Source organism: Podarcis raffonei, chromosome 7 (genome assembly GCF_027172205.1).
Source record: "Podarcis raffonei isolate rPodRaf1 chromosome 7, rPodRaf1.pri, whole genome shotgun sequence".
Classification (NCBI taxonomy): domain Eukaryota; kingdom Metazoa; phylum Chordata; class Lepidosauria; order Squamata; family Lacertidae; genus Podarcis; species Podarcis raffonei.
The window spans coordinates 65,737,696-65,809,784 of record NC_070608.1 but is presented as its reverse complement, the minus strand read 5'-3'; the positions used below and the strand labels follow the sequence as shown (position 1 = coordinate 65,809,784).

At 44.5% G+C, this 72,089-nt stretch overlaps 1 protein-coding gene across 1 annotated transcript; it reads right to left on the bottom strand.

Annotated features, from left to right (window-relative positions):
- Window positions 1-26,941: 26,941 nt before the first annotated feature.
- DUSP22 (dual specificity phosphatase 22) lies at window positions 26,942-71,729 on the bottom strand. Its single transcript, XM_053397021.1, has 7 exons — window positions 71,313-71,729; window positions 64,173-64,206; window positions 56,529-56,611; window positions 46,844-46,893; window positions 38,794-38,868; window positions 37,497-37,668; window positions 26,942-28,558 (listed from the first exon to the last, which is right to left on the bottom strand). Exons 1-7 carry the CDS (start codon window positions 71,331-71,333, stop codon window positions 28,370-28,372), a joined length of 624 nt encoding a protein of 207 aa, XP_053252996.1. The 5' UTR covers window positions 71,334-71,729; the 3' UTR covers window positions 26,942-28,369.
- Between the last annotated feature and the right edge of the window lie 360 nt (window positions 71,730-72,089).

Sequence of the window (72,089 nt, the reverse complement as noted above, 5' to 3'; positions counted from 1 at the left end):
CTGGCAGGGAAGCTGTGCTACTGAGCAGGTGAGGAGGGATGGGCAAATCTGTCAATTTCAGTTTCTCTCATTTATCTAGTCTTAAGTTCAGTTCTTGACATTTACACATCAGCAGGCTCTTCTTATGTTTTTAAACCCTACCCCACCAATGCTGGGCAGACGAAAGAACTCTCCTAATTGATCTGAGCTGATAGGTAGCTTCAGGCACATATCTACACTACAAACCTTTTAGATACAGTGGTACCTCGGGTTACATACGCTTCAGGTTACAGACTCTGCTAACCCAGAAATAGCACCTTGGGTTAAGAACTTTGCTTCAGGATGAGAACAGAAATCACATGGCGGCAGCGGGAGGCCCCATTAGCTAAAGTGGTACCTCAGGTTAAGAACAGTTTCAGGTTAAGAACGGACCTCCGGAACGAATGAAGTACTTAACCCAAGGTACCACTGTACTAATTTAGATACTAATTTAGATACTAATTTATCCATCAAACTACCGGTAGTTTATCAGCCACAGCGTTGCCCAAAGAAGCTCGTGGTTTGGTGAAGGTGCAGAGAATGATTGGTTAGACAGCTTTCGCCTGCTTCTCAGATATGGAAGACCTGTAATCTTCCAGGTATTGCAGCCCTGCCCTTCCTAGAATTCAGTACTGGGAAGGCAGAATCATTGCTGAACTTTTTGGAGTTTGTGGTGAAAAACTCTCACTGATTTCATATGTGCCACTTTCAAGTCTCTCTCATTGCTATGCATGTGTGAAAGATGCAGAAGTGCAGCCTGAAGTGTTGTGGCCTCTTGGGTTCCCCCCATTGATAGATGGGCTGCCTGCATGGGTGTATGGGGAGGGGTAGTAAGGGAGGAGTAGTACCTCTGGCGGGGGACAGGTTGTGCTCCTTCTGGTGTAGTTTGTCTACCTTGAGATCCCAACCTGCACTGAGCTCTCACCTGTGGCTCCTAGAAGCTGTCAGCATGCGACAGCAGCCACATCCTGGGTAAGACTTTGACTCACCAGCTGAAGCAGGTGAGGGTAGTAGAAAAAAGTCACGGAACCCAGAAATTGCACAAACCAAATGAAATACTGTGAAAATCCCTGAAACAAGAAGTAATCGACTAGAAATGTTATCTTATGGAAATAAACTAAATAATAAAAATCAAAACGTTTAAGGAAAAAATTAGAAAAACCTAAAATTGAACAAAGCCTTAATGGGATGCCGGCTACAAACCTCGTTTCACTGAACTATTCAGTTTCCTCAGAAGGAAATAGAGAAATCATAAACCTTAAATGACCAAAATTCAAAAAAGGGGGTAAAACTCCCAAAAATTCTGAAGTATTATAATCCTAGCTCGACCTAGGTGAAGCAAAGTGCAGTAATAAAGGATTGAGGACTCAAAGGTACAGTTTCTGATTTCTCTATTTCCTTAAACTTTTTGATTTTTATTATTTAGTTTATTTCCATAAGAGAGCATTTCTAGTCGATTACTTCTCGTTTCAGGGATTTTCACGGTATTTCATTTGGTTTGAAGCAGGTGAGGGTAGTCAATGGGCCTCAAACCCTTGGTGAGTTAGGGACTTACTTCCTTTGCATGCAAAGACAGGCTCCAGAGGATTGAGGCAATGAGACCAATAGTGGATCCAACAGTCAATAAGGCAGTTTCTGCATGTGCTGTAGGGGAAAGGAGGGGCAGATGGGGCACAGTTTTAAGGTAGCACAACTGGTAGGAGGCTCCACAACAATGCTGTAGAACGCAGCACGGGAAGCAGGGGGGTTGGCAAATGTTAGAGTCGCAAGGGGCGCCACTGAAATTTGATTGCCCAAAGTCCACCGTTGGATGGAGCTCATCAACCTGGGAAGGTAGCCTATCTAGGAGAAGGAAGACTTTGATCCTAAACCTCTTCTGCCTTCCAGAACACCACTGGGAGGAGAAAAGGCTCAGGAGCAAACCCTACACAAATCTGGGGTGGAGTCCCTAAGAAGCTTTGACGGCGCCTTGTATGCTTCCTTCCAGCAACTCTTGCAGCCAAGCTGGTGCCAAATTGCTTTCCTTTTCTTTGGACAACATCAGCAGGCTGGGGGGCAGGATCATGTAGTTTGGGCAGCCTAGGACTTCCATACCAGGACTTCCATACCCACTGCCCAAGCTTGCACCCCGGAGTGGTCACTTCAGTGCTGCTAACACAGTGAAAACAACAGAGGAAGCAGCAGTTACGAGTTACCGGTCTTCAGCCACAGCAGGCACTGTGATTCTCCAGCAGTTTAGCTTCACCCCCAGAGGCACACTCCATTGTCTCTTGAGACAGATGGATGTCAACAACAACAAATATTTAGGCATGTAACGTGGGCATATCAGATGTGGCCTTTTATATCCAATCCATATTGTTTGTAGAGCTACAGATTTCCTCTTGCATGCTTTCTGTTGGGGGAAGGGGATACTTGTGGCCCTACAGATATTGCAGGACTCCAAACTTCCATCAGCCCCAGACCACATCAGTGAGACTGAGGGGGGCAGGGTCTTGCCATCTGGGCAGCCTAGGATCTCCAGACACACTGCCCAGGCTTACACCCCAGGGAGATAACTTTGGTGCTGCTAACACGATAGTTTGACTTCACTCCTGGAGGTGCACTCCATTGTCTCTCGAGACAGATAGATGGCAACACGCTGGGTTGTGGAAAGGAGGATTTAAAATTACATTTTAATCAACTTTTGCACAATTATCATGTTTTCAGTGTCAGTTGTGAATGGAGGCATTCTGTTTGCATCCATTCTGACTGCATCCTTTTAGTTCTTCATCTACCCCCATTCCCCACCCCCATAAGATTGTACACATTTTGGAACCTGCAAATACGCACATTTTAAACTCTCCTCCCTGTATCTCTGTGGCCCCGAGAACAGACATAGTGCAGCTGCTTACACAATTTGCTTTTCAAAATTTTCCACTCTCGTTTGTGTCCCTTGCTATTCCTGCACCACTCTCTGGCCTTTTCATTTCTTTCAAATGAACAGTATGTGCACCATTGCAGACACAGATAGTAATAAAGGAAACAAAAGATGGCGGTGAAATTGAGAATTTCCCCCAAGTTTGTCAGTTTCATCACTGACTAGAAAGGTATTGGTGAAAACTCCCAGTTTCACCAGGGGATGGGAACATGAATGAAATGTTGAGAAAATGAAAGACTGCACGTACTGTCAAGACATTCATCAACCACAACACGAGAGGACCGCAGTTGTATCGAGTAGTAAGTCAGTGCAGAGCAGGATCTGGGGCAGTTAAGCAAGAAGGTATCTTGTCGTGCATTAGCTGGAGAGAGTGTGTGAAAGCAAAATTTTGTGAATGGTGGTATTGTAACATAAAACAGAGGTGGGGAGAATCCCTGTGATCATAAATGACCTGAAAATGTTTGTGTGATTTCAACCTGGTGGTTCTTACTTCATTTAGATGTTTGTAATGTGAAGAGGTAGCCAATGATGGCTAGAATGCTTATTCACATTATAGATGCCTGGCCTTTTCCTTTCTGCAAACAATTTCTGCAAACAGAAATAACACAAGGAAAGTTCAACACCATGTGCCCATATCTGGTAGACCAGCTAACTTATCCTGATAGGGGCTGGACTACATTAAGGTTACCAGATTTTTTTCAATGAATCTGGGGACACTTTTTTTGGGGGGGGGGAATTTTTATTGATACAGCAAGAAAAAAGAAAAAAAAACCACAAATACCAAATTACATACAGGAATAACCATAGACACATAATTTTCTTAGCAAACAATAAAACATATATTGGTCTTAACACTAAAGACCCAACCTCCCGTCTATTCCATATTTCGATTTCATATTATTGCCAATACACACTTTTATCATAATTAAACTTTTTCTTAATATATCTAATTTCTTATATCTACCTTGCAACTATTACTGAAGTTCCTCGAATGCTGCAACAGAATTTAAACTACTATATTTATTTTTCAGATATTCTTTGAAAACCTCCCATTTTGAAACAAATTCCTGTTTTGATTTATTCTTTATTTTTTCTGATAGACCATCTAATTCAGCATATTCTGTTAGCTTTTGGATCCAGTCTTGTATAGAGGGGATTTCATTACTTTTCCATTTTGCCGCGATCAGAACTCTTGCTGCCGCTGTCGCATATAAAAAGATACCCTTCCTCTTTTGCGGAATATCCAAATCTGTTATTCCCAGGAGGTAGGCCTCTGGTTTTTTATTGAAAGAGATCTTTAGCATTTTTTGCAGTTCTGCATGGATACTCTGAATCTGGGGACACTTTTCAACTTCCTACTAAACAGATAGATTTTGTATGGGGACTGAATTGTAAATCTGGGGACTGTCCCCAGGAAATGGGGACATCTGGTAACCTTAGACTACATGGACTTTGGTCTGGTTCCAGCAAGTTATTTCTTATCAAAGAGCATGTATTAAGGGTTCCTTAATAGTTAGGTGATCTTGCAAATGCATTATTGCTTTGCGAATTTGTAAGACATTGGTTGGCTGTTGGCATCCGTCTCTCTTGATTTAGCAACACCCTGGGGCGCAAGCCTGGGCAGTGTGTATGGAGGTCTTGGGCTGCTGAAATGATGAGACACCCCTCTTGATCTCGCTGATGTGCTCCAAAGGAAAGGAAAGCAATATGTTTGGCACCAGTTTGGCTGCAGGATTTGCCAGCAGGAGATGTATAAGGTGCCATCAAACCATTTTAGGGACTCGGCTCCAGATATGTGTATGGTTTGAGCCTTCTCCCAAAGATGTCCAACAAGGCAGCAGACTTTGAGGATCAGAGTTTTCCTTCTCCTAGATGGACTGCCTTTCCACCTGCCCCTCACTTCCCTCCACAGCATACGTAGAAACTGCTGTCTTGACCGTTGGACCCACTATAGTGGTACCTCGGGTTAAGTACTTAATTCATTCTGGAGGTCCATTCTTAACCTGAAACTGTTCTTAACCTGAAGCACTACTTTAGCTAATGGGGCCTCCCGCTGCCGCCTCACCACAGCCGTACAATTTCTGTTCTCATCCTGAAGCAAAGTTCTTAACCTGAAGCACTATTTCTGGGTTAGTGGAGTCTGTAACCTGAAGCGTCTGTAACCTGAAGCGTCTGTAACCCGAGGTACCACTGTATTGGTCTTCTCCGCTCAAAGATTCAGTGTTTCTGTTGGTTTCAATGGGACCTTTTTAAGCAATGCAAATTGCAGCCCCTCTTCCTCAGAGTCAGGCCCACCTAGAGATGTAAATTTTCTGGATTTTTTATAAAGTCATTGGGGGGGGGGAGACACACACCTGAGTTTTATCCCAGGGAGGGGGAGGCATTGAGGGGGTACGGCAAATAGTTTTGCAAAAACGAAGAAGGAAGTGCAATATTTCTCTTTAGCTCTCTTTACATTTCAAAAGTCGCTTTGTTAATTTAGGAACATAAAATGCATTCTGTATAACTTGGTTTACTACGGAGTTGTCATGTTTGGTATGTTAAAATTACAGTTTGTTCAGATAATAATTACAAACAGGATTTCTTCTTCAAAGTTTTTGTTACACATGGAGCTGAAAGCTGCAGAACTGTTAGGAAACTAGCATCTCTTTGGTTTTGCCACTTTTGAGGAGCAGGCAAAAACAAAGAAAGCCGAAACCATCAACATTGTAGTAAAACATATTATTATTTATTCTGAAAATTATTATGACTCCTCCAGTCCTCCACAGCGTCGAGCAGAGATAAATACTCATTTCGATAGAAAGAGCTGAGAAAAAGAGGGGCAGAGGAAGAAAACACTATATGAAATGAAATCAACCTCTTTTTCTAAGGTATCACTATGTTTCTGTTTCTTCCTATTTGTAATCATATTTATCATGGACTTCTAAAAACCGAAGGCTTGCCCAGATTGAAACAAGCTTCTACACTTTCATATGTCAGTTTGTTTCTTGATTTGCTGTGAGTATTTCCAGACATGGACTAGTTTCTTTCACATGCTGCAGAAGATGGAGGAATTTGAAGTAAGTAAGAAGCAAGAGGTGTCTTTTTTTTCTTTTTCTTTTGGAGTTTTGCTCAAAAAAGCTAAACAATTTTGCCTCCCCCCCCCCAAAAAAAACTTTTCTCAGGATTTACACTTTTTGAAATATGGCAACCCTAGCTGTGCAAAAGCTTTGCCATCACATTGCAGGAGGGATATACAGTGGTACCTCGGGTTACAGATGCTTCAGGTTACATACGCTTCAGGTTACAGACTCCACTAACCCAGAAATCGTACCTTGGGTTAAGAACTTTGCTTCAGGATGAGAACAGAAATCGTGCTCTGGCGGCACGGCGGCAGCAGGAGGCCCCATTAGCTAAAGTGGTGCTTCCGGTTAAGAACAGTTTCAGGTTAAGAATGGACCTCCAGAACAAATTAAGTTCTTAACCAGAGGTACCACTGTACTTGGCAAAATCCCAGACCAAATTCCTTGGTCAAATACGCAAAGATGTTTTATACCATGGGCGTTGCAAAGGGGATGGGGTATCTGCCCCCCCCATCAAGTAAAACAATAGAAATACTTAAGTAACTGACCAATTACTTTGGTTCTGCCCCCCAAACAAAAGTCCTTTCCCCTCCCAACCAAGTCCTACCCCCTTCTAACAAAAATCTGGGCTATGCCCATGTTCTATACCCTGCAACATTTGAAAGTACCTTTCTAATAATAATAATAATAATAATAATATATTATTATTTATGCCCCACCCATCTGGTTCGGTTTTCCCAGCCACTCTGGGCGGCTCCCAACAGAATATTAAAAACATGATAAAACATCAAACGTTAAAACCTTCCCTAAACAGGGCTGCCTTCAGATGTCTTCTAAGTGTGCTGCTTGCTTTGTAATTTTGTCAAATGTAGATGCTGCGTTATCATCACTTATGCTTCTGCCTTTGAATCTTGGATTTGCAACACCATGAAGTGGCTGGCAACAGCAGCAGCAGCAGCAACAACAACAATAATGGAATAGGATGCACCTATTTTCATCGGAGAAATGTTGGAGAGTGTGAACTAAGCCAGCAAAAGGGAGGCCCCATGCAAATACGACAATTTCTTCCTTCTCTTCAGACCATGTCAGGGCTCTCCAAAAGGCAGAAATGCATCTTGCTCAGTGTACAACTCAGGGCTTGCTTGTAGTCAGTATACAGAAATTATAATGACCTGACTTAAATAAAAGTTTCAGAAATCATTTGGGGGGGCTAAATATAGGAACACCTTGTCTTAAGGGTTCTGATCATCTTTCTAAAATACTATTTCATAAGTCTTTCTTCTTCTTCAGGTTTTTTTTGGGGGGGAAGAAAGGCTTTGGGGCAAAATGGGGGAAGTCCCCCCACATCTGTCTTTTCCTGTTTGAGCCTTTACATCTTTAGGCCCACCCACACACAGGATCAAAGGGTTATAGTCCATAGTCCATCTGGCATCCCCCCAAATCTGGCCTCGAGGTCCCAACCTTGTTTTTCGTTTTTCTTTTTTTAAACCAAGCCAACAAAGCACAGACCTATGTGACTAACATCAGGTGTCATTTGCCTTTGGTTACAAGTTCATGGGACAGATTTGGGCTCCCATTAAAGGATATATATATATATATATATATATATATAGGGACATGGGTGGCACTGTGGGTTAAACCACAGAGCCTAGGACTTGCCGATCAGGTCAGCGGTTCGAATCCCCGCGACGGGGTGAGCTCCCATTGCTCAGTCCCTGCTCCTGCCAACCTAGCAGTTCGAAAGCATGTCAAAGTGCAAGTAGATAAATAGGTACCATTCCGGCGGGAAGGTAAACGGCGTTTCCGTGCGTTGCTCTGGTTTGCCAGAAGCGGCTTAGTCATGCTGGCCACATGACCCAGAAGCTCCACTTGGCCAATAAAGTGAGATGAGCGCCGCAACCCCAGAGTTGGCCACGACTGGACCTAATGGTCAGGGGTCCCTTTACCTTCATATATATATATATAGTATTGTGCATCTCTACTGTATGATTCTGAGGCATCAACTGTCACCATAAAGTCGTGGTATTACCACCTCTGTTATTGGTCTGAATTTCCCTCTGGTCTAAGCAGCTATTTCAGTATGAAGAGTTCCCAGAAGATGTCAAATTCACATAGAAAACAGAAATTAGCCCAGCACCGATTGGAGTGGGCGGTGTTACATTCATAAAGGATTACTGTAGAGCATAGCCCATGAAGAAGCCCATAGTCTAGGCAAGGCCTGATTAAGACCATAAGTACATAAAAGAGTTTGGTGCCCCCATATATATCTAATTTGAAATATAAACAATGATAAAATTTCATTTTTCGAAATGAAACAAAACCTACAGTGAGGTGGAAAACAATGTTTCTTTTTTATACTTCCACTTTATTGAAAAAAAATTCCTCTACTTTTTCCAATTGCAAAATCTTTTTCAGACCCTCAAAACGAATCTTATGTAACACATCTGCTTATACTTAGAAGAGATCAGGCATCCAGCCTGCCTTGTTGCATGGTTGTTCTGTTGGAATTTTTAAAAATATACTTCGGCTGAGAAAACGAACGCTCAGATGAGAAATTTGTGACCATTAATGTTAAAAATGTCTGTGGTGGCCCCCTTCTCTTGATGCCCCAAGCACGAGTTTATTTTGCTGAATGGTTAATCCAGCCCTGAGTCCAGATCTTCAAAGGACTACTGCATTTGACCCAACACTCTGCAGAAAATGATGAGTCACTGTTCTCGACAGCTCTTTGGGAAATAGCATGTTCACACGGAAGCTGCAAAACAAGAAGGGCCATATCAAATTTTGTGTCATAATGAATGTCAGGGAGCACAGAATCAGTTTGACACAAGTACGAATAGCAGTTAAAAACATTTTCAAAAGAAAACTGCAGATCTTAATAACCGACTTCATATTTCATAAATATTTTAATTGATTTTAATTGGAACACAGAGTACTAAAACACATTCCTTAAAAAAACCATCTAATTTTAATCTTTTAAAACTTCCTTAGCTCATATGCATTCCTTCATGGAGATCAAGCAGATGTACATTTTAGGGCTGTCATATTCTGAAGATCAGAAAAGAGGACAGATTTGCTGGCTTCTACTTTTAACTATGGATTGCTGTGACGACTCTCATTTTACACACCCACGAAAAAGAGGAGGTGTCCTGGAAAAAGAGGGCATATGGCAACCCTACATTTTATCCTCTTTCTCACCTTATAAAATAAGCTTGGGTTGACAAAGGTCCATATACTTAAAGCTATGGTTTTCCCAGTAGTGATGTATGGAAGTGAGAGCTGGACCATAAAGAAGGCTGATTGCTGAAGAATTGATGCTTTTGAATTATGGTGCTGGAGGAGACTCTTGAGAGTCCCATGGACTGCAAGAAGATCCAACCTCTCCATTCTTAAGGAAATCAGCTCTGAGTGCTCACTGGAAGGACAGATCCTGAAGCTGAGGCTCCAATACTTTGGCCACCTCATGAGAAGAGACGACTCCCTAGAAAAGAGCCTGGTGTTGGGAAAGATGGAGGACACAAGGAGAAGGGGACGACAGAGGACGAGATGGTGGGACAGTGTTCTTGAAGCTACCAGCATGAGTTTGACCAAACTGCAGGAGGCAGTGGAAGACAGGAGTGCCTGGCGTGCTCTGGTCCATGGGGTAACAAAGAGTCAGACACGACTAAACGACTAAACAACAAGTATTGTCCCACCACTGGTTTTTGAAGCTGCATATGCACAACTGTAAGCCACAACCCACACCTATCCTGTAGTTTCTTGAAATATACTGCATCTTGATGAATTTCCCTAAAACCAATTACAATCCGATTTGAAAATGGAAGCCATATGAAAACATCCACATCCTCTGTCCAGTGGTGTCAGAGCCAGCCCAAGACATTTTGGCACCTGAGGCAAACCACAAAATGGAGCCCCCCTTCCTGACAGCGAAGAAGGGATAAGGGAAGATTTAAATCAGGAACAAGGGGCTTATAAAGATCCACATCGAAAATTCTCCTCGTGTTTAGAATCTGCAAATTCATTGCTTTTTAGTTTTTATAGCTTTTGGTAGTTTATAGTGAATCTTCACTGTTTTATTTGTTTTGTTAGCAACTTACATTTTGGGCTGGCTGTATAAATTCAGTTAAGAGTAAATAAATATATCCTAGTATGACTGAGGGGTTTTTTGTTAAAACTTTTTTCTGTGACCTGTTTCCACATTAACACCCAACAGATTTTTGCAGATGTATCCTAGACAGCACTAGAGTTGCCAAGTGTTACTAGTCCTTCTTCTGTGTAGAAATTACTCAGGTGACACTTTTCTCACTTACTGCCAGGAAAAGCTTCGCCTGCTTCATGTTCCCATGTTTTGAAATGCATGGAATCAGGATCAATAACAACCAGTGTGTCTCATAACAAAAGGTGGCCGTAGAGTATTCTTGGTCTGAATACCACGTTCTATTCTCTCTCCCACAAATGCAACAATTATGATAAAAAAAAGTAATAATCAGTATTCTGTGGCCACTAAATATGCTCAGTCTTCATTGGACTATACTGGTGGGGGTCCCTGCTTTAGGGTTTCCCCCTCCTTTTTTTTTTAAAAAAAGAAGCACATTAGCAAACCCTGGGGTTTTCCTGAGTTTACAGACACCCTCCTCTTCTGCGTGGGCAGTGCTGTTTTGGTTACATAAGGACCAGTGCTAAGAAAATTAAGGGTTTTTTTTTTGTTAGTATACAATACTGTGGAATCCTAAACATTGTGACCATGTAATGAGAAAAGTTCTGTTCTTTTAAAATTAAATAACAAGGGAGGGAGTGCCATTAACAGATAATGAATGGAGTAAATTATAATCTTCATGGATATAGCTTGGGGGAAATTGAGCCTGGGGTTTTTCCAGCCAGCTTGGATAGCAATATGCAGCGTCCTTCTGGTTTTGTGACAAGTTCAACAAGTATTTTTAGATAATGAAAAGCCAACTTGTGACCCAGATAATATGAAGCCGTTGAGCTGGAGGTGTGAGGGGTGATTTCTGGACACGGTTGCGTCTCAGGGTAATACACAAGTCATAACAAGCTGTCACAGGATCATGACAATGGACTAGTTCATATATTACACATGCAGGTTTAACTTCAAATACATATGTGGCAGTCAGCTACAGCCAATCCCAGCTTTCTGATAACTGGGTGTCTATAATGCATATGTTTTTAAACATACATCACTCGGGGCAGGGGAGACATGCTCTTTTAAAAAACCATGGAGTTATATCTTTAAAAGTAACATTTAAAAAAAACCTACAAAGGGAACAATGTTGCAAAAGCAATCAGGACGCATCACTCAGATCAAACTGGATTTTAAAACATGTGCTTCCTTGGTTTACCTGAGATGTGGGTGGCACTGTGGGTTAAACCACAAAGCCTAGGCCTTGCCGATCAGAAGGTTGGCAGTTCGAATCCCCACAACGGGGTGAGCTCCTGTTGCTTGGTCCCTGCTCCTGCCAACCTAGCATTTCGAAAGCACATCAAAGTGCAAGTAGATAAATAGGTACCACTCCGGTGGGAAGGTAAATGGTGTTTCTGTGCACTGCTCTGGTTTCGCCAGAAGCGGCTTAGTCATGCTGGCCACATGACCCGGAAGCTGTCTGAGGACAAACGCTGGCTCCCTCAGCCAGTCAAGCGAGATGAGCACCGCAACCCCAGAGTCGTCCACGACTGGACCTAACAGTCAGGGGTCCCTTTTCCTTTACCTTTATCATTGGTTTACACTCCCTTGCCATTTTCTAAAGAACAGAAGTACCTCCCAGCAAACTCAGCGGAACATCTGAGTCAACATTTTGGGGGAGATAAGAAACCTTTGTCTTTGGTGTCTCCATGCAAAACTCTCCCATTTTTTCTTGGGGTGGGGGAACAACACAAGGGAATTATGTAGTTTAAAAGCTGCTGGTTTAAACACATGCAGGTGGTCCAGCAAAGACATTTCATTTGTTTCCACCTCTGTTAGGAACATAGGAAGCAGCCTTATATCAAGTCAGAGCAGCGGTTCATCTACTCAGTATTTTCACTGCTTGGTAGCAACTCTCTGTTTCAGATATTTTCTCAGGTGTGCCTGGAGATGACAGGGACAGAACTTCTTGCACGCAGAAGATGTGAGGAGTCCCAGGAAACTCCACAGAGTTGTTGCTATGCCACAGTCTCAAATTTCGGCAAAAGGACCTTTTAGCACATGGCATCTGATCCTATGCCTCCTTGCTCTGAATTCAGTGAAAGAAACATACATCAGGTTGCAGCCTTAAAGAGGAACACACAGAGCATCGAAAATCTGGCACCCCGTATCCCCCGTGAACAACATTTTGCTGTTTTAGAAAACAGTTGGAAGATCAGTAACTCTGCCTGCTCCACTCAACGATGAAATTATGAACAGGTTCTGAAGAGATTGCGAATTTTGTCTGACGGTTAATGGTGACCCACAATTTTCCCCCCTCCAACAAGCAGCTGCAACGGCTGTTGACAGCTGATGGAATCTCAACTGCATCTCGCTAAAGCCCAGAGAGAATCGCCTTCCTCTCTTCTTCATGAAAAAAAAGTGCCACTAAATGCCTGACTGCTCACCGTGAACAGGAAGGAGACTCGAAAGGTTGAGCTCCCAGCATGGCTGAGTGCTTTGCTTTTAATTGCTTTAAATGATATGCTTACAGGGTTTTTTTTAAAAAAAATGCAGAGAGTAACAACAAGTGGACTATGCACATATAGCCAAAGTAAAGTGAAAAAGGAGTCAAGAGAGGGGCATTGCATCTGAGTCACAAAAAGTGGGAGCTGTCAATCAATTGACTGAGAATTGAAATGGAGAGGAGACAATGTGCTTTTGCAACACTTTGGTAATGTTGTAGCAATGGCAATCTCCTGCTTGTTGTAGCAATGGTAATGTGCTAGATCAGGCATAGGCAAACTCGGCCCTCCAGCTGTTTTGGGACTACAACTCCCATCATCCCTAGCTAACAGGACCAGTGGTCAGGGATGATGGGAGTTGTAGTCACAAAACACCTGGAGGGCCGAGTTTGCCTATGCCTGGGTTAGATAGTACTCCAGCTAGATGATGGATTATTTTAATTGCATTTTTACAGGCATGCTATGGACTACCTGAATGAAGCTTGCTGACCACTGGTGATCCACAGGAGACATTTTGAGAACCCCTGCTCTACGTCATTTCCCCAAGTTTCCCTGAGCACTTGGGGATTCTATTAGCAATGCCGAAAAGGCTTTAAAAATGTGTATATTTTTTTAAAAAATATATGGGTAATTTTTTTATTCAATAAAAAGAAAATGCATAAGCTACTTTTTCCAAGGGGTTCACAGATAAAAGTATAGATAAAACATGGCTAAAATCCTCAAGCCAATTAAAAAAGTAAATATACCGAAAAGCAAATATACCAAAATAAACATTTTTAAAATGCTTGAGGGTAAGTTACTCAAGTTACTTGAGGATAAGTTACTCGAACCCTGAGGGGTTTTCTGCATACTTGATCAAGTCCCTGATAGTCGGTTAATGCCGACACCTCAAGCTGCTGTTAACGGCACAGCTACAGAAATAGGCTGAAAATTTGGCAATCTTGATTGACAGATGCCATTTACAACAGGGTTCCTGTACCATTGACAGCTGCGTCGAAGTGGGAATTTCCTCAGGTGCACCCCTGCATGACAGACTGCACCTGCCAGTTCTTTTTCTCCCCACTGCAGTGACTTGGCATGTGGTGGCTTTATGTTAAACTTTAATACCAAGGCTGTAACATTTTTCCTAACATTTTTACTGACCCTTGCCTTTAATAGCAGCACAGCACACAAACTTTTCAGGCAACACTCTCCATGGCAGGAAATGTTGTGTCTCATTCATTTTTGCCTGTGGGCACTCTCTCTTAGATGCAGAAGCAGGCTCAAGGTAGAAGGTGGCAGCTCTAACACTTCTCTGCAAAATACAGGTGAAACTCAAAAAATTAGAATATCGTGGAAAAGTTCATTTATTTCAGTAATTCAACTTAAAATGTGAAACTAATATATGAGATAGACTCATGACATGTAAAGCGAGATATGTCAAGCCTTTATTTGTTATAATTGTGATGATCATGGCGTACAGCTGATGAAAACCCAAATCAACAATCTCAGAAAATTAGTATATTAAATGAAATCAGCAAAACAAGGATTGCAAATAGAGCAATATTGGACCTCTGAGAAGTAGAAGCATATCTCGCTTTGCATGTCATGAGTCTATCTCATATATTAGTTTCATCTTTCAAGTTGAATTACTGAAATAAATGAACTTTTCCACGATATTCTAATTTTTTGAGTTTCAACTGTAGATATTCTGTCTTGCTTCCAAAATCATGGAAAGCTAAAAACAAAAAACAAAAAACACAGTGTTCCCATAACAAAAATGACAACTGATGCCTAGGGACAGCAGACGAAAAAGCTTTCAAAAAAATGGGGAATATTCAGGCCAAGGCCTTTTTTTAAAAAAAGCAGGGGTTTTGTTATTGTTTTATTGGCATCCTAAATCAAGGAAGAGACTGATTCTGGTGAAGCTCAGTCAGAGGAGCATTCCATAAGTAGCTCTCAGTGCAGAGAAATCTCTGTCCATGATAGCTGTCCATGAGGCAGACTTGAGGGACCCAGAGCCAAACTTCCCAGGTTGAACAACACATACAGGAAGGGAAAGAGGGGAAATGGTAGTCCTTAAAGTAAAGGTAAAGGTAAAGGTAAAGGACTCCTGGACGGTTAAGTCCAGTCAAATTCGACAATGGGGTGCGGTGCTCCTTTCCACTTCCAGGCCGAGGGAGCTGGCGTTTGTCCACAGACAGCTGTTCTGGGTCATGCGGCCAGCATGACTAAACTGCTTCTGGCATATGGGTCACTGTGATGAGTGCCAGAGTGCACAGAAACACTGTTTACCTTCCTGCCACAGCAGTACCTATTTATCTACTTGCACTGGTATGCTTTCAAATGGGTAGGTTGGCAAGAGCTGGGACAGAGCAACAGCAGCTCTGTCTGTCACGCGGATTCAAACTTCCGACCTTATGATCAGCAAGCCCAAGAGGCTTGGTGGTTTAGACCACAGCGCCACCCATGTCCCCAGTCCTTAAAGTACTGTAATAGTTGGGAGGCAAACACCATACTTGTTCATCATCATTATCATAAACTTTATTGCACTAGCCAAAGGCCTTGGCATCATTCACAAAGGAAAGGAAAAGAAAAACAACAATAACCATAAAAACATCAGGCACTGCAAATACAATAAACCACGGTCACGTCTCCTAGAAATTATTTATTGTGTACGATAGAATAGCAGGGGGTTCTCAGATAGAATGTTGTAGAGTTTTGTTTTTAATATTTTGTTGGGAGCCACCCAGAGTGGTTGGGGCAATGCAGTCAGGTGAGCAGCATATAAATAATAAAATATGAATCATCATCATCTGATGCAGCCCTGGATTTTCACGTGAGCAAAGTCCCACCCACTTCTTCCAATGCCTGATACAATACTGGATACCAAGGATTACCGGGCACTGAAGCAAGAGGGGTAAGTAACACTCCCATAGTATTTCCCTGGCATATTGGACCATTGCATGTGAAGCAGAGTTATTGGACTAGATCAGATGCAGCAATCCAAAAGACCACAACCACATGAAGCTCTTGCATTTGGTTTTGTCCTGCCTTAGGGTCCTGGGTATAACTGGAGACTCGGTGGCATTGGCTCCCAGATAGCATAAGACTTGAAAGGTGTTGTTGCTAGCTAGATCACCATCTAGGCCAGTGGCAGAGAACCAGGCATTCTGGGTAAATCACACCCACTTCCCCTGCACCTAAAATCATATATGATGTCCGCAGCAGCAAACGTCAAGTTGTGGCTAAAAATGAAGGAAGATCAGGAATGGACTCTCCTCAGTCTCCCTTTGAATCAAAAGTCAGCTCTTTCAAAATTCAGAGCCATGGGAACTCATAATCTGCCTGGAATCTACTCTCCCCTCTTATTTAAACCAAGGCTAGGCAGGCTATAGACATGTGAAATCTACTTGGTGTTGTGTGTTTTCTTCCCTAGAACCCCAGTTGCAAAAGACATACACCTATAATTAACAAAGAGGGTTAAGTACATTTTGCAGCTAGGAATTAGTTTTCAGTGCCACAGCTCACAGACCTTTCGCACAAAAGTCCACCGTGGGCTAGCTTTCTTCCATTCAGCAACCAAATTTAGGTAAACGGAAGTATTTTTGCTGCTGCTGTTGTTAAACGATTGGGCGGCAGAAAAACCTTGCCAATCCACTGCAAATCACAAGTGGATTCCAATCTACCTCCTGCCAACCTCTGATCTAAGAAATCACAGACAGCAGGTAGCTGAGATGTCCAAATCACACAAGGTATCTAGTCCCTTCTGTGCATCAACATTGACTTTTGGATTGGAGAGGAATCATGCCCCATGTACAACTGCCACTGGTGGGAGATTCGGGGCGCCTTTTGCCTTCCTCTGTAACACATAACTTGCCTGGCTGGCTTCCGTGTTTCTAAGCTGCTTTTGAAAGCTCCCTCCTGTAATCTTCCTACTCTGCTTATGGCACACTGCGGTGGGGAATGACACAGTGGGTGGCTGTTTAGAGGGTGGCTGATCCTGCCTTTGAACTAGGACTTTGGATAGCAATGTGATGATGCCAGTTTTCTATAATTATCTTATTGACTCCCAAATCAGATCAGCCTGATGTCCACCAAGTAGCTTTTGTAATACATGTTGGAAGTGGCTCCACAATGGATGCAGGGTAACTGCATTGTTGGATGATGGGGAATAGTTGTGCATTACAGTGGTACTTCGGGTTACAGACGCTTCAGGTTACAGACTCCGCTAACCCAGAAATAGTACCTCGGGTTAAGAACTTTGCTTCAGGATGAGAACAGAAATCGCACGGTGGCAGCAGCAGGAGGCCCCATTAGCTAAAGTGGTACCTCAGGTTAAGAATGGTTTCAGGTTAAGAACAGACCTCCAGAACGAATTAAGTTCTTAACCCGTGGTACCACTGTACAGAGTTGGAGAGGCAGCTAACCAAGTATTTATCCAAGTTGTTCCCTGGCTGAAGGCCTTTTTGATAGGGCGTCATTGCACACACACACATCTCAGCAAGCTTCATCTCCAGAACAGGAATTCATTTCCTTTTCCCAAGTCAGACTGTGGGTCTGTCCAGCTCAATGTTGTCCAGTGTTCTCCAGGGTTACAGATTGGGGTCTTTCCCAAACCTACCTGGAGACGCCAGGAGCTGTCCCTGGGACTTTCTGTGTGCAGAGTCTGTGTGGCACAGCAGTCAACCCCTACTGGAAACAATAACCTGTTGCTTAGATTATTGGCTGAAGGGATGAAAGAGATAAGGATATAGTGGTACCCCGGGTTACAGACGCTTCAGGTTACAGACTCCGCTAACCCAGAAATAGTACCTCAAGTTAAGAACTTTGCTTCAGGATGAGAACAGAAATCGCGTGGCGGCGGCAGCGTGAGGCCCCATTAGCTAAAGTGGTACCTCAGGTTAAGAACAGTTTCAGGTTAAGAACGGACCTCCAGAACGAATTAAGTTTTTAACCCGAGGTACCACTGTATTTCTTTTCTGCTTGTCCATGCCTGAGTTGGCCTCTGTACATCGAGGGAGACCAGATGCAAATGAGGACAAGACTCTTCTACCTATGCTAGGGGACGAAGGAGGGGAATTTCACAGCAGCTGCAGTTCCACCTGCTCACATGGTGAACTGCATTGACCTAATTTCCCTTTGCCGCACAACTATTAGCAAGCTGCAAGACAAGCCATGCCATCTTTTGCAGCTGGTTGTCTTAAGCTTTCCCACGGCCCATTTCCCCCTCATATGTAAAAGTCTCAAGGTGCCAACTTTTAATGGCTCCTGCTCCTCTTCCTAACAGCGGCATGATCTTTCCAGACATTAGGAGGTGATAATGCTAAATAAATTCAGTGCTGTGAAAAGCCCCCACTCTACCCATTTCTGCCAGGGACACTGATGTTAAAATCGGAAGACCATAGGTCATTTGGCAGCCCTAGTTAGGTCAGAATGAATGCCGAAAGACAGCTTGTCTCTGATCCTAAACAGATACCTGGAAATAAATCCTGATTTTGGTAGAATCCATGTAACATGTATTGAGGATTACTAATTTTTTAAAAAATTAACTTATTGATACTTATTCAAAGATATACAAAAATACACACCCATTACAAAGTATCTTTTTAATAATATACTGAGATAAAACAGCTACTTAGTCTAAAAGAGAACAAAGTCAGGAGGAAGAAAAGACAAGGAAAGTGTTACGAAAAAGGAGCAATGCAGAAGCAAGCACCAGGTGGCTGGAATGGTAAACAGGATGTGAATGTTATTGGATTGTCCCGTGGGAAACTGGGACTGTCTGTAAAGTGCTCTGAGAGCCGGATGTTACCTCAGAGCAGCACATGACCCTGTACTGGAAGTACATGGGTGGAGTTTATTCTCTCTCTGCAGCTGGGAATCAAAGTGTACAGACATGTTTCTCTGTACTGCTGAAAGACAGAAATAAAGACATGTAGATATATTTCTGTCTGTCTCTTTCCCCCCTCCCTGGGGGAGGAGTGGTGTGTTCTTTTCACGTTTGAAAAGGATCGCCGAAGAGACCTCCCTTGATCTTGCCGGGAGTCGCTGGCAGGGGAGGTCACAAGGATTCAAGCCGGGCACCTGGAGGGTGGCCAAATTCCTAAGAGCTGGAGGCTCTGCTCGCTTGAATCCCGACAACTGGTAGCAGATCGATGGTTATCTGATCTATGGGAATCTGCATGAGAGGTGAGAGGTCGATGAATCGTTGCCATCCTCTGCACCTAAGGAGATAAAGAAATGCGTCTGCCTGCAGCCAGAGGCTAAACAGAACAGACAGCTGGACACCGAGAGGAGTGTGTTTCAAGGCAACGGAGCCCCAAAAAGGTATGCTGCATTTTGGGGGAGAGAAAATGAACGCAGAAAGATTAATTTCTGGTTCACAAGAGCTGCGTTTGAAAAACAAGCTCTGAAGGCAAGCTTGCATACCAGGAATTCCTGTGGTGAGATAAGGAGTTCCGTCCTGAGCAGGTTGCTAGGCAACGTCTGCCAGTTACTAAATGGCCTGAAAAGAGCCTGGGAAATCGAAAGTGTATCTGCGCAGCTGTGCAAGGGTTTTGAAAAAAAACAGCCCAAAGGTTTGCCTGCCAGTGAAGCAGTAAAAAAAGACTTTTGGAGATTACTGGCCTGAAAGCGAAAGCTGGCTTGGGATTAAGTGTAAAGCTGACCCTTGGATTCAGCATGGATGCCAAGAAGGGGGGAGTGCCCCTGAATGCCGTGGTTCTAGATGAACACAGCCGGCATGCTGCACTGGAAGAAAAGGACAGGGGGAGGGAAGAACGGAGTTCTAATTCCCCCACCGATGAGGCTACTGGAAAGGATGCTGTAGCTTTGAATGTTGTCCAGTGTTACAATTGCGGACAGGCTGGGCATCTTCAGCGGAGCTGTAAGAAGCCACGTCAGCCAAAAGGAGCGAAGGGCCGCTCAGCAAAGCCTGAGGCGTCAGGCAAAGGTCGTACCAAGCCTATGGTGGAACCTGCAAAGGCTTTGATGGCGAAAGGAACCACGCCAGACGTTGGGAACGCGTTTATTATCGACACTGCAGCGACGGTTCATATGTCCCCACACAGAGAACTCTTTTCTACGTTTAAGAAGCAAAGCTTCACTGTGACACAGGCCAACGGTCAGGAGCTGGAAGCGGCCGGCGTGGGGACTGTCTATCTTAAGAGTCTGGACTTGACAATAAACAATGTTTACTTGGTTCCTGAATTGAAGTTCAATCTGCTGAGTGTTTCGCAGATTGCAAAGAGAGGACTGAAACTGTCCTACGATGCTGAGAGCTGCGAGATCTACAAAGATGGAGAGTTATATCTTTCTGCCAAACAGAAGGATGGACTTTATTTGTTGACTTTTGCACAAAGTGATTACATGGAATGTAATTCATCTGTGTCTAACCAAGTTTCTCTTGCAGGTGTGAGCAAGAAGAAGACCGGGGTCAACAGAGCATTTCAGCGGGTGTATGCTGATGTGATTGGTCCTCTAGAACCATCTAGAGGCAATGCAAGATTTTATCTTGTGTGTGTGGATCATTTCTCTAACTATGTCTGGGTTTATGTGTTGAGAAAGCCAAAGGAAGCCTTGGAGAGGTTTCAGGAGTTTTGTGACAAAGTTAAGAGTATGCATGATGCTAACATTGATTGTCTATTCACAGATGAGAAGCAGATTTTTCTTTTACAGGATTTCCAAAGGTTCCTGCAGAAGAAGGGAATAAGACACAAGGTTTCTGTTTCAGCGGAAGCATGGAACAGGGGTGTCTGTGTACGGGTGAACAGAGAATTGCAAAAGGGGATGGAAGCGCAATTGCTAAGTTCACATCTGCCACATGAGTACTGGGCCGAGTCTCTAATGTCGTACTGTTATACGAAAGTGAGAAAGGTTTCAAAAGAGTTGGGAAGTTCTCCTTTTGAGAAACTGTTCCACAGAAAACTTTCTGTTGCCCATTTCAAGGTTTTTGGGTCTCATGTGAGAACAGAAGCTCCAGGTGGAGTAAAGAATGCCAGAGGCATTTTTGTGGGGTATGAAAAGGGTCTCTACAGAGTAATTTTGTCTGAATCTGGTCAGGTGATTCTCACAAAATTTCTAGAGAGTGCTCCTGAACAGGAGAGAGTGATAGTACACACATTTCCCACTGAGGACGATTCAGATGATGATGATTTCACTGATTTCAGCTGTACAGAAAGTGATGACACTGATAGCTCGGAGAGCTCAGTTGTCACAGTCATTGAGAGGAAGTCTCACACAATGGATAGGCCTTCACAACTGAAGGATGAACCACTGTTTACCATTGGAACTAGTTCTCCAAAGAGTCCTGAGACTGGACCAGTGAGCAGAGAGGATCAGCACCTCGTACGTAGGTCTGAGAGAGTTACAAAGGGTCAACCACCCAAGAGGTACTCAAAAGAGTTTGCTAACTTAGCTGTTGCATGTGTTGCTGTTGTAAACAACCGAGGACAGGTTGGAGCTGTGTCTAAGTCAGAGACAAAGACACAACAGAGAGTTGCTAGCCAAGGTAATGCAGATGCACTCATTCCTTGGAAACCAGACAACCAGAGAGGTACACTGGGGAAACCAGTGGCGGGGAGTTCCAAGGGTGGAACTGAAACAACAGGGGAGTGTTATGTGTATAACAACTGTTTGTTTTCTTCTCTGGATCATGCTTTGCTTGCTGCAACACGCATTGATTCTTTTGGGGGAGGATGTTACGAAAAAGGAGCAATGCAGAAGCAAGCACCAGGTGGCTGGAATGGTAAACAGGATGTGAATGTTATTGGATTGTCCCGTGGGAAACTGGGACTGTCTGTAAAGTGCTCTGAGAGCCGGATGTTACCTCAGAGCAGCACATGACCCTGTACTGGAAGTACATGGGTGGAGTTTATTCTCTCTCTGCAGCTGGGAATCAAAGTGTACAGACATGTTTCTCTGTACTGCTGAAAGACAGAAATAAAGACATGTAGATATATTTCTGTCTGTCTCTTTCCCCCCTCCCTGGGGGAGGAGTGGTGTGTTCTTTTCACGTTTGAAAAGGATCGCCGAAGAGACCTCCCTTGATCTTGCCGGGAGTCGCTGGCAGGGGAGGTCACAAGGATTCAAGCCGGGCACCTGGAGGGTGGCCAAATTCCTAAGAGCTGGAGGCTCTGCTCGCTTGAATCCCGACAGAAAGGAGAAACCTGAAGAATGAGGAAGGAGAGAAAAGGGAAAGAAAGAAAAAACTAAAGAAGGATAAAGAACGTGTGTGTGTGTGTGTGTGTGTGTGTGTGTGTGTGTGTGTGTCTGTGTCTGTGTGTGTGTGTGTGTGTGTCTATTTACTACCTTAATTTCCCAACTCTAAACACAGAATGATTTAAACAACAACCATCACCCATCAATAACAACTCATGTGTACGAAGGATAATGATTTGGAAGGAAGACACCCCCCCAATAGCTCTCTACTAGAGATATTTATTAAAAATTCTAAACAGTCCTTCACCCAAAAGGAGTCCAAGTTGTTAAGAATAAGAATAAGAATAAGAATGTGCAATAAATGCAAAAGACCAAAACCAAAGAGCAGACCAAAATGCAAATGTATGCCCCTTTCCACCTGCCTGGGCAAACAAGACTTAACCTGGCAGCTCTTATTGTCCTTCAGTCTAGAGTCATCCACAAGAGGCTATTGAAAGCAACAGCCACTGGGGGGCCTTCATAAGCTTTCACAGGGAAAAAAAAGTGAAGCCAACTTTACAGTGCTACTTGCAAGGTTTAGGGAAGTTTTGCTGCTGTATACAGTAGCATCTTCAAAGCAGGTAGTGTTTTCCCTGAACTGCGACTGTGGTGCAAGGAGCAGACAGACAAATCTAGATTCCAGACAGATAAGGAGACTGAATGCACCTCCAGCCCTAACAGGTGGGAAAATCAAACAAAGCAATTAATACTGAAAGCAAATTGGAAGTGAAGGTGCAATCCCTCTTAAATTGAATACTTAAGGAGCAAGGGGAGGGGAAGGAATAAGAATGTGAAGATGAAGGAGAAGACCATTTAATATTAATTACACTTCTACCCTCCTGCCAACCTAGCAGTTCGAAAGCACACCAAAGTGCAAGTAGATAAATAGGTACTGCTCCGGCGGGAAGGTAAACGGCATTTCCGTGTGCTGCTCTGGCTCGCCAGAAGCAGCTTAGTCATGCTGGCCACATGACCCAGAAGCTGTACGCCGGCTCCCTCGGCCAATAAAGCGAGATGAACGCCGCAACCCCAGAGTCGGCCACGACTGGACCTAATGGTCAGGGGTCCCTTTACCTTACACTTCTACCCACATCTTCCTGAAAGGATTTCTTTCCCCTTCAATTTATCCTCACAACAACCCTGTAAGGTTGCTTAGGCGGAGAGATCGTGAGTGGCTCAAACTCACCCAGGGAGCTCCGTGGCTTAGCTGGGACTTGAACCTGGGTGTTCTTAGACCTGTCCTTCAGGCTAACACTACACTTGACTTTCCTGATGGGCACCTTCTTCCCTGCATAACCTGATCAAAATGCTATTCACTCCCTCTCATAATCAGTGGCAAAAATGCCCCAGGATACCAAAAAATGTTTGATAGATATATTTGTTTTCCCATCCCTAGCCCCACCTTTTGGTTCACAGTCCAGCCCCTCCAGGCTCCTCTAACATTCTAATATATAGCAGAAAAACAAGGGAAAACATCAAGATTCAATAAAACAACAACAGAGCCACACTGATAACAAATGCAAGCTCAAGATTAATACAGCTAGTAGTGACTCTGAATGCTCCTGCAGTCACACACACACACACACACACACACACACACACACACGGATGCCAAGCATCAAAAATATGGTATTGTAAAGGTTTTTCCCACCCACTTTCTGAACAAAGAGCTGGCCTTCCAGAGAGATGTGCCGTAACTTTCTAGGTGTTGTTCTACAGGGATGCTGACAGTGCAATCCTAAAACTTGTCCACTCAGAGTAAGTCCCATTGGGTTCAAAGGGACTTACTCCCAGGTAAGTGGGGCTAGAATTGCAGCCCTAATCTCTAAGACAGGGGTCAGCAAACTTTTCCAGCAGGGGGCCGGTCCACTGTCCCTCAGACCTTGTGGGAGGCCGGACTAGATTTTTTTGGGGGGGGAATGAACAAATTCCTGCGCCCCACAAATAACCCAGAGATGCATTTTAAAGAAAAGCACACCTTCTACTCATGTAAAAACACCAGGCAGTCCCCAGAAATAATCCAGAGATGCATTTTAAATAAAAGGACACATTCTACTCATGTAAAAACACACTGATTCCCAGACCGTCCATGGGTTGGATTTAGAAAGCGATTGGGCCGCATCTGGCCCCTGGGCCTTAGTTTGTTTACCCATGCTCTAAGAGCAGCAACATACATAGCAAGGCCTCTAACAGCAACGCCAGAGTTTAGAATCAGAAGTTGTAAACACAGCATGGTCCAATCTGTTAAAATCACTTTTAAAGTTCTGTCGGTTTCTATGATAGAAGTGCAAGCATGGCAAATATGCCAGTGTTAACTGAAAAAGACATTTCATTACCTTGTGCTTTCATTTATTCTAGGCCAGCATGATCCTTATTCGTATTGGGGTGTATGGATATCCCATGAGCCTCAGCAACATCCAGCCATTCAGCTGCTTTGAGCCACAGCCGCAAAATGTAACAGAACCAGAGAGCTGTCTTCTTTCTGAGACAACCAGAGAGGGGGAAGTGTGGGATTTTTGAGTTTTGGTCTTTGGTGGCCAATGACTGTGATCTTTCTTTTCCCCTCATGTTATCATTACATCCATGGATGACAATTATGGTCATCTACATATTTCAAATGACTGGTTGTCCTCACTCCTGTCTGAATCATCAACTCTTGGGTTTTTTCCTTCTCGCTTTCTTTTATCACTCAGGGATGGTTTGTCACAAAGGGTGGGTGGGCCTTCAGACCAAATGGAAATATGGGTTTCTACGAACACAAAACCCCATTCCTGTTAAGTACTAGGGCCTGCATTTTCAAGAAGACATATTCTACGTCTGTATTAATGTTCAGTTGTTTTGATTTGAGGGCCTATACAACATTTGCCAACCTGGTGCCCTCCATATATTTTTGGACAGCTCCTGTCAGACACCAACAGCACATGTACACAAGTATGTAGCCGACTACGTTTTTACTTAGAGTAGACCCATTGAAATGGAGCTCAGTTACTCATCTGGATTTCAGTAGGTCTACTCTGGTGTAGACTAGCCATGGATATAACCCCAGGAGAGGCACTGAGTCTGTTCAGATTTTAAAAAGCTGCCTATAGAAAGCAGAGCAGAAACCTACATGTTTATCAAGTAGTGTCAGTACCACCAAAACTAGCTCTCTTCTTGATATGCCCTGAGGTCTCACCTGCCTGCACTCATGCCTCTCTTCTACTTGCTTGGTCCACCTCAGGCATAGGCAAACTCGGCCCTCCAGATGCTTTGGGACTACAACTCCCATCATCCCTAGCTAACAGGACCAGTGGTCAGGGATGATGGGAGTTGTAGTCCCAAAACATCTGGAGGGCCGAGTTTGCCTATGCCTGGTCCACCTCATCTCTTCAGCTTGTTTCCTAGCAACCCAGGTGGGAACAGTTGTAGGCTTGTCAGGACATGAGCCTGTGAATTCTTTAAAGAGAGCATCACACCCAATGAAAACAAGCCAAGTGGCCAAGGCAGCAAGCCACGATGAGTGTGCAATAGGTGACACAAAAATCATGATCTGATAATGCCCCCAGATACTTGCTTTTCAGAAATGAAAGAAGGCATTTCAAATCTGCCTTTTCGTTGTTGCTAAATCAATAACCACACCACAACCACTTCCAGATATGCTGTAACAATCGAGAGAAGCTGCACCAGGAGGTCAGGTATACAGTCAGTCTCCTTCTGTGATCAGCCCATGATGCCAAACACCCAATGGGAGGTTAATAATAATAATAATAATAATTTATTATTTATACCCATCTGGCTGGGTTTCCCCACTCATTAGATCCCAGTATTTAATAATCTACTGTAGTGATAGCTAGCATGGTACCCTCCAGATGTTGTGAACGACAGCTGTGATCACCCCTGACTGTTGGCCATGTTGTTCAGTGCTGATGGGAGTTGCAACATATAAAATCTTACTCCTGATCTAGCGAGAAAGAGTGAGCCAAGGGAGTAGCACGTTTTCACATGCAAAGCTTATTTTGCAAATGTATTTGTACTTACAAGCCCACGCTTCCATGAATGGTCCCAAGGTGGGTTACCAAAATAAGCACAAAATATAAATGAACGAGCATAAAGGTAGAGGCTAGGCATTTGCAATAAAGCCCAAAGGGTTTTATTCACATGGGAAACTAGTTTGAAGCAAGATTCACTGTAAGCTGCCTTGAACTTAGTTCAGATTTTGATTCTGCCATGAACTAATTTTGGAGGGACCCTTTTTGCTTTATTATATGCTTTTATACTTTACTGGTAGGCCTTATGATGAATTGTAAGAGGCTTGTTTAATTTCATAGTATATTTATTAATGAAATATTTCCATCAACATATTTTTTATTATTTAAATTTGGTTATATTTTGTAACGTAGTGAATTCTGAGCATCGCTGGTGCTGAAGAGAGGATGGGAGTGAACTTGCTTTGTGTGTCTTAACCAAACTCTCTTCTCCCTATTATTCACCCTCCCCATCTACAATACAGTACAAAATACCTTGTTTGGCATTCATCCTTCCTTGTTCTGTGGCTGTAAGGTAAAGTACTTAAAGCAAATTGAGTACTAAAGTGCTACAAGTGTGACCAGCAACAAGAGGTTGCCATATGGAGTGCTCCGATTCAGGATTTTAGGCAACCACACCCTTTTCCAGGCATATGAAGAATTGGGGCACATCCACACCAATGGCTTCCCCCAAAGAATCATGGGAGCTGTAGTTTGTTAGGGGTACCTCCAGGATTCTATGGCCTGTCCTAAGCACATAGTGTCGTCGTGCTCTTGAAATTGCTATCAGGCTATAGGACATTGATTTTACTCCTCCTGCTACCACTGCTTCAGGCAACCAGTATTCTAAGCATTTGATCTGCAATACTTTAAAGAAATTCTAGCCCTAACAATCTTGGGAGGGGATTCCCCACTTCTTAATTTTAGTGGGGCATTTTTTACTGCCATGATGAATCCAGATGGCTCGCTTCCCCTGTAGATAAGACACAGCTCACAAATCCGATTGTCTTCTGGGAGTTTGTCCAGATTCCATAACACACTCAGGTTGGTTGATCATTCAATGGCATCACCAACAACTGATGTCAACCGCAGTCATTCTTATCCAGAAAAATGCAATGAGATAACACTGGCTTTTTTTATTTAGAAAAAGACTGGAGCTTTTATTGAATATATGCCATTGGGGAGGGCAATTAAAGATGGAACTTCATCAAGCTGACTAATATACAAGAAACCTTTTTTCAGTAGTACTGTGAAAATAACATTCGGAACTTTAATTCAGCACAACAGCCATTGTATCTTTAGTTTCTCTCTATATATACATCTTGCAATATACTTTCAGATCCCTCCAAAATATAAAAATATTTTGAGTGAACAACTTCTCTGAGGTGAAAGCCATGACAATAAATACTGATGAGGTTAGTTGCGATACTTCTGCTTCACTCTAGAGCAAAATATATAACTTTATTAGCCATACATTCCAAGATAATTTAAGAAGGGATATACACAAGAAGAGACAACCATGCACACAGCCAGAGCTTTGTCCCCTGATGGGACTGCAGCATTTCCATGTCGCTGAAGAGAGCAGCTGGTTTTTTTACATTGGAAAATGGCTTGCCTCTTCAGCCAAGGGGCTTCCTGCAGCAAAACCAGAGCTCAAGGTGAGCACAAAGGCCTCCGTGAAACACACTGCCCTTATTTAGAGCACTACGTGCCGAAAGAACCAGAAACTTTGAAAAGTGCAGCTGTGCCAAACCCTGGTTATACAGACAACCTGAAGAACACGCGAGGGATACATAGAAAACAATTTGGCATCTCGACAGTTAGAATGTGGCATCCTCTTTACACAGCCACTGGGAGAGAAAGTGGGGCTTGGTGCCCACATAATGGAAGCCAATGTCAACCTGCGAGTGTGGTGCCAAGTTGGGAATTCTGGAGTCCTGCTCCTCATATCTCAGAGATGTGCCTACTAAGAAAATGTAAGGCATCTCATCATGGAGCCAACACATACAAAACAAGCCCTCTTTGTGCATGTGCAGGAGGGCATCAAAGGTGCTCTGTCTAGTGACTGGCTGAATTCAGACACCATGATTAAACTACGGTTTATTGTGATGGAAATGAGTCTAGGAGGGCCTTGGCTTCACGTGTTTCCTCCCTCCCCTCTCTAGCACATCCACAAGGAGTTTTTTTACTTCTGTTTTTGATTAACTACCGTTCGTTGTGTCCTCTAAACTTGGGCATATCCATGCCAATAGTTGGACATAGTTAATCTTAACTATCGTTTTCTGAAACAATCCAATGTCAAGTCATGGTTTATGAAGCTGTCTTGTTTCAACAAGCCGTAGTTATGATGAGCCACAATTTAGGGTTCAGACACAAGCAAAACTGTGGTTAATCTAAAACCTCCATTCTCTGTGTGGTTGTGCGGGGAGGAGAGGAGGGGAAATGCGTGAGTCCCAGACATACTTAGGCTCATTCCCACCATGATAATTTATCATGTTGTCCAAACGAAGCCACGGAAAAGCAACGCATTAGTGTCTTAGCTGCTGCTACTGAGGAGCAGGCATTGACAAGGAGGCCACCGATGCAAAGCTATCATTCCACTGCCTTCCAGAAGTACTTGACTGAGCTGCTGCTGCTGCAGCTGCATGCGCCTTGAACTTCTGCAGAAGATCTTGGGCTTCTTGCTTGTCTTGCAATGGGCTTTCTCCATACTCAGCCCTGAGCCACTCTCTGACCTGGAGGGACGAAACAAAGAAAAGGCAAAGAAAAACATTGAAACACAGCATGATATAAAAAGGGTTTGAGCGGCTTTAAATGTTTTAGGTAGTTTTAAAATTGATTTGGAAATGATTACAGATCTCAGGGAGGGATGCTGGATTTATGTTTAAGCTAAACAAGCAATAGCTTAGGACCCCACTCTCTTGGGGACCCCAAAAAAATTTAAAGGGAAAAAAACCTGGATGTACATTTCCAAAATATAAGATAAAAAACAAATAAAATAAAACCTACATACAGCAACAGTGTTTTGTGTTGTGTAGGCTCCTATGATGTAAGTAATGGGTCCTGCCTGCCAGCCTGCTCCCTAAAATATCACTGGTTTGCTCATTTCTATGTATAGGGTGCCTAAATTCTGCATGTGCAAATGGCTTTAGATACCTATTAAGTCCATAAATTACCATATAGCATATATTCAACACAAAAAACAGCGAGAATTTGTTGCTGACAAAGGACAGCTGGACATATAAAGGGCCCCATTACCTTAGGGCCTCATCAAACCTTAATCCGGCCCTGGATGCATGTGGCCCTCAGCTTTGTTTCATGAACCCCTTGGCCTAATGTCAAAAAGCCCTCTGTGAGTGGCCATTCAGACCTCTAGTAAGGGCAATATCTCCCTCCGCTGTTGGATGAGGAGGAAAGAGGAGGCAGCACAAAAAGAGAGCGAGGAAAAGGGGTAGCCCTGCCCACTTTCAGCTCTGGCCCCTCCCACCTGTCCTTTGCCCCACCCACTGTTCACATGTGGCCCCCTGACAGATCCTCTCCAATTGGATATGGCCCTTGATCGAAAAAAGGCAACCTCTGTTCTGCCTAGTAGACTTAAGCTATAGGAAGGAAGATGTCAGGTGACTATTAAAAGAAAATTCTTAACGGTATATACAGGCAGTGGCGAAGCATGTCTTCAAGGTGCAGAGGGATGGAGGGCATGGGCATGCTGATGGGGAGTACATGGAGGGCATGAGGAGGACGCAGAAGGGCAAACCTGCATCCATAAAATCAGTCTGACTGGGCTGATTTTAAGGGCGCATGCCTGTTGCATCCTGCTAACGCCCTGCCAGCACAACACTGCTTTGAGAGGCTGGGATGAGTGATCATACTCACAAAGCAGTGTGGGGCTAGCAGGGGTGATATGAGGAGCAAAATGCACCCCACAAACCTGCGCCCCAGCAACAACCCCCTTGTGCTGCCTATGCCACGCCACTGTGTACAGGTGAACTGTGGAACCAATTGTTGTTGTGTAGTCGTTTAGTCATGTCCGACTCTTCGTGACCCCATGGACCAGAGCATACCAGGCACTCCTGTCTTCCACTGCCTCCCGCAGTTTGGTCAAACTCACGCTGGTAGCTTCGAGAACACTGTCCAACCATCTTGTCCTCTGTCGTCCCCTTCTCCTTGTGCCCTCCATCTTTCCCAACATCAGGGTCTTTTCCAGGAAGTCTTCTCTTCTTATGAGGTGGCCAAAGTATTGGGGAGTCTTCTCTTCTCATGAGGTGGCCAAAGTACTGGAGCCTCAGCTTCACGATCTGTCCTTCCAGTGAGCACTCAGGGCTGATTTCCTTAAGGATGGAGAGGTTTGATCTTCTTGCAGTCCATGGGACTCTCAAGAGTCTCCTCCAGCACCATAATTCAAAAGCATCAATTCTTCGGCGATCAGCCTTCTTTATGGTCCAGCTCTCACTTCCATACATCACTACTGGGAAAACCATAGCTTTAACGTAGGGACCTTTGTCGGCAATGTTTTCTAATTGGATTGAAGCTGGTTTGAGGGGCGAAACACACCTGCCAAAAAGCAGTATTTTTGTAGGAACCCGTGGATCAATATGGAGCGGAGGGTGTGGAGGAAACAGCAAGGTGAACATATCCTGGCTCTGGATTTCCTGCATCAAGTAGGGACTTGGGCCAGATGTCCCCCTGCAATTGGGTATATATATATTTTTAAAAATAATAATTTATGATTGGCTAAATAGGCCTTCAATTAATCAGGAGGCACTTTGAAAACATAAAAAACCACTCTTTAAAATACAAGTACCTATACTAGAAAAATATTTAAAGGGTATAAAAAGAACAATATGGGAAGCAGCACTTAAAATGGAGGCATCTTGTCCTGTGAAAAAATAAATGTGGAGGTGGAAGTTTGCTTTAGCTCTTCTGGGAAAGAAGCGAACTGAAAATTTGCATTCAAAACTGGATCGTCAATACAGAATTCTTTTTAAAAACCACTATATACCTAAGCGATTTTAATCTAGGTAATTGGAATTTGAATAAAATATGATTTTTATCTAGTTGATTTGAATCTATGCAAAAAAACAAAAAAAATCCACCTCTCGGTCCTTTTTTAATGCAAGCCTTCCCCCCCCCCCCTTACACAAAAGCATTATGGAGCATCTGTCTGTCTGTCTGACATGTTGAAAAAAGGTATACCTAGGCTATGCAAAGATGTAATATGACATTAGATGCTATTCGAAAGGTCAAAAGTTTGGGGAGAGATCTTTCCCGGAACTACCAGAGGCTGTTTTCAGAAAGAAATCTAAGTACAATTCGTGGTTATCTGATGCAAGTTTACATTGCCCCAGTGCTATTTTTCTAGAAAAAGAGGTGCCAGAACGCATCATGAACGCCTCCCTTGTTTCCTTATAATCTCAATGGCACCCATCAGAGAGGTGCAGGAACTGAGGTCCAGCGAGTTCCAGCTGAAATAAAGCCCTGATCATCCCCAACATTTTAAAGGTTTACAGTGGTACCTCGGGTTAAGTACTTAATTCATTCCAGAGGTCCGTTCTTAACCTGAAACTGTTCTTAACATGAAGCACCACTTTAGCTAATGGGGCCTCCTGCTGCCGCCGCACCGTCGGAACATGATTTCTGTTCTCATCCTGAAGCAAAGTTCTTAACCTGAAGCACTATTTCTGGGTTAGCGGAGTGTGTAACCTGAAGCGTATGTAGCCTGAAGTGTATGGAACCCGAGGTACCACTGTATTTGAAAATACTTTATTTCGGGCTGAGGCCTCTACAGCCACCTTAATGTCCACTAGGATGGAGCTCAGCACCCACAATTTTGAGAGGGGGCAGAGGAGGCCTGGCAACATGTTACCCCGGGAAACGTAGCGTGGCCTGGCAGGAATCCACCCCATGCTGCACAGCGTTGGGAGACGCCACATGGACCAGCGCAGGCTGGTGGGCGAATGTTACATTGGGAGGAGGCCCGATCAGCCTGCAACATTCACCACGCATGTGACATGCAATATGTGCAACGTTAGCCTCCCCAATGTCGGGCGCAACTCGGCGCCTGTGTTTGGTAGTGTTACACAGGTTTCAAATACAGTGGCACCTCGGGTTAAGAACATAATTTGTTCTGGAGGTCCGTTCTTAACCTGAAACTGTTCTTAACCTGAGGTACCACTTTAGCTCATGGGGCCTCCCACTGCTGCCGCCACGCGATTTCTGTTCTCATCCTGAAGCAAAGTTCTTAACCCGAAGTATTATTTCTGGGTTAGTGGAGTCTGTAACCTGAAGCGTCTGTAACCCGAGGTACCACTGTATATCCAAATATATGGCTGCATCTTCTGACAGCATAAGCTTGAATTAAATACTTATTGTACTGCCATCCTGTTGTCTATAACTGGGTAGCCTTATGTAGGCCTATTCTGGCTACTGCTACCAACGTATGTCTGTGGTTCCCCTCGATAGGTCTCCTGGCTCCTCCTCTTGGCTGCCTGCCACCCATTTCAACCCATCTGGAGCTGTCCCCTCGACCAATTCTGCTCACACAAGCTAAGCTGGGCCAACCCCCACCCCCAAACAAAGGTTTTTGAACCCATCTGCCCTTCTTAAAAAGAAGAGAAAACAAGTAGAGTCTGCAGAATCAGGCCAGTGCTTGTTTCGTGGTTGTTGTTTAGTCGTTTAGTCATGTCCGACTCTTTGTGACCCCATGGACCAGAGCATGCCAGGCACTCCTGTCTTCCACTGCCTCCTGCAGTTTGGTCAAACTCATGCTGGTAGCTTCGAGAACACTGTCCAACCATCTCGTCCTCTGTCATCCCCTTCTCCTTGTGCCCTCCATCTTTCCCAACATCAGGGTCTTTTCCAGGGAGTCTTCTCTTCTCATGAGGTGGCCAAAGTATTGGAGTCTCAGCTTCACGATCTGTCCTTCCAGTGAGCACTCAGGGCTGATTTCCTTCAGAATGGGTAGGTTTGACCCAAAGAATGCTTGTTTTAGAAAAGATAATGAAATGTGGGCAACAACAGCCCATGCAGAAGCTAAAGTGTACTATGCACCACTCACAGTTCAGTGCAATCTAGGCATGCTTAAGTGAGAAACCCCCACTAACTAAGAGGAACGATGGGTGCAGTGGCAGAACATATACTCTGCATGCAAAAGGTCCCAGATTCAATCCCTGGTGTCTTCCTGAAGGGATGGGGAAAATTTCCATCTGAAATCCTGAAGAGCTGCTCTCCATCACTGTCGATAAAGTTGATAGAAGCAGTGCTTTTTTTATATAGCAGGAACTTGGCAGAACTGTGTTCCCTTACCTTTTAAAAATTAGTTTTTTGTTTGTTTGTTTGGGGGGGAGTCTGGAACAGATACACACCCAATGCCTGAGCCATAATTCCACCTCTATCTGTAATCAATAAAGCTGTGGCCATTTCTAATTCAGATCATTGTCTGCTTGAGTTTATTAATCACATCTTACATTTAGCCACTGCCAGGGTGGGGTGGGGCTGTGGCACTGTGACTTTGGCCCACAATAAACAAACAAACAAACTTTGTAGTGAATTCCCCCACCTTCCCCCCCCCCCAGAAAAAAGTACTGACTAGATGGATTAGCAGTCTAGCTTGGTATCAAGAGCTTCCTAGTTCAGTGTGGCTCACTCCCTAGCACAGGCATCCCCAACCTTCGGCCCTCCAAATGTTTTGGACTACAATTCCCATCATCTCTGACCACTGGTCCTATTAGCTAGGGATCATGGGAGTTGTAGGCCAAAACATCTGGAGGGCCGCAGGTTGGGGATGCCTGCCCAACAAGTGTGTTTAGGATTGCAGCAGCTTATAATATTTATACGTTGAATAGAAAGGGAATATACAAATGACAGAGAGGCAGGAGTGCCAACTATGAAGGTGTGTAAAGGATGAAGGCAGCAGCATCTCTCCCCAACTATTCTCATACTAGGATAGCCAACCCAGTAGTAGCAGCAGCAGCAGTTTTCTGGTTGTGGGAGGTGGACACAAGCCTGGCAGTAATGTGGTCTTTAAATAAAACCAACAGGAAATAGTTTCCCTTGGGGGACAAGGAAGGGACAGCCGGCATCCTTTGAAAGGGGGAAAATATCATATTAAAAATATTTGTGAAATGGCTAAACATAGCTGAGAGAGAGAAATAACCTTAGCCAAAGGAGGTTTCTTTTTCTGCTCCTTTGAAAAGGCTCATGTAGCAGAAAAAAGCAGTGCTTACCCTAATGGATAACTATGGGAGGGAGGTACAATTAAATGAAGGAATTTAAGTCAATTTATTTCCCTGGCTCTAACTCTTGGGATCTCATTCTAGATGTTACTGAGAGCCAGCTCCCATCATGCCTGACTCCTGGTCATGATATCTGGGGCTGATGGGAATTGGGAGTCCAACAAGAGTTGGAGGCAGCCATATTGGCTACTCTGGGCACGACCATCCTTAAAGCAAAACGAATGTTAAATGCCTCAGACTGCACTAGGTGAAGAGGAGAGATGGATTGCATCTCATCCATCCTTGGCAGCTACATTATTCTGAGGTGTCACATGACTTGAAGGGGCAGGGAAAAGCAGGGACCCACTGAGCTGAGAAGGATTCATTGCTAAGAGCTCCATGCTGTTAGCAGTCAACATCAAAACTGCCCATTTCTTGGCAACAGATACATAACACAGAGCATAGGAGCCAGCTCCTAGGGGCAAAAGTCCACCCGGTAAAGTATTGGAGGGTCCCACCGCAAAATTGATGGGCATTGCCCATCAAGTGTCATGCCATGTGCAAGTGTCATGTCATGTGATTATGTGGGGTGGGGCTGACCTCCCCATCCCAATATTTTATTTCAGTTGGCACCCCTGATTCAAAGGGGGAAATGTACAGATCCCGTACATACAGTGCTTTTTTTCTTTAAAAATGTTTAGGGGTAGTCTCATTTTCCTACTCATATTGAAATACTGCCCCTCAATGAGGCCAAACTTAGATTCACAAAATGTTTAGGGGTATGCGTCCCCTGTATCCCCCCAGGGGGAAAAGCACTGTTCTTAAAACTATTTATCTTTGTTTTGATGATTTTATTGTGTACTTGTTTTGAGAATCTGTTGATTTTATCATTTTTTCTCTCTTATATTTTACATTATCGGTATGTAAGTATTGATAAATAACTAAATAAAATTCTATTTGTAGCTTCATAACAGAGCAGAAAGGTGTGATTGGTTCCCTGTTACGTCAGAGCAGGTGAGAAGGGTATAAGATACACCGATACAGATCGGCATGCACTAAGCTGCCAGTGTGAAAAAGAATAAAATATGGAAGTATTAAAGCTACAATCTTATTTTAGGGGTATGCATACCCCTGCGTCCCCCCCCCCCGAAAAAAGCACTGCATACATATATAGCAGGGATGAGGAACACAATCTGGTCTGCAAGCCAGGTTACTTCCCCTAACCTTCACAGGCCATGTTTGACAGGTAGGCAGGGCTACCCACCTGCCAATCACCTGATGTTCCAATGACATCAGGGGATGCAATGTGTTCCACAAGATGGCGTTTTCAAAGAGGCTCAGCAAGATCCACCAATCAGATGATTGTTTCGTCTTTACTTGAGAGCCTCTTTCAAAGTGCTATACAGTGGTACCTCAGGTTAAGTACTTAATTTGTTCTGGAGGTCTGTTCTTAACCTGAAACTGTTCTTAACCTGAAGCACCACTTTAGCAAATGGGGCCTCCTTCTGCTGTCACACCGCCAGAGCACAATTTCTGTTCTCATCCTGAAGCAAAGTTCTTAACCCGAGGTACTATTTCTGGGTTAGCGGAGTCTATAACCTGAAGCATATGTAACCCGAGGTACTGGGAACTGATCCACCTGCCACCCCACTTTTGGCCCAGGCAGGTTTTCACCTTCACTATATATATGATGGCAGGTGGACATGGCACCCCTGCCATATGGGCAAGATGGATGGAGCAGCCAATAATAATAATAATAATAATAATAATAATAATAATAATAATAATATATTATTTATACCCGCCCATCTGGCTGAGTTTCCCCAGCCACTCTGGGGAATATATTTGTAGGAATATATTTTCGCAAGATAGTATGTGCTTTTCTATGAAAGCTGCAGACTCTTCTCCTACATGGAATTGGGGGGGGAGGAAAGGGGGGGACAGCACAAAATGCCAAACCCAAATACATGCTATGATCTCCCTAAACACCATTTGCATAATGCAAGGACAATCCATCATTTCAAGTCAAAACTTTATCAGATCAGAAATGACTGTGAGGGTTCAAATTAAGGAGGGAGACAACCAGGCTGGAAAGTCCCTCTGTAAAGTCAGTTTATTTCCATGGACTCTACTCCTCCATAGCTTGGGAACGGTAATCCTTTGAGATGAAACAAATATTCAGAACTGAATAATACATTCATCTTATATGCAGCAGCCGATTCAGAGCTACCAAGCATGTTCTAACAAAGCCAGTTTGCCTCTCCTTTAAAAGATAAGGGGCTAAACAGACTTTACAAATGCACTGAGCTGCCCAAAATGTACTAACGAATGCATCATACCGTATTTTTTGCTCTATAAGACTCACTTTTTCCCTCCTAAAAAGTAAGGGGAAATGTGTGTGCGTCTTATAGAGCGAATGCAGGCTGCGCAGCCAGAACAGCAAGAGGGATTGCTGCTTTCACTGCACAGCGATCCCTCTTGCTGTTCTGGCTTCTGAGATTCAGAATATTTTTTTTCTTGTTTTCCTCCTCCAAAAACTAGGTGCGTCTTGTGGTCTGGTGCGTCTTATAGAGCGAAAAATACGGTATATTAGAGGACATTTGACATGTCAGATCCATGCTGCCATCCAGGGAGGCCTTGGGGGCAGAGGTCCACAGCCCCACTCAGCAAAAAATAAAAGCAGGATGGCCCCCAAACACAGGAGGAAAGACTTACCATACTGTGAAGTGAACTAATACACATTCCCATTCTTCTGGGGTAGTCCCCACCCTGCGCTCAGCTCTCACCTGTGGCTCCTAGCAGCTGTCAGCACGCGACAGCAGCCACACCCCAAGAAATGGTTTTGATTGGCCAGGTGAGGGTGGCTGATGGTCTCAAATGCTTGGCAGGTTTGGGACTTCCTCTGCATGCAAAGACAGACTCTGGCCGATAGAGTGGATGAGACGAATAGTGGGTCCAATGGTCAAGCAGGCACTTTCTGCACATGCTGTAGAGCAGTGGGTCTCAACCTGTGGGTCCCCAGATGTTGTTGGACTACAACTCCCATCATCCCTGAGCTCTGGCCTTGCTAGCTAGAGGTGATGCAAGTTGCAGTCCAACAACATCTGGGGACCCACAGGTTGAGAAAGGCTGCTGTAGAGGGAAGTGAGGCTCATCAGCTTGGGAAGGTAGCCCATCTAGGAGAAGGTAAACTCTGATCCTCAACCTCCGCTGCCTTGTGGGATATCTTCAGGAAATGGCTAAGGAGTAAACCCAGAGTGGAGTCCCTAAGATGGTTGGATGAGGCCTTGTATGCCTCCTTGCAGCAACTCCTGCAGCCGAGCTGCTGCTAAATGTCTTGCTCTGGCCCCACCCACTGCCGGCAAGTGGCCCCAGAAGGCTACCAAGAGACGGAATGTTATCCTCAGGTTAAGAGAAGTTCCCCAACCTTGATTCTTGCATGGAGTCCTTACGTACTTACATGAGCAAGCTCAGTTTTCTCAAACTCTTCCAGCTGCCGTTGGAAGCCCGCGTTCGGGTTGGCGCACGATCTCGACGCTCGCACTACCGACAGCGCGTCCTCCCAGCCGAGATCAGTGATGGTCATTATGTAGGCCACAACCAAGGTGGCACTCCTGGAAACGCCGGCAAGGCTGCATTGCCAAGCAGGTGTGGACAAGTAGATACACAGAGGTTATAGTAAGTTGAAAGTGCATCTTGGACATTAGGTTTGACAGAAAGCATGTTTTTCTTTTTTAAAAAAACAACAACAAACCATGCAAAATAATGATGATTCTCATTCAACAAGTGTATAAATTTCAAGTTTCAAAGCAAGGCATACTTCCCAAAGCAGTGCAGTGCTGAACATGATGGCAATGTTCCAAAATACGAGCATTTGCGGAAAATGCTTTGTCCTGTATACCTGAAGGAGCGTCTCCACCCCCATCATCCAGCCCAGACACTGAGGTCCAGTGCCGAGGGCCTTCTGGCAGTTCCCTCGCTGCAAGAAGTGAGGTTACAGGGAACCAGGTGGAGGGCCTTCTTGGTAGTGACGCCTGCCCTGTGGAATGCCCTCCCAGCAGATGTCAAGGCAATAAACAACTATTTTACTTTTAAAAGACAACTGAAGGTGGCCCTGTTTCAGGAAGTTTTTAATGTCTGATGCTGTATTGTGTTTTTAATATTCTGTTGGGAGCCACCCAGAGTGGCTGGGGAAAGCCAGCCAGATGGGCGGGGTATAAATAATAAATTATTGTTATTATTGTTATTATAAATGTTACAGGAATGCGCCACAAGCTTATATCAGTGCAGTGGACATGAGTTCCCACTAAGAATTCTGGGAATTGTAGTTTGGTAAAGATGCCCTGCCCTCAATGAACCTTATTTCTAAAGACATTGCACCAGCAGGCAACCTAAAATGGGCAACTTCATGCCTTCAGCAGCATAGATGCTCCGTGCAACTTGGAACAATGCACAGCTGGAATGCAGTATCCCATGCATGCGCACAGTCAGGCTTCACTGACATTGGAGGCAATCTGGTGGGTATAGCCCAGCTCTCAATGCCACATTTCTTTCTGGACCCATGAAAGGAATGACAAAAGTGGGCCTATTGCCTCTCTCCAGTACAATAAGCAGCAAGGGGATGCGGCAATGCTTCAGAGACGCATTTGCTTCCCCCAATCTTTGTGAGCGGAAGGCAAGATCATGACTGAGACTGGAAAGGCTGAGAAGCAAAAAGGAATAATCAAATGCAGAATAGTCTTAAATGAAATACGTACCAGTGAACAAGGCAGCTCTGACCTCCAAGTCGGCATTCATGGATAAATTCAATGCTTTCTTTGAAGTGTCTGACCCTTAAAAATTAGACGTAGACTTGATTTAGTCCCAATTAAGCTAAGGGATTTCTTATTCCTCTGTCCCACTGATTTTCCTTCTGAAAGAGGTTTGCAGAATTGCCCAATGCTGTATTTTAGAGAGACATGGTTGCCTTTGCAGCCAAATATTTGGATAGCAATGCAACATACTGAGTAACACCAACTTAGTGGGTTTCTTTTTTTTTTAAAGAATATTTATTAAATTTTCCAATTTTTTAAACAAACAAACAAAAACAGAACAAACAAAAACATTAAAAAAACCATAAAGTTCGTAAATCATACTTTTAAATAACAAATTTCTCAGACCTCCTCATACTTCTCCTCCTTGTATCCCAATTAAGGTTATTTGTTCAGCAAATCCTTCATTTAAAGCATTACAGCTTATAACATTACCTTATTTTTCAAACCCTTTTTTCCCCATCTATGTTCCTTTATATCATTACAGCTAGAAACCACTCAGTTTCAATCCAACACCATTTAACTTTCCTTAATTTTGCAATATTTCTGTAAATAATCCTTAATTTTTTTCCAATCTTCTACTGCCGACTCTTCTCCCTGGTCACGGATTCTGCTCGTCATTTCTGCCAGTCCCATTACAGTCAATCAGTTTCATCTGCCATTCTTCCAGAGTGGGTAGATCTTGCGTCTTCCAATACTTTGCAATAAGTATTCTTGCTGCTGTTGTAGCATACATACAGAAAGTTCTGTCCTTCTTTGGCACCACTTGGCCAGACATACCCAAGAGAAAGGCCTCTGGTTTCTTCAAGAAAGTATATTTAAATACCTTTTTCAATTCATTATATATCATTTCCCAGAAAGCCTTAATCCTGGGACACGTCCACCAAAGGTGAAAGAATGTACCTTCATTTTCCTTACATTTCCAACATTTGTTGTCGGGCAAATGATAGATTTTTGCAAGCTTGACTGGGGTCATGTACCACCTGTATATCATTTTCATAATATTCTCTCTTAAGGCATTACATGCCGTAAATTTAATCCCGGTGGTCCACAACTGTTCCCAGTCAGCAAACATGATATTATGTCCAACGTCTTGTGCAACTTAGTGGGTTTCTGGGGACAAGGGCAAAGGCATTCTTGTTCTCCCAGGCGTGTGGAACTTGTTGTGGTTTGATTTGTGGCCTGTTCTTGCTTTTCATCTTTTCGTTGGGTGGGGAAGGACATTTCCCTTGTTACTGAAGGAGCGTCTTCACCCCCATCGTTCAGCCCAAACACTGAGGTCCATCTCCGAGGGCCTTCTGGTGGTTCCCTCACTGCAAGAAGTGAAGCTACAGGGAAACAGGCAAAGGGCCTTCTCGGTAGTGACACCCACCCTGTGAAAAACCCTCGCATCAGATGTCAAGGAGATGAGTAACTATAACCTTTAGAAGACACCTGAAGACAGCCTTGTATAGGGAAGCTTTTTAATGTGTGATGTTTTCTTATGTTTTTATAAATGTAGTGCCATCTCAAACTCTGCATGTATGATGGCTACCTTGCTAGTGATTATCACAAGGAAATCCAGGTAGCAAGCGTCCTCCACCCTCACTTCTTTTCCCCAAATTCCCTGGCCTCCCACTTTTTGCACCCAGTAAATTGGGTGGTGACATGTGGCTGTACGCACACACAGTGTGGTCCAGATGTATGAATAACAACCAAGCAGCTCAGTGGTTAGCAGCACACTCTGTGCACCAGGACCCCTTGGTCCAAGTCACAACCCCTTGGCTTGATCAAATCTCAGCCCAGCCATGAAGCCTATGGGTAACCTTAGGCAAGCTGCAGCCAAAGCTGCCAACTGTAATAAAGAGATATTTCATTTATTTATTACATTTATATACCACCTTTGTCTTCCAAGGACCTTAACGTGGTATCCTAATCTACTTTATACAGCTGTTGTAAGGATGGGGTGGGATAATGGGTGATAAAATATTAGGATTTAGTACTCCCCTCCCCTTCCCCAAACCGTAACTACAGTGGTACTTCAGGTTAAGTACTTAATTTGTTCCGGAGGTCCATTCTTAACCTGAAACTGTTCTTAACCTGAAGCACCACTTTAGCTAATGGGGCCTCCTGCTGCTGCTGCTGCACCGCAAGAGCACGATTTCTGTTCTCATTTTGAAGCAAAGTTCTTCACCTGAAGCACTATTTCTGGGTTAGCGGAGTCTGTAACCTGAAGCGTATGTAACCTGAAGCGTATGTAACCTGAGGTACCACTGTATAGTGTTAGTAGCTCATTTCAAGCAGCTGCTCCACGGTTGGGGACACTTCACCACCACCCACAGCACAGTCTGAAATAAACATTTGTACCCAACGCAGAAGAAATCCCCACAATCGTTCTCAGAGTGTAAACTTCCTAAATCTTACATCTGCAAGGCTAGAGTCTTCCCACCCACCCCAAGCCTTTCAGCTCTGGCAGCACGGCCTTGGGAAATTACAACCCCTCTTGTGGGGTTCATCTTCAGCTTAGACAACAATGTGTTGAGAGAAGGTACACATCATGGAGGATAAGTCTATCAGTGGCTACTAGCCACAATGGGCATGTTCCATCTCCACTGCTAGAGGCACTATGCTAGGCATAGGCAAACTTGGCCCTCCAGCTGTTTTGGGACTACAACTCCCATCATCCCTAGCTAACCAGTGGTCAGGGATGATGGGAATTGTAGTCTCAAAGCATATGGAGGGCCAAGTTTGCCTATGCTTGCACTATGCCTTTGACTACTACTTGCTGGAAATCACCAGTGGAGGGAGTGCTGTAGCAATCAGGTTCTGCTGACTGGCTTCCCATAGGCATACAGTTGGCTGCTGTGAGAACAGGATGCTAAACTACAAGGGCCTTTGGGGCTGACCCAGCAGGGCTCTTTGCATTTGTTCTTACTGCTGCAACAGGTCTTACAGCTATTAAGAACCCATCTTCTCACTCTTGCCATTTTGTAGCGCCACTAGATGCTTGGGCCCTTCCTAGTGGCGTAGCGTGGCTTGCCAGTGCCCAGGGCCACTCGGAAGGGGTGGCTGGGAGGGAGATGCACGGCGTACACATGCATATTCAACGGCCTAAGGGTGTCCATGTCACCCAGGAGATTGCAGCCACAGAGATAATAAAAGAAGAGTCGTTACGTTGTCCAGAGAGGTCACTTCCCGGTTCGTTTTCAATGAAGCCCAGCTATATTGAGGCAGCACTGGGTGTTGAAATCTCACACATCCTAACAATGTCATGCCCGGGGCAACCGCCCCTGTGGCCCACCCAAGGCAAAGCGAGAGCCACAGGGGAATAAATGGAAGGCCCAGGGAAATCCAGAGCACAGGAGATCTGGGTCTTGGTTACTTAAATTGGGAAAGCTACCAGATCACACATACACAAAGGCATCTACTAGTATAGTCACGGTAACCACAGTGAGCGGCAATGTCTCAAGGGAACTCACTGAACCGAACAGCCAGGAGGGGAAGCCTGTAACTCAGCGGTTAGGTTCATGTTTTGCATGCAGAAGGTACCAGGTTCTGCTGGGGGATTCCTCTTTGAAACCTGGCGAGCCACTGCCAGTCAGCATAGATAATCCTGGCCTAGATGGACTTAACAGTCTGCCTTGGAAGAAGGCAGATCCCATGTCCCCATCTTGCCCTTTCGCCCAGCGACAGCGCCAAGTGCACATCTGGTTTCTGGGAAAGAGCTGCATGCTGGTAGCTCGTTCAACAACCAGTTCAGCAGGCCGGAAGCGCGACTCATTAGGAAACAGGGATCACACTGGGGTTTTTTCCACGCTCACCATTTATAGTGGCCTGGCAGCTGTTTGATCCAACGTTTTCAAGAGTGAATTTGTAGCTGCCCCGGCTGCACCTTTGGTCACACATTGCCATTATTAGACTGCGAGTGCGGGGTTTTCCTTTCCACACTAATGACAGGTTGTGCCCAAGTTGAGAAATGTTCTGTGTCCGTTAGTCACACCCCTTGTGTACTCTTGTTCTCCTCCAGCCCAGTACACACTGAAGTTAGGAGCATGCGTCCTTTGGGTATATATGTGTTTAATGCTCAACACCCCTGTATGTAATAATAATTATAATTTTATTTATACCCCACCCTTCCTGGTTCAGGAAACCAGGCTCAGGGCGGCTAACAACAAGTTTAAAATATTTAATTGATGCTACAAAAAAAACCCAGCATAAAATACGGTATAAAGCGTAAATAACAATAAAATCAAAAATCAATTTAAGTGGAAAATCCATCCAATAAACATTAGATGATCACCAGGGCTAGCTGGCTAAATTAGTCCCACTTGGGCCAGCGAGGAGACCAGGGGAGAACCAGCTGTGAGATCCCAGAGCGGGCAATCTTCACAGAAAGCGGAGGGGGAAGGAAGGAAGGGGAACAAAAGATCAGGCCAGGTTCAAATTGAAAGCCAGGCGGAATAGCTCTGTCTTACAGGCCCTGCAGAAGGAAGTTAAATCCTGCATGGCCCTGGTCTCATGGGACAGAGCATTCCACCAGGTCGGAGCCATCACTGAGAAGGCCCTGGCCCTGGTGGAGGATAATCTAACTTCCTTAGGGCCTGGGACCTCTAAACTACGATTATTCGTGGACCTTAAGGTCCTCTGCGGGGCATACCAGGAAATTAGGAAAACGTTTGTGCCTGAGCTATGGAAAACCTGGCTACTGTGATGAAATTTTCTCTGTAGCTGATGACTGCTGTCATGGGCAGAACTTTGAGTCAGGACCATCATATCTCTCTCTCTCTCTCTCTCTCTCTCTCTCTCTCTCTCTGCCATCTCTTTTCTTTGAGCTGAGATCACAGGACGCTTGCACAGGTCAAAGGGGAAGGGGTGCAAGACAGGCATCTCCCAAACCACACCCAACAACCCCTCCTGCACAGAAACTGGGACCATGATTGGCACATGCCACACAAATAGAAATAACGAGGTTCCCTCACTGCAAAAAGCTAAGCTACAGGGAACCAGGCAGAGGGTCTTCTCGGTAGTGGTGCTTGCCCTGTGGAACGCCCTCCCATCAGATGTCAAAGAGATAAGCAACTACCTGATATTTAAAAGACATCTGAAGGGAAGTTTTTAATGTGTGACATTTTAATGTATTTTTAATCTTCGTTGGAAGCCGCCCAGAGTGGCTGGGGAAACCCAGCCAGATGGGTGGGGTACAAATAATAAATTACTATTACTATTCCGGATCTCTCCCAAAAGTTTGATTTTTTTAATTATTATTATTTTTCAATAGAAAGAAATGGATTTTTTGAGTATATTGTTCTGGAACTATGCCATTTAAAACAAAAAACAGAAAACCCCCAGCAACTATATCACTATAAATGGTAAGTTTGGAAAGGCCCTTAGACCAGGGGTCAGCAAACTTTTTCAGCAGGGGGCCAGTCCTTGTGGGGGGCCAGACTATATTTTGAAAAAAAGTAGAACGAATTCCTTTGCCCCACAAATAACCCAGAGATGCATTTTAAATAAAAACACACCTTCTACTCATGTAAAAACACCAGGCAGGCCCCACAAATAACCCAGAGATGCATTTTAAATAAAAGGACACTTTCTACTCATGTAAAAACACACTGATTCCCAGACCGTCCGTGGGCCGGATCTGGCCTTAGTTTGCCTACCCATGGCTTAGACTCACAACCTTCCAACATTTTGATTCACCTGTTGGGGGGGTGCCACATAATTCACATCAGGGTGGTAGCTTTTCAAGACATCCAAATGCACCTGAATTCATTGAATCTGTAGCTGGAAACTCTTCCAATGGTACAAAAGTGTCACATCTCATTTTTTGCTCCCAATTATTATTATTTTAAGTCTCTTAACTAGTCTAATAGATAAAAAGTCTTCACTAGTCTAACATACAGATGACCCAAGAGGAACTGCACAGAGGCTTAACACAGAGATAACCCAAGAGGAACTGCAGGAACCATCAGCAAAGAGGAATATCCTAAAGAACCCAGCATGGTGCTTTGACGTCCCAGAGAGCAGCTGATTGTCGGGTCTCTAAAGCGCTTCATCACTCAATGTCATTGTAATGCCAAGTGACTGAACAGGAGGAGTTCCTGCCAACCTGTTATATTTAGCCCAAGGTGGGGGGTAGATTTAGGGGGGAAAGGATCTGGTCTGCTGGCCTGATCCAGTTCCCTAAGCCACATTAGAACCTTTGGGAACCCACCAGTAAACACAGATGAAAATATTCCATGTGCCAAGCACCAGCGGAGTATGGCACTGTATCTTCAGATCAGCAGATATGGGGAGTGTCAATTTCAGGCTCTCTCAATACTGTTACAACTCTGTGAGGCTCTATGGGCATAAATGGAACTATATAAGCAACACCACCGTGAAAAGAGAAAAGGTGCTCAAATATTGCTCCCCAGATCAGCATTCCCAACATGAAGTGAAATAATCAATCAACTCGTTTTTCAAGATATTTGGGATCTCTCTGTTGCACGAGAGAAGCAAATCTACTAAAAATATCTCTCGAAAGCATCAGGCCAAAGAGGCAGTGCTTTGATCTGAGAGAAAAAGGCAGCACTGCGTTTCCTTCCGTAGGCACCAGGCAGGCCCTTTGAAACTACTTTTGTTTCTCTATAAAACAAATTATCAGGAAGTGGCTGAAACCCCCCTCCCTCCTCACCTCCCATACGCATAAACAGTGAAGACGAGAAGAAAAACTTGGTTCCTGTCCAAGTGTTCTTGTAAAGTTGATGCAATTACAGGGATACCTCGGGTTAAGAACTTAATTCGTTCTGGAGGTCTGTTCTTAACCTGAAACTGTTCTTAACCTGAAGCACCACTTTAGCTAATGGGACCTCCCGCTGCCGCTGCACCATTTCTGTTCTCATCCTGAGGTAAAGTTCTTAACCCAAGGGGCTACTTCCGGGTTAGCGGAGTCTGTAACCTGAAGCGTCTGTAACCTGAAGCATATGTAACCCGAGGTACCACTGTAATCTTCAGAGTCAAGGTAGCCCAAAGCCCCTTTGCATGATCAACCCAACCTGAGAACTGGCAACTCAAATGCAGCTCCCCCAGCCAGCTATTGTGGCCTGCGAGGTGCATGGCAATCTCGCCTCTCCTCTCCTCCCCTTCCCAATTCTTGCATTTCTAGGTAGGAGGCAACAAAAGAAAGAAAGGAAGGAAGGAAGGAAGGAAGGAAGGAAGGAAGGGGTTTTTAGAACATTTGGCTGCATTTGGCTTGGTGCATCTCCAGTTGTACAGACCTGTTTTAGGAGACTGTAGCCAGGCTTACAGATAGCATGTTTCCGATTCCCATTATCTACCACTTTTCTATCCTGGCATAACTCTTCCAGGAGCACTGATTACTTTTATCCTCCCAACCACCTTAGGGCTGTCATACATCTGGAATTCCCAGACACAGCCGGGATTCGGCCCTCGTAAACAGCGTTCGGGCGGAAATCACTGAAATGTCCAGGAAAATCCAGACATACGTCAACACGTCCGAAGTGTACATTTTGGCAAACTTCCTTTAAAATAGCTCAAAACTTCTTTTCTTTTTTTGATATTTTGGCCAAAAATTTTAAAAAGCTCATCAACTTTTGTGTTTTGGAAATATGTCAGATAAGGAGACATCAACTTGCTCAAAACTACCTAGGAAACCTCATGGCACAGATAGACATTTGAACCCAGATCTCCCGAGTCAAAGTGTCCACCATTACACCTATCTCTCACCAGTAACAGGACTTTCAGACATAGGGCTGTATCCAGCAAACTTCTACACAGAGTAGAATCAACGAAATGAAGGGACACAAACCAGCCCATTAACTTAAGAGGAACTATTCTGTGTAGGATTAGCACAGAATACCGCCACCTGTTGCATGTAAAAATAAAAAGGAAAATGGAGTTGTTAAGAAGTCAAAGATATTTACATATCCAAGAGGGAGGCATTCCATATCAAACAGTACCGGGTCTACGGTTCACTTGTCTAGTGTTGCCATTTTTTTAAAAAAATACTTACAAATTCTGTGAGGGCGAATCTGCAGCAGGAATGCACAGATACTTCACTCCCTGCATAAAAAAAATATAAATATATCAAGGAAGAGAAAGTGCACACACATTCAAAGACTGTCTTCTTTCACTTTGTGCTGCTCCCAGGAAGCCATTTTAAGACCTGGTTTCATCGGCACACGATCACGAACCACCACGTACCCAGACGTCAAAGTGAATCTTGGTGGTGGAAACCTCCAGCTCTTCTGTTGCATTTGTCATTTTAACATGTCTTGTTTGTCCTGCAATGCTATAAATTGCTAATGTGCTGTTTTACACAACTTACTGCTTTCTTAAAATGAATGTAGATTAAGTAAGTGTGCATTCAATGTTGGTTGGGGAAGGCTGTTACTATTTGCAGTGCTATATTGAATTAGTTAAATAAGTAATGGAAAGCAAAGAGTAACGGTGTAGCACGGGTATTATTTTTTAATAGATGTTTTCGTTCTCAAGATTATTACAGTGCTGAGCTGAATGAAGCCTTCCCTCCCCACAATAAAACGTATTCTTAATCAGTCCTCACCAAAATAATTCAATCTCAGACAGAGTTAGAAGTGGGCGTCTCGGTAGAAAGAGACAGAGAAACCTAAGCTAAAAATTGTTTCACTATTTCCATTCTACTGATTTCATAACGGGAAATTAAAAGAAACTTTATTGGATGTTAATGACAATATGAATTAAAATGAAAAATACAATCAAGGTAACCAATTGTATCTGTAAATGAATATAGACAAACAACAAGATGTGTATATACAGAAAAATTTATTTTTATATAGACACTGTATGGATAAAGTTGAAAGAAGAACAACAATATACAAAATCAATAAAGACAATGCGAAAAACATAGAGACGACATTAAAAAGCCAGAAGAAGGAAGGAGGGAAGTCAACTCATAGGAGTAAATGTAAATGTAAATATAAATGTAAAGTAATGTGTATCTGTATAGTATGCCATCATAAAATCAATAAAGATTATCTTTTTAAAAAAAATTGCTTCACTAGATACGTATAACTCGTGGAAGCGTCTCATCTAGTCCAACATTTCAACAGCAGCCAGTCAGACAACTTTGAAACTTCAAAAGCTGGGCACAAAGGTGATACTCCCTCCCTCACTGGAAGCCAACTTAAACCAAGAAAAGACCTTTGACCAATCTGAAAGACTCATAGAACTGTAGAACTGGAAGGGACTATCTTGCTAAGTGTTGCGTATATAGAATGACATCTCTCTACAGCATCCTTCCTTCCTTGGTATCCTCCAAATGAATTGGACTACAACTCCCATAAGCACCAGGCAGCACAATCAAAAATGTATGGGGGGCACCAGGTTGGGGAAGGGTGCTCTAGGGCAGGGGAAGCCAATATGGTGGCTTCCAGATGTCGTTGGATTCTCGGTTCCATCAACCCCAGCCAGCATGGCATGGGATGATGGGAAAAGTTGTCCATCAACATCTGGAGGGCACCAGGATGCTCCAAGGCCAGGGTAGCCAACATGGTGCCCTCCGAATGTACAGTGGTACCTTGGGTTAAGAACTTAATTCATTCTGAAGGTCCGTTCTTAACCTGAAGCACCACTTTAGCTAATGGGGCCTCCCGCTGCCGCCGCACAATTTCTGTTCTTATCCTGAAGCAAAGTTCTTAACTCGAGGTACTACAGTGGTACCTCGGGTTACATACACTTCAGGTTACATACGCTTCAGGTTACAGACTCCGCTAACCCAGAAATAGTGCTTCAGGTTAAGAACTTTGCTTCAGGATGAGAACAGAAATCGTGCTCCGGCGGCGCGGCAGCAGCAGGTGGCCCCATTAGCTAAAGTGGTGCTTCAGGTTAAGAAAAGTTTCAGGTTAAGAACGGACCTCCGGAACGAATTAAGTACTTAACCCGAGGTACCACTGTATTTCTGGGTTAGCGGAGTCTGTAACCTGAAGAGTCTGTAACCTGAGGTACCACTGTAGATGAATTATAACTTTCATCAAGCCTGAGTATTGGCCATGCTGGCTGGGGGCTGATGGGAGTTGGGAGTCAAACAGCATAAGGGGAGAACCACAATGGCCCTAGGGTTCCTTACAGTGGTTTCTTCCAGACCCACATAGAGATTCATCTCCTCCTGCTTGCAAAGCATATGCTCTCCTGCAAAACTCTTGCCTTCCCCGTCTCATATGTTCCTTGTTTTGTGTGTGGGATTCCACCACATGCAGGTTGCACAATAGCTTGGGCAACAAATCCATTCCCCTTGCCCACAAAACTAGACTTCTCTGCAATGAGGCTGGTGCTGGAGAAATGTATTGGATATTGGAAACTACAAGGTAACAACTACTTGATGGGAAGTCATGTAACCTGCCTGTGAACAAATGCTCAATGAACAGTGAGCCCGCCACAAACTGTGCAAACGCATCAGAATCAATGCTCACAAGTCACCTGGAAGCGGCTTTAGTGTTGCACTGCCGCAGAACAAGACGATAGCTTTCATTTAGCATTGCCACTGATGGAGCCAGTAAGAAATCCTCGTAAGAGCAGCCCTGCCCTTGCACTTATAACACACGGCTAAGGGACGCGGGTGGCGCTGTGGGTTAAACCACAGAGCCTAGGACTTGCTGATCAGAAGGTCGGTGGTTCGAATCCCCGCGACGGGGTGAGCTCCCGTTGCTCGGTCCCTGTTCCTGCCAACCTAGCAGTTCAAAAGCACGTCAAAGTGCAAGTAGATAAATAGGTACCACTCCAGCGGGAAGGTAAACGGCGTTTCCATGCGCTGCTCTGGTTCGCCAGAAGCGGCTTAGTCATGCTGGCCACATGACCCGGAAGCTGTACGCCAGCTCCCTCGGCCAATAAAGCGAGATGAGCGCTGCAACCCCAGAGTCGGTCACGACTGGACCTAATGGTCAGGGGTCCCTTTACCCTTACCTTAAGTTCAATACTTAAAGTCTTTGCTTATTTTAGCTATGAATGCTAAACCTGCTCTACTGCTTCAATCTAAATGCCACTGCTTAAAAACAAAATTTGCAAGAATTGTTTTTCCCTTTTCCATGCTTTATTAATTGAAAACTGTATAACAGAAATTATCATTAGATGTTGAAGACAGCATAAAAAGTAACAAAAGAAAAAAATTCTACAGTCATTCGTTTCTCAGTTATTTTCTTTTTACATCCTTTTGCAATTGATTTCAACGTGACCTCCAATCTTCCCACTATGTTCCCAGATTATAGAAATATAATTATATTTCTTGGATGAACACTAAACTTGATTTTCTCCATGTTGTTTGACTTACTTTAAGTCTTCTAATATTATCCTATTCACCTACAGAAGTTCAATCAATACCTGCCAATAGATTAATATTTTGACAATGTTCTTTTACATAAACTCTATATATGTCCCACTCTCTGATAAGTTTTTCATCTGTAACGTCTTGTAACCTCGCTGATAGTCTCGCTTGTTCAGCATACTTTCTGAGTTTATTTTGCCAGTCTTATTTGGATGGGATATCTTCTCCCTTCCAGCCTTTTGCAATTAAAATTCTGGCAGCAACTGCAACATACATAAAGACTCTCCTAAACTTTTTGGGAATTTCATTACCCATAATTCCTAGCAGGAAGGCTTCCAGCTTTTTAGGGAAGGAGCATTTGAACATTTTCTTCTGCTTGTTATAAATCATTTTCCATTTTACAGTTCCACCACATGTGGATCCATGTGCCTTCGGCCTCCCTGATTTGCAAGAATTGTTACACACACACACACACACACACACACATATTGCAGGGCTTATTTTGCAGTCGTAGTTGAGCAAAAGCAGAATCCTTACTGTGCACACCCTCATGCAAGCTGTCTAAGAATTGTCCCAAAATGACCTCCAATTGTCAGCAAGCCACTGTTCTAGTGCATATATTCTATCTATCACCATCCATCTATCTATCTATCTATCTATCTATCTATCTATCTATCTATTTTTGATATGTATACATTACATTCAACAACAACAAACTTTGCTGCTTATTATGCAAGCAGACTTCATCGGGGGTTTTGTGGCTAAGTGTGGACGACTAAAGGAAATCTGACTGCAAGAGAAAAGGGGAAACGACAGCCACCACTGTAACTGATTCAAGGTGCAGATAATATTAAAGGCAAGGCTGGTGAATACATGGCAGTGGGGTGAATGGAAGACCTGGCCGATTCCAGCTGGTCTTTGAATCACATCCCCTGCAGGTCCAATTTCAATGATTCTGTGGTACTGGGAACAACTTTATCCAATCTGCATTGAATTTCACAATATAAAGAGCAGGATAGATGCATAAAAATTGGGTTACTTACGTATGGTGAGGGAAGCAGCAACAAACATAGTTACCAGGCATGAGCAGTTTCATGCAAATTCCCAATTTTGTGTAGGTATCTTCTAAGTAGCGCCGTAAAAAAAAAAATCTGTCTTATCACAGGTCATCATGACAAGAGCCTCACCCTGAAACTTACTACATCAGGGTTGCATACCCCACAACTGTCCCAGAAAAACAGGGACATCCATTTTTTTCCTGCAAGAGCATGGTGGATATTTTGGGAACCATTGTCTCATGTGATTTTGGGGTGTCCTCTCACCCCCCAAAAACACAATCTCACACATTTGGGGGCACTATGCCTGAAAAAAGCTTGGGGGGCATGATCTTGTGTGGTGCCCAAAAATGCACTTTTTCGGTGCAGTGTCCAAAAAAGTGCTTTCTTTGGGACTGCAATCTCGCACAGGTCACATGACTCACATGGGAGTGCGGCCCTGGAATATGGCGTTCTTATTTTTCCTGACGTCATATTAGAGGGTACAGGGTTGCTGGCATAATATCTAGACTGGGACATCAACCAACAAAAACCAAAAGTCAGTCAAAATACAACTAGGCCAATTTCTCCAAATTCCAGTGCCTTCAAAAAGGCGTGCATTGGAAGCCAATAAATTCATTTTCCTCTCAGTTTTCTATTTCATCAGACAAGAGTAACCACAAAGAGAAGCTTTTTTATTTCTCTTTAGGCCCTGAAAGTCAAGCGAACTGTTAAACCGATACAAAGGGAGAGTTAACAAAACTAGCGCAAGTATTCAGATTTCAAGATTGTCATAGCTGAAAGAAGCAAGAGTTCAGCTCTGCAGAATGTCTGATATTCGCTCATATTACTCTAACAGCCATCATGCTGGTACCAGGTCAAGATGCTGGAAAATTCTGATGCTAGGTAAATTGCCTCACCAGGGCTTTGCCCAGATAAAAACTACTCACTCAATTTTACATTTTAAAGAAAAGCTGTCATCAAATTTTACACATATTTCAGATTTTCCAAACCCATGTATTCGTTTTCAGTTAACAGGAAAATCATGACAGTAGGTATTTGAAGCTAGTTAACAGATTTGCTCATGAAACCCACAATGAGTTCTACATTTATATAGAAAATACAAATAAGAATTGTATAAAGAAAATGCTTTAAAATTTCTAGGGCATGGAACTGAATAGCTGGCTATCTCTTTAGAAAGGTATTTTAGCCTCTGTTTTAACACTCTAGAGAACCGACAACAATTTGAAAATTCTGCTTCACAATTTTGTTAGCCACATAACACCACTTCTGATTCTGAAGGAGACAGACCACTCAGTAATTGTTGTTGTTTTTAACTAAGTCCCAATTATTGTTCATTTAAAAGAATAAAGAATGAGCAAACACAGAATAGTAAGATCAAAATCTCCAGAATTTACAATAGCAACTTGCATTCAATTGCTATAAATGAATCTGAACAACAGATTTTTAAAAAATCTTTACTTTCAAAGAAACTTAAATGAAACACATGTCCACATTAGAGATCATTAAATGAATTGTTTCATTCTTAGATACACATTCTCAGCGAAAAGAATACTTATTCAAGTTCTTTAAGCTAGTAATCCAAGTACTCTAAATTTGTGGTGAAAGAAGAAAATGTAACCATCTACTTTTAAGTACATTCAATCAGTTACATGCTGTTCAAACAAATTTAGGATCAGATATTTAATTCCCCTGATCTAACACCAATCTCCCGTTTGAAAGTTTGCTTTGAGACTTCAGAAACTTTGAAACTTTAGATGCCTGTCTTCTCGGAGACTTATGAATCATCATCTTTTTTAAATGGAAAGGGCAATAACCAATCAGGACTTTTGAGCTGTCCTAAATGACCACAAACTTCTAGGCTGAAATTAAGCAGTTTAAAAAGAAAGAAAGAAATGCCTTATTTTTGGCATTGAACTTCTCGGTATTTAAATTTATGTAAACCTTTCAACGACAGCTTCCAAGAAACACTTTAAGAGCCAAAAACAAAACCTCGGGGCACCTCATTTTGAAGGAAGATGCAAATAAAAACCCTCAAACACCTGGCAAGTTCTTTCAGGTTAGCCCAGAAAAAAAACCCCATGTGTTATTTTGACTTGCCACATCAACAGATGAGGGGTGGACATACCTCTTTCGAATGAGAGGCATTTCATCAAAACGGCTTAATTAGGAAACAGTTGGTTTCTCAAGGTTTTCTCAAGCACAACAAGAGGTTATCAAGAGTTCTGCTCAGTACAGCTAAAGAACCGCTTCGGGGGAGAAGGGGGGGGGGAAACCCAGCAATTTGTTTATTTGTCCTTTCAGTTGCTTTAAGGAGCAGTCGCCCAAGTACAGTACAAATGCTCATGACTCATTTTATTATTGAAAATATTCAAAAGTTTCAGCAATAAGCAAAGCCATTTCGCCGTTATTTTATCGTTGAAATATTTGTTGAAAACGCATGAGGGAAACAGGCTGTGCAAAATTCAAAAGGCAACCAACTAAGGTGGATTGTGCAATTATTTCCGAACTCAAGAGAATAACCAACCAGGACAAGTTCCATTCCACCACTAATAAAAGTGATAATTGAATCACACTCTTTTAAGATTGAATTTGCTTCGGAAATGCCCTGACCATCATTGAGCATGGTTCCTATTGACATCGCCTTACAAAAACAGATCCTCATGCAACTGAATTACTGGTGTTGAGAACCAAAATATAAGAAACATTAAAACTCCAATGGTAAACTCTTGAACTAAAACTTCTTCAGGCGAAGTCAAAATGATCATTTCAAGTAAACCTAATGCTTCTCTGAAGAGATCAGTGGAACCTGGGCTTTCCCCAGATTCCAAGCAATTGTTTTCAGATCACGATTCTGTTTGATTCTTTAATGCTATGAGGGCACAGACTACAGAAGAGGCAGGGAGATGTCCTGCCCTCAGCTTGGAGAATAAGAATTAAAATTCAAATGTGCTTAGTAACAGGGAAACTGATCAACCCATCAAATGAAATCCGACAGTGCTTCACACACAGAAAAATCTCAAATTCAAAACAGAGAAACATTTAATTAGCCAGTACTATGAAACCTCTGAATCTTAAAAGCCACAAATTTGACAGTAAATTGATAAAACGGATCGAGGTATGATGAAATTTACAGCACCATTCCCCGCAGAATTGCAGCTGTGAAGAGGTCAACTGCATCCTGTAACTAAAGAAAAATAAAATTGCCTCCCAGATTTCTGCAGTCAATTCATAAAGTATTAAGAGTGAACAATCATCCCTATTATAATCTGGGACAAATCCAAGTCAATGTCTTATTGACTATTTTTTGAAGATATACATGCACAACTCATGTGAAACTATGCTGCCAGAAGCATATAGGTGGAATAGTGTTGTTTTTTCTTAGCAGAGTTTCCCCCATCAGTTTTGTAAAACGTGAACTTGCTGTGAAAATTTACCCTGTAAACTCTGAAAGACATGTTAGTCAGAGTGCCCTTGTGCCTTTAAATTTGGGTCTTCTTAAAAGTGTGTATCCACATGTAAAAAGAAGAGATGACAACTCCCACTGATTTTTAAGCTCAGTGCTATCCAAATCAATCCATCTGTACTATACAGTTAAAGAAGTATCTTGCCAGCCATGACTTCCTCCGAAGAATCCTTTTTAGGGTGCTGAGTGTAGGAGATTCCTATTCCTCTCGCAGAGCTATGATTTCCAGAGTGGTTTAACAATCAACCCCTCTTCCCAGGGAACTATGAGAATTCTGGCTCTGACCATGGAATTGGTGTTGGGGGGTTTCTCCTAACAACTACCAGCACCCTTAAACTAAAATTCCTAGGCTTCTGTAAGGGAAGCCAGGGCTGTTTAACATGACATGATACGGCTTTAAATGCATAGTGCAAATGGAGCCTTTGTCGCCGATCACAGAAAATTCAAGGCAACTTTCCAAGTGGATGGCAATATATGTCAAGAAAGAATAAACCCAGCCCATTAAGCTCGCCAAATTTGTTACACACCAAATAACCACAGTGTAACCTAGACTTTCAAACTGAGCAAACTTTCTTGCTGGCGGGGTGTGTGTGTGTGTTTAATTGTGATATTATGCTCTTGGCCGTAAATTTCAACCTTTCTGAATGTTGCCATCCAAAGACAGGCCTCTCCACCCCCCTTGCAAGCAAGCAAGATGGATTATCACAGCCCAAGGATCCTAACCCAAGTCCTGTGAAAACAGATGGGGGAGAGAGCTTCTGAATCATCCGTTGTCCAGGATATTGCTCCGCCATCAAACAATTGCTCCAATTCAGCACTAAAGATTGGGTTTCCCCTGGGGAAAAGAGGGGAGACAAGGGGAAGTCTGAATGAACCCATAGATTGTTTCCCAGCTGAACCTGGGAAGTCGGCAAGCAAACTGTGAGGGCAACTGGGGGCTTCGCCCTGCTCCTGACCAGGATCCTGAAGCTGCCCAGGAGCAGTGGAGCAGTATAGATTTGGAACGGTGGTTTGCAGAGGGGCATAGTTCGGAAGACAAAAGTTGGGGTGAACTGGGAGGTGGACAGCAAGGTGAAGAAGAACTGGAAGAGAGAGATCTAACAGACTCTCTCTGGCTGGAAAATGTCCAGCCTATCAGTCCAAGGTCACATAGAGCAGATAAGGTGGCGATACAAAAACGGGGGGGTTGCGAGATCAGGTTCCAAGACAGAAGTGACTAGGAGGGAAGTGGGAACACCTTTGTGCTTTGTTCTTTTGCTGTGATCATTAAAGACTCAATAATAATAATAATAATAATAATAATAATAATAATAAATTATTTATATCCAGCCCTCTCCAGCCAAAGCCGGGCTCAGAGCTTCTAACAACAGTAAAAATAACACAGTTTACATAAAATCACAATCAATTAATTGAAATACATTCTAAAATCAACTCAGAGTCAAATTAATGGCAACCATTGGGCTAGAGTTCTATGAGGATTGCAGAAGGAGAGAGGGTGTCAGACTGTGCCTTGGCCAAAGGCCTGGTGGAACAGTTCCGTCTTGCAGGCTCTGCGGAAAAATGTCAAGTCCCACAGGGCCCTAGTCTCTTGTGACAGAGTGTTCTACCAGATTGGGGCCACGGCCGAAAAAGCCCTGGCTCTGGCAAGGGACTCTTTTCGCTTTGTCCTGCTTATCTACAGCCAAGGGGGGGGGAGGAAGCCAAGTCCCCGGAGCCTGACAGATCAGGTGAAAGCCAGGTGACAGTGCCCACGATGCACTGACCATTGTACGAGGCAAGTTTAAAACACCATGATGGAGTAATGTAACGGGGAGTTTAAGAGAAGGCTGTGGCGAGGGAAGCGATGATGGCTCAAGCTGTACCAGCTTTCTTCCCTTACCTCCAGCATGGGCCTGGCGCTGTCATGGATCGAAAGAATGTGTGTTATGTTGTTCTTTTTCAGCTGTTCGGTGTCACGAGCATCTGTGGAAAAGGAGACCAGGGAGGAAAAGCCATTAGCACAGTCAGCCATATTTAACTCAATTATCAAGTACCACCACAAAAAGCATAACTTTGAAATGTGCTCCTCTCCCTATTAGCAGTGGATTGCTGAGCTACAAAGAAGAGAAGCTTTCCTGAGCATCAGCTGCTACACAGAAGCACTGACTGGCTACTTAATGGTCTTAAGAGAGCCAGTGTGGTGCAGTGGTTAAGAGCAGTAGACTCGTAATCTGGTGAACCGGGTTCGTGTCTCCGCTCCTCCACATGCAGCTGCTGGGTGACCTTGGGCCAGTCACACTTCTCTGAAGTCTCTCAGCCCCACTCACCTCACAGAGTGTTTGTTGTGGGGGAGGAAGGGAAAGGAGAATGTTAGCCGCTTTGAGACTCCTTTGGGTAGTGATAAAGCGGGATATCAAATCCAAACTCCTCTTCTTCTTCTTCTGTCAACAACAACAGTGTGCTGTGCTAACTAGAGTGCTGGGAGTAAGACAGCGGAGACCCGGGTTGAAATCCCCACTCACGAATGAAGTTCACTGGGTGAGCTGGGCCCAGTTATGTTTTCTCAGCCTAAACTACCTCACTGGGGTGTTGTGGGGAGAGAACAATGGGTGCCGACTTGAACTCCTTAAAGGGACGGGAAGATAGAAATGCTATAAATGGATTGTGCTGGGTGAGTTCTTTTTTGGGGGAAGTCAATGGCTCTTTTACAACCAGACATACATGATCACGAGAATTGTCACCGTATCACAAATTGGCTCAGGCACCTTTAAAAGCTGCATAATAGCTCAAAATTCAGCAGTCACAATCTTTGTCACCAATCACAGCATCTCCATGCTGGGGGGGGGGGGGACAGAGAAAAGCTTTTGAACGCATAAACTGGAGAAGGATGTTTTCTGAAGAAGGGAAAATCCCGGGAATCTCCCATTATAAACCACGAGCCCCAAAAGCAGTTCATTCAATGTGCTGCGCTGTAGATGTTCAGTTAATCTTCTTAATCATTTAAACAAACAATTCATGTCACAATGAGGACAATAAAGGGGGGCAGAATCTAGATTTATCACCAATTACGACCTTAAAAGTCGTACATTAGATGTCAAAGTAAACGGGGGGGGGGGTGAATTCTAGGCCAGTGGTACTGACTCCTGGTTCATTTCCAGGCTCAATTCAAGGTACTGATTTTAACATTTTGAGTCCTAAATGCACCCACCTCTCCAGCTACTGAGCTCTCCCCCAGAGGACCTGGTGGGGATCTCTCCTAACTTTACAAAAAAGGCCATAGGTTGTTTAATTAAGACTTTATAGGTCAAAACCTAGAAATAATACCCATGCTGTCATTTGCTTTTCAGTAAAGGGAAGAAAGGTATTGCTAGCCTCCTATATACAGGTAAAGGTAAAGGGATCCCTGACCATTAGGGCCAGTCGAGGGAGCCGGCGTACAGTTTTCGGGTCATGCGGCCAGCATGACCAAGCCGCTTCTGGTGAACCAGAGCAGTGCACGGAAATGCCGTTTCCGCTGGAGCGGTACCTATTTATCTACTTGCACTTTGAGGTGAGCTGGGACCGAGCAACGGGAGCTCACCCCGTCACGGGGATTCGAACTGCCGACCTTCTGATTGGCAAGTCCTAGGCTCTGTGGTTTAACCCACAGAGCCACCTGCATCCCTAGCTTCCTATATAAAGGTAAAGGTAAAGGTACCCCTGCCCGTACGGGCCAGTCTTGCCAGACTCTAGGGTTGTGCGCTCATCTCACTCTATAGGCCGGGAGCCAGCGCTGTCTGCAGACACTTCCGGGTCACGTGGCCAGCGTGACAAGCTGCATCTGGTGAGCCAGCACAGCACACAAAACGCCGTTTACCTTCCCGCTGGTAAGCGGTCCCTATTTATCTACTTGCACCCGGAGGTGCTTTCGAACTGCTAGGTTGGCAGGCGCTGGGACCGAATGACGGGAGCGCACCCCGCCGCGGGGATTCGAACCGCCGACCATGCAATCGGCAAGTCCTAGGCGCTGAGGTTTTACCCACAGCGCCACCCGCGTCCCCTGGCCTCCTATATACTGTACTGTAAAATGACACCCAAAATACATGCATTGAAGATTTCTGCAGGAAAGAATTCATGGGTGATAAGACTATCAGTGGCTACTAACCCTGTTGGATACCTCTACTGTTTGGACACAGATGCTTCTGAAAACCATTTGCTGGGAACTGCAGGAGAGGGGAGAGTCCTCCTTGTTGTTGTTTTTAATATATTTTCATTAAAGATTTCTTGGTTTACAAAAGTATGTACAATGTCTCTTTTCTCAAGTTACATTTTCTACAGATCAGTTACATTTGCTGAGACATTTGTGTTACATTAGGAAGAAAAGGGGGAAAGAGGTGGAGGGGGGACTGGTGATGGGGGTGGGGTCCAGTGGCAATGCTTCTATTCTACTTAGTGTATGTGTGAGGCTTTGTGTCAGTGTCACTTCAGCGAGTTCTCTTTACTATTCGCTTGTATTCCTTTGGTGGTGAAAGAGGTTGGCCTAGGGTGTGGTTGGTTGTCTTTGATTGGCTCTAGTGAAATTTGTTTTTGTGTGTGAGTGGGGGGGGTGTTTGGATCACTTTAGCAAGATTGATTTGAATGCTGTCGGCGGGTTCTTGTCATTGTCTTGTTGGGCTGTGATGTGATAAAGGGGAACCAAACCGGGGTGAAGGCATCTTCTTCTATTTGCCCCCGTGTCAGTTTCAGTTTGTTGGCGAGTTTTTCTAATAAGGCTGTTTCCCATACTATTTGGTACCATTGGTCTATGCTTACTCCTGACAGGTCTCTCCAGTGTCTGGCTATGATGCTTCTGGCTACTGAGAGTAGGTGGGTTATGAGCTCTTTGTGTTATGAGTGGGCATTATTATCTTGGAAGATGTTGAGTAGGGCCAGTTCTGGGGTGACTTCTAACACTTGCTTAGTTATTTTACATATTTCTTGTATGAATGATGTCCAGAAGAGTTGGATTTTGGGACATTCCCACCACATGTGGAGGTATATGCCTGAGAGTCCTCCTTGTAATAATAATAATAATAATAATGATGATGATGATGTGGGCTTCGCTGCTGGACTTGATGGGCCACTGATCCAGCAGGACCTTATGTGCTTATTTATTCATTTATTTGTATATTTTCTTACACTTGTACCATACCTTTCTTCTGCATGGAAACACAAGTCAACATACACATAGGCTCTAAATGGTGGTGACCCACTGAGGCACTGACCAGACCAAGGCCTGTTGACCTTCAGCAAGGCAGTGACCTCATGTGCTTGCAGACCATACCCGGAAATCTACAAATCTTGCCTAGGTTCTAGCGACACTCAACATTTGAAGTACACATTGGTGTTTTGAGTAGATGTATGCTCCTCTCCTACCTAGCAAATATCAACTTTGGATTTGTGGGCAGCTTGAAATTACAGTCTATGGAAAGTACAGATAGAACCATGGCTTGGTTGTAGGGCATGTGCTTTGCATGCTCCCAAGGACCCATGTTCAACTCCTGGCTCCTGTAGGCAGGGCTCTGAAAGACTCCTGTCTGAATGCAACCAAGAAGAGCCATCATCAGTCAGCACAGAGTCTAGACTGTGTAGACTGTTCTGAGCTACATGGGAAATGCTCTGACTCAGTAAAGCGCTGGCAGGTTTTTAATGTAACAAAGCTTTGTTTTGTTTTGTTGCTGTGTTATTTGGTGGCCTTGTGGTAGGTGGAGGAGCATGTTATGAGTAGATTCCAGTTTCATGTGGAGAGACCAGAAGAAACCAACTCTCTCATCTTTCTACCCCTTTAGATATCTTAAAATATCTAAAGAGATGTCACACATAGGATGGACCAAGCTTGCTTTCTCCTGGTCCCAAACCAATGGATCCAAGTTACGAGGAAGGAGATTGTGACTAAACAACAGGAAGAACTTTCTGATAATAAGAGCTGGGTGCCACATCTTTGAGGGGGAGCGCCACCAGTGACAGGGTCTTTTCCCCCTCATGGTGCCCTGACTATAGAACGCCCTCCCCAAACACGTTCACTCGAGGCCTACTTTGTTTTGAAGTTTTGTGACTTATATACATGCTACTGAATATGCCATTTTTACATCTCATAGAATAAATTTTAGAACATTTCTCCATTCAAGATTTCCCTCATGTCAGTTGGACACTGCCTAAGGATAAACGTGATCGAGACTTGAAATATCAGTAATTCCAGTGGAACATTGGGGGAGCCAATAGCTGGGGTGAGGAGTTGCGAGCTTCAAATGCACTAGTCTGTTCCTTCCAAACAAGAAAACCGTAAAAACCATGGCAGTTAAAAAGGGGCCTTTCAAATGTAGCCATCTTACATTTTAAGTCCAGAACAACCAAGACAAGAGGATAGAGTTATTTAGAAATTGGCCTGTGGCGTTCCACTTAGCATGCCGAAACACAACCAACTGTAGATCTTATTGCTGAATTGGGAAGAGTTCCCAGCAGTCGTCCTGGTGAACTAACGGGCAGCTTGCTGAAGGATTAAACTGCCGCAGCTTAACCACCAGCATTTATATATCGCCTCCATAGAAACAGTGGACAACACTTCACAGGCCAACTGATGCAGCAGCCAGCAGAGGTTGCAAGTCAGAAAAGCTGCACAGCTCGAAGTCGGTGGTTAAGTGCTGACTCACTCTGCAATATCAGCCAGCTTCTCTTTGCCTCGACTCAATCACAGAGGGAGAAATCTAAAAAGAACCAAATTGGGAAACAGATACCAGGTCTCGGTTTCGCCGCGCTGGGTGTATTCAACCTTTAGCCACCAAGGTCTCGGTGTTACAGCCGACGAACCTCAGATCAGTTTGTACGTTTGTTTCTCACAAACGCAAAACCACACCACCGTGTTATTTAATCCACATTACTTACCTTCTTCCCATGTTCACCAGTTTTATTCTTTATCCACCATTTAATCGTTTATTTACATTCCCCAAATGACACATTCTTGTCAACTGCCAAAGCACTGAACCAATAAAGGGGCTAAGCTTTTAGTCAAACCTGATAAAAACATAGTGCTGTCAACGTTACACAACTAAGCCTCTTTGGTTTGAGGCCTGTTTTTGGAACTGTAGCATGATCCTTTTCAGGTATGAACTTAAGCAGTGCTACTGTCCCAAGGTGTGGCTTGGGATGCAGTTGGCAACAGTGTCTAACCCTGCCATCTCTTCCTTGCCGCCCATCCGGACTTTAGGTAAAGGTAAAGGGACCCCTGACAATTAAGTCCAGTCGCGAACAACTCTGGGGTTGCGGCGCTCATCTCACTTTACAGGCTGAGGGAACCGGCGTTTGTCCGCTTCCGCAGACAGTTTTTCTGGGTCATGTGGCCAGCATGACTAAGCTGCTTCTGGAGAACCAGAGCAGCGCACAGAAATGCTGTTTACCTTCCCGCCAGAGCGGTTCCTATTTATCTGCTTGCACTGCATGCTTTCAAACTGCTAGGTTGGCAGGAGCTGGGACCAAACAACAGGAGCTCACCCTGTCACGGGGATTCGAACCGCCGACCTTTCAATTGGCAAGCCCAAGCAGGACAGTGGTTTAACCCACAGTGCCACCCGCACCATCCGGTCTTTACCTGTTTGAAAATGCCATTACTCTGCCACGAGGCTGAAACTGTACCATGGCCCACTACAACTTTAGAGCAAAAAAGAAGTAATGTCAACATCGGATTTGCCATTGTCATCTCGTTTTCCCTTAAAATGGTTGTGGGCAGAGGTGAAAAGGGAAAGCCTCTCAATCCCTCACTTTTAAAAATTAAAATCTCTACTGACACACAGTCTGGCACTGGTGTTGGTGCAAATATTCCAACATTAGTCACATGTCATACTAAACTACATGAATTGCACAAACAAATCTGGGAAAGGAGGCTGGAAGTTTACCACTACATCTGAATTTAAACTGAGCTTAATCTGAACAATGGATTATTGAATAGTTTAATGAAACAAGCCAACTCCATAAACTGCAATCTGAAGTTGGCTTGTTTCAGAAAACCGGAGTCAAGCCTTACCACAGTTTGTTGAGGTTTGGCCACTACATAAACTGTGGTTAATTGAAAACAGAAGTAAAAGCTGCCAATCTTCTGCACTGCAGGGGGTTGGACTAGATGACCCTTGGGTTCACTTCCAACTTTACAGTTCTATGATCCTTACAGATCATGCTTGAGCTATGTGGCCCATCCAGGGGAGAGGGTGGTGCTGTGGTCTAAACCACTGAGCCTCTTGGGCTTGCCGATCGGAAGATCAGCGGTTTGAATCCTCACAACAGGGTGAGCTCCCATTGCTCTCTCCCAGCTTCTGCCAACCTAGCAGTTTGAAAGCACACCAGTGCAAGTAGATAAATAGGTACCACTGCAGCGGGAAGGTAAACGGTGTTTCCACACACTCTGGCACTTGTCGTGGTGACCCATTGCACCAGAAGCAGTTTAGTCCCTATGACCCAGAAAGCTGTCTGCGGACAAACACCAGCTCCCTCGGCCTGAAAGCAAGATGAGCGCCACAACCTCATAGTCGCCTTTGACTGGACTTAACCATCCAGGGTTCCCTTACCTTCCACTTCTGTGGCACCAGATGCTGATCTTGCCCCTAGAGTACCACTTCACATACTACTATGTCTCAGACTTACAGCATGGGCCTCATTCATCCATTCCTCAGCTAATGTCTACAAAGGCTGTGTTGAGCTGAGGAAAGCAGGGTAGCTGAAGACCAAAATGAGTAGGTAGCAGTGATGGAACAGATGTGGGGAACTATCATTCCTGCAGCTGCCTCTCTTCAGGCAATGGGAACTAGCATCAGACTTGCCACTCAGCAAAGCTTCTTCATATTGTTCCGTGAGAACCTGCTGAGCTCTGTCCCATGACCATTTTTATTTTCTTTAATTGGGCAAACCCGAATTTGCCTTCCTCAGATTTTGGAGTGTGTACCATGCTAGCTTCAAATACAAGACTCTATGGGCTGTGGCAATGTACTGTGCACCAAAGGGGAAGGAGCAGGCAGATACCCCACTTGAAAGCTTAGTGGTGATGATCACAAAACCAGACAGGTTTAGGTAGAGACTTGTGTCTCTTTCACATAAGCAACTGCTGGCCAGGGGCAAGGAACCTGTGGTTTTTGATGGCTTTTATTAGAATACAATTCCCATCAGCCATGACATCAGCCAAGGTAGCTCGGCCTGATGGTTAGTCCAACAGTAAAAGGAGGGCCACAGGTTTCCTACTCCTGCCTTAGAAGAACCATCCAAAGTTTGGGAGAGACAAAGTAAAAGTAAAATTCCTGACATTCCTGTTCAGCTTTTTTTTAGGAAGCCCTCCCCCCCAAATAGTGATACATCCAGGTTTTCCCTGACATTTTGCCAATTCAGCAAATCCCCCCCATGCCATTTTTACTCCCAAAAACCAGGACATGCCAGGAATTTTACTGATGTATGGCAAGCCTAGACAAAGCTGTCACACACAGAGAGACACAACGTTTGGAAGCAAAATGTGGTCGGGCACTATGACTGCTAATGACACTGAACTTACCTTTAAAATTTCCAAGGAACAAGCCAGGAAGAATCTGTGAGAAAGAAAGAAATATAATATCAAATGTACATCTCTTGTGGTAACATGATCTGACGCAGTTCAATTTGCATACAGAATGGAACATAACACTGTTGATATCTGCAGAGTCTGGCAACATGGTATGGGCAGCGCGTTTTTCCTTCCAATCTTCCCCACTTCACTTTGAAGCTTTTTTCTTTTTAGTTTCAGGGTCCTGTAGCTTAACAGCAGTTTAATAAAGGCGGGAGGGGACCGGTAAAAGAAACCTAAACCACTGTTTCTCAAACTTGCGTCTCCAGGGGTTTTTTTGGATTACAATTCCCATCATTCCTGACCACTGGTCCTGCTAGCTAGGGATGATGGAAGTTGTAGTTTGAAAACAGCTAGGAAACCCTGCTCTAAACTAAGAATCTATCACTCATTTTACACCAAAAATACTGTAACTTTACTTAAATCAGTAATGGGAATGGCTTGATTTGAAGCTATCTCTGAACTCAGGGCTGGTCCTCAGTTGTCCCTTAGATGGTTTCTGACTTCTTTTGAAGTGTCCTGAACTTAATGACATTACATCTTAATACAGTGATACCTTAGGTTAAGTACTTCATTCGTTCCGGAGGTCCGTTCTTAACCTGAAACTGTTCTTAACCTGAAGCACCACTTTAGCTAATGGGGCCTCCTGCTGCCACTGCACCACCGCTGCACATTTCTGTTCTCATCCTAAAGCAAAGTTCTTAACCCGAGGTACTATTTCTGGGTTAGCGGACTCTGTAACCTGAAGCGTATGTAACCTGAAGCGTATGTAACCTGGGGTACCACTGTATAAAGCTGTAGCCATTGATTTATGTGTCCTTCAGCATGGGTCTTCATCACCATCCACAATCCATCTCTTACACATTTGGAATTAGAGGAAGGAGCAGACACTGGCAGTCCAAGGACCATATCTGAACCTTGAGGGTTTCACTAGGTGGGGTTGACTATCCGTGTCCATGCTATGAGCTCCCAGCTATGTGGTATCTGCTGGACAAAGGGAGCTATTTGTGTACGGTGGCTTTTGTGGCAGGGGATCTCCAGCCCTTCCACCATTTTGTAGAGGTGAGGAGGGCACCGAGAGGGTTTGAAGTAACAACCACATGCAAACGAACAGCTCCTGGCCTATAAAGCAGCTCCAATGTCAGATTAGGGTGGTTTTGGTTTGCCCTATTTAAATAGCTGCCAGGGAAGGAGGAGACAGAGAGAGAGAGAGAACTCACAGCATGTGAAAGAGGAGAAGCTGGTTAAATCTTCTGCCACATGCTGCAGCTCTGATGAATATATACCTCCCCTAAGGTGCCATGGCCATTAGTGGCATCCCCCATATGACTAAATGGGTGACTCGAAGCCGCTTGACAGCCGGGGCTGACCAATACCTCATTTTTAATCATTCCCGAGTCCTGAACGAAATCCAAACTCAAAGCAAGCAAATGCAAAGAACTGCAAGCCACATGGATCGAGCATGGCAAGAGGTTATACATCAAAAACCTGCCAGCTTGAACAAAGAATGTGCTCATGATTTATCCGGCCTCTCATGATCTTTGGCAGACCAGCCCTCTTGTGACAATGACACAGAAAGGGGGGGGCAGGAAACTTGCTTGTCATTTTAGGAATGTACACAGGCTGATATCAGAGGTATGACAATGGCAAGGAACATGCAACTTGACTTTTTTTAAAAAATAGGCCAGCACCAAGAGGCACATCAATCAGAAGGTCGGCGGTTCAAATCCCCGCGACGGGGTGAGCTCCTTGTTGCTCAGTCCCAGCTCCTGCCAACCTAGCAGTTTGAAAGCACATCAAAGTGCAAGTAGATAAATAGGTACCACTCTGGGGGAAGGTAAACGGTGTTTCCGTGCACTGCTCTGGTTTGCCAGAAGTGGCTTAGTCATGCTGGCCACATGACCCGGAAGCTGTATGCCAGCTCCCTTGGCCAATAAAGCGAGATGAGCACCGCAACCCCAGAGTCGTCACGACTGGACCTAATGGTCAGGCGTCCCTTTACCTTAAGAGGCACATGCCAGTTAAAGTCACAGGAAGCTTTTCCATGCCCTGTTTCAGCAGAGAACCATGACAGCCAGAACAATGCAACCCTCGTACATCACTTATGCTTGCCTCTCTCTGAAGGGACCTGAAGGTACTACGTGACCTGCATATGTACCAAGACATGTGTGGACTAGGGTGCCATCCCCTTTCCCTGTCACAGTTGCCTTTCCTCTCACCACAACACTTCTTAGGGCAGGCGGGCCTTTGCACAAGGACCAGGCCACATCACAGTCCTGAGAGATTGTTCAACCAGCAAAGGATGAGACTCTTAATCTCATGTTGGGTGAAAGATTCATGCATTGCAGTTATGCTAGATGATCCTTGTGGTCCCTTTCCAACTCTACAATTCTACAGCCATGATAAATGAGGCTGCACTCTCGTTAACATGTAGTAATAATAATAATAATAATAATAAATTTTTATTTATACCCCACCCTTCCCGGTTCAGAAAACTGGGCTCAGGGCAGCTAACAACAAATTTAAAACACTTAATTGATGCTACAAAAAACAGCATAAAATACAGTATAAAACGTGAATAACAATAAAATCAAAAATCAATTTAGGGGGGAAATCCATCCAATAAACATTAGATGATCACCAGGGCTAGCTGGCTAAATTAGTCCTATTTGGCCAGCGAAGAGACGAAGGGAGCATTACCGTAACTGTGGGATCCCAGAGCGGGTAATCATCATAAAAAGGGGAGGGGGAGGGAAGGAAGGGGAATAAAAGATCAGGCCAGGTTCAAATTGAAAGCCAAGAGGAATAGTTTTGTCTTAGAGGCTCTGCAGAAGGAAGTTAAATCCTGCACGGCCCTGGTCTCATGGGACAGAGCATTCCACCAGGTCGGAGCCATCACTGAGAAAGCGCTGGCCCTGGTGGAGGATAATCTAACTTCCTTAGGGCCCAGGACCTCTAAACTATGATTATTCATGGACCTTAAGGTTCTCTGCGGGGCATACCAGGAGAGGCGGTCCCGTAAATATGTAGCACTGCTAATGCACAGGAATTGCCACAAAACAGGCCATGTTGTTTCCATGCCCTTCTCACACTTTGGCCCCTTCGAACCAACCCTAATCTCCCTGATCAGAACTTTCTCTTGATGCATGCCATACTTTTCAGATGGTCTCGAACCCTCACTCCATACGATGCCACCACATCAGCACCGCACGTTCTGTGGAAGAGACTGACATGGAAATGATGCTACGTGAGGAGAAAATAGCATGCGTTCCCCCATGATTTAGATCACAGTGGCAAAGAGCCACAAGTCGGCATAAGAAGATGCTTGCCTAGTCCCTAAACTTTAGTAGCGGTTCCGCCTGAGAATTATAAGATCCTCATAAATGCACTTCAGTATGCTTTGGCGTTGCCCACTGAACTCCAAAGCACAATGAAATGAAGCCACAAATGGTCTTGATGCATATAACTCTTTGCCCATGCTTTTGGGGCGAGGGTTAAATACAGGGGAGGGAAGTGTTACTTACAACAGGGATAGGGAAACTGTGGCCCACCAGATGTTGCTAGACTACAGCTCCTATTATCCCTGACCATTGGCCATGCTGGCTATGACTGATGCAAACTGAAGTCCAACAACATCTGGAGCGTCTCAATTTTCCTGTTCATGATCTATATTCTTATAGATTTGGGGGAGACCCCCCAAACCCTAGAAATTAAGAAATTGTACGATTTAAATTATTTGGAGTGTGAAGGGAGAAACAAACTGCAGATGAATTCCTGGGCTACCCTATGCAAAACGACCTGGCCAAGCTAGGGCCATTAAGAAACAAATTAGGCCCATTGAGGACCATGGGCAATGCAAGAGAACTGTCCTTCCCCCTCTCCCCACCTGAGGAGGGGACAGAGACAGGGGTTGGAAGGTTGCCAAGGTAACTGGGTGTGAGGTGAAAGGAAAAGTCTTGAGCAATGATTGCTGGGAAAAAGAAGAGGGAAGGAAGACTAGGATCCATCTTGGGCAGGTTGGCTGCTGGCTGGCTGGCGTACAAGCCCCTCTTGAAATGACCATGCTGTAAGGTCTGGACTCCCTCCTTGCAGACTGAAGGTGTAAATAGGTAAATAAACCATATTTCTGAAAGCTGCAACAGTCTCCACTGTGTCTGGAACCCCATGGGCTCTTGCCACCGCTCGGCAGACAGAGGGGGACGCACCCAACTTTTGTAACAATATCATGGCACATCAGATCCCAGAGGAGGGAAGTACAGTTCAGCAGTAAAGCACAAGCTTTCTATTCCAAAGATGCCAAGGTCAATCCCTCACAACTCCAAGAAGGGCCGGAAGAGACTCCTGCGTGAACCCCTGGAAACCTTGCTACTGGTTCCATGTGGACAAGAGCATTGGTCTGACTCGGAACAAAGCATCTTCGATGACTTGCCAAAGTTACTGAGGCAGATCCCCGCCCCCAGGGAGCTTACAAGATGAAACAGACAGTGGGGGGAAACCGAAGGCGCAAAGGGTGGGAGAGACCACAGTGTGTGAGAGGAAGAATGTGAGCAAATGCTGCCGATTCCGCTTCAGGGAGGTTCCAGCAGCAGGCGAGCGACTGAGCGCAGCATTATAGACGGGTCAGGCAATGGGCAGGAGCAAACAACAGCCAGATGATCCAATTGTGGCAACAGCAGCTGTCAGCAATCTCTGGGGGTTGCCTTTTGTCAGAAACATTAAGGAAGCGAGTAAGCCTGTCTGGCTTATGAACAAAGGGCTGCGGTGTTTTTGGAAAAATTCAAGTAATCCACTGCTGGCCGATTTCTCTTGCCTACACCATACATGGTTACGGGAAAAGGGTACACTCCGTTTACCAACTAAGGGCATTGATACCAACAGGCCTGGTCATCTCCAGGGGTGCGTGGCTTTGCAGTTAGCCTCTGAGCTTCTTGTGATAAGTCATTACAGCCCCATCACGGTAATTACGGATGAAAAAGGTGGCCAAAAGCAGCTCGCAAGCCCACTCACTCAGCAGCCACTTCCTCTCCTAATTGCACACTTATGACCCCAGCTACAGCCAAACTTGGCTGCTGCTGTTGGGGCCAAGATCTAGCCCGGCAAATTAAAGTACAATGTGGGTGGGACTCTTCATGGGCACGCCCACCTTTCCTACTTAGCCCCGCCCACACACTTGGCCAGAGGATCCTATCTATGCGAAGGAAGCCTTTTATGTAAGCTGCATTAAAGGCCATCTCCAAGTACCTTAAATAATAATAAGAGAATTAGAGCCCTAAACCATCTTACACGGACGCTTCATTGTGATGAACAGGACTTCCACTTCCACTATGTTCTAAGTAACCCCAGCAGAGTAGTAGAGAATATGCTTTGTACGGAAACAGCCCCAGATTCAAACCCCAGTATCTCCAGAAAGGGCCGGGATATATTCATGTCAGGAACACTGGAAAGCCACTGCCTTTGGGTCCCTAGATGTTGCTGGACTACAACTCCCACCATTCCTAGCCAACATGGCCAATGGTCAGAGATGGTGGGAGTTGCAGTTCAAGAACATCTGGGAACCCAAGGTGAGAAAGGCTGGTGTAGATAATACTAAGCTGGGTAGACCGATGATCTGACTTAGAACAATAGAATTGTAGCATTGGAAGGGACCACAAGTGTCATCTAGCAATGCAGGAATCTTTTGCCCAGCATGAGGCTCAAACCCATGACCCTGAGATTAAGAGCCTCCTACTCGACCAACTGAGCTCCTGATATAAGGCAGCTTCCTGTGTCCTTTTTATTAAGAGAGACATCACAGTGTATCAGGAGGTGGGCATGAAGCATATCATCCAACTTCTTGTCAGGCAGACATAACCAAGTCTGGCCAAAGTGTTCTGCTTCTTTCCTCTTCCCCCACATTGAAACTATCCGGCTTCCTTTTGTCAGCCTCCCACTTTGCAATACGGGCATCACTCCTTGGTACAACGTGGCATCAGGAAGCCATGGGTAGCAGCACCAAGCCATCACACACTGAACGCCACCAACTTCCAACACGATCCGTATCAGTGGGGGCAGCTGGGATGCACACACATGCAAACCACCAGCCCCTGTGGAAATGTGCAAGAAGCCCAGGATCTCTTCTTTTTATTTATTTTTAATATAAACCAAGGATGGGGAATCTGTGACGGGATGATCTTTCCAGCAATATGATTCTATAAAGCTAAAACCACCATTCTTATGGCCAAAGGAGAAGGCGACTGCAAGAGGCTCCTCTAGCGATTTAAAGAGCATGCACGAGCTGGCCGAGGAGGAACCCAGCTGCAAGTTCTTCGACTAACCGGAGCGTTTCCGCCTGCCTATGCAAAAGACAAAATGCGCCTCCAGGAAACGAGCCGTGAAAATAGCACACTATGTGCGGTGGTGGTGGAGGAGGAGGAGGAGGTTGATGCGTGGCAAGGCTGGCGCAGATCCAGCCGCGTGAATTATGAGGCGTTTGCTTTCCCCACTATTGGGGACGAGAGGCAAGACACGAGCTTGCCCAACTGTGTAAGGCTTCTGTCCTACACAGGCTCACAAAACCAGCCTACGCACATGATGATGCGTGTGCCCAAAAGGAAGTCCCGCTGGCACCTTACCCTCCCCTCCCCAGCAGCAAATAAACTTGCAGCCTCAAGTCTCAGACATTGACCTCGCTGCAGCTTACTTCCGAGTAAACAACCGGGGGGGGGGAGGAGGTCGGGATGCACGTGCGGACGACACTCGCCCTCCCCGGGGGGGGGGGAGAGCAGAGACGGGGCAAACCCAGCCTCCCATTTCTTCAAGCGCCTTCGTTTGCCAGCCACCCAACACCACCACCACCACCACCACAAAAGCAGTCGCTTGTTGCCATTCAGTATCCAGAAAGTTCCCCCTAATGGAAGCGTCGCTTTTAAACGCCCTATTTCCCACGGATCAAAACAAGCATGGAGTGGGTGGCTTAGTTTGGGGTGAGGGGGGAAATCCTCTCTATTTGTTTCTTCACTGGGTCGTTTCTGAAACCTCGCGCGCGAACGCATTTTTTTAAAAAACAACAACAAAAAACCCAGAAACAAAACAGAATAAGCAGCGTTTTTTTACCTTGTTCATCCCATTCCCCATGGCTCTAAGCGGTCTGAAACTTTAGCACCAGAGACTGGAAGCAGCCCAGTTGGTGGGACGCCGCAAATAATAAAATAAAATAAAAATGCGCGATGGGCAGAGGAGGAAGTATTTACTCCGTTGTGAATGGGAAATTGGGTAAACGGGGTGGTTGTGTTGTTATTTTGCTGCGCAGCTCGCCAGCATCTTTCCCCCCCCCCGCCCGCAAAACTGTCTGCCAGCCCGGGACTTTCCTCCTAGGCGTCTTATGATCGGAGGTTTTTCCGCCCGGCCGCCCCTGGACTCGGCTGGAATCGGAGAAGCAGCTCAGCTTGAACTAGTTGCGAGCTCGCCCTTGCCAGGAATTGCGTCTCGCTCCGGCCCTCCTTGCCTTCAACCACTCCCACGTGCGGTTAAAATCCAGGCGCCGAGCGAGCTTCCCCCGATCTCGCCGCCAGTGACTCTGGGGCTCGTAGTTTTCACGCTAAGCCCGCGCCGGGCTAAGCCGCGGCTCGAAGACTACAGCTCCCGGCATACGCTGCGCCAAGCACGGGCTCCGCCCTTTCGAACGCGTAGCGGAGCGTGAGCTTTCATTCCTGGAAGGATGAGTAAGCGGCGTCTGGGGCTTCTAGGCGAACTGTGGGCGTGGACGTTCAGTTTCTGAGCAGGGGCAGCCCAATTCCGCCACTTATTTCTCTTGCATATAAAATATTTCTATTTTTTGCCCTTCATGCAAATCAGCACTTTGTCAGAAAAGAGTTCAGGCCCTCGTTACAG

Bases quoted from the DNA above. Each gene is read 5' to 3' on its own strand.
- DUSP22 (XM_053397021.1), bottom strand. From the start codon at position 71,333: ATGGGGAATGGGATGAACAAG. The intron at 64,207-71,312 runs GTAAAAAAACGC...TCTTTCTCACAG, and splicing joins TGGGGAATGGGATGAACAAG to ATTCTTCCTGGCTTGTTCCT. The intron at 28,559-37,496 runs GTAAGTACGTAA...TCGTCCCTCCAG, and splicing joins AGAAAACTGAGCTTGCTCAT to GTCAGAGAGTGGCTCAGGGC.